This window comes from Humulus lupulus, chromosome 3 (assembly GCF_963169125.1).
Source record: "Humulus lupulus chromosome 3, drHumLupu1.1, whole genome shotgun sequence".
Lineage (NCBI taxonomy): Eukaryota > Viridiplantae > Streptophyta > Magnoliopsida > Rosales > Cannabaceae > Humulus > Humulus lupulus.
The window spans coordinates 282,427,871-282,499,959 of NC_084795.1; the positions used below are offsets into that span (position 1 = coordinate 282,427,871).

At 33.8% G+C, this 72,089-nt stretch overlaps 4 protein-coding genes across 4 annotated transcripts; all 4 read left to right on the forward strand.

Annotated features, from left to right (window-relative positions):
• Positions 1-4,157: 4,157 nt before the first annotated feature.
• LOC133825821 (uncharacterized) lies at positions 4,158-7,842 on the forward strand. The gene is made up of 5 exons (XM_062258715.1): positions 4,158-4,885; positions 5,045-6,520; positions 6,603-6,908; positions 6,992-7,091; positions 7,174-7,842. The coding sequence occupies exons 1-5, from the start codon at positions 4,158-4,160 to the stop codon at positions 7,840-7,842; spliced, it is 3,279 nt and encodes a 1,092-aa protein (XP_062114699.1).
• Positions 7,843-23,619: 15,777 nt separating this feature from the next.
• Positions 23,620-25,620, forward strand: LOC133824743 (peroxidase 57-like). Its single transcript, XM_062257719.1, has 2 exons — positions 23,620-23,897; positions 24,660-25,620. The coding sequence occupies exons 1-2, from the start codon at positions 23,664-23,666 to the stop codon at positions 25,464-25,466; spliced, it is 1,041 nt and encodes a 346-aa protein (XP_062113703.1). The 5' UTR covers positions 23,620-23,663; the 3' UTR covers positions 25,467-25,620.
• Positions 25,621-34,062: 8,442 nt separating this feature from the next.
• On the forward strand, positions 34,063-35,792 carry LOC133824744 (peroxidase 57-like). Its single transcript, XM_062257720.1, has 2 exons — positions 34,063-34,355; positions 34,807-35,792. Exons 1-2 carry the CDS (start codon positions 34,122-34,124, stop codon positions 35,611-35,613), a joined length of 1,041 nt encoding a protein of 346 aa, XP_062113704.1. The 5' UTR covers positions 34,063-34,121; the 3' UTR covers positions 35,614-35,792.
• Positions 35,793-39,865: 4,073 nt separating this feature from the next.
• On the forward strand, positions 39,866-41,254 carry LOC133824745 (peroxidase 57-like). The gene is made up of 2 exons (XM_062257721.1): positions 39,866-40,165; positions 40,307-41,254. The coding sequence occupies exons 1-2, from the start codon at positions 39,935-39,937 to the stop codon at positions 41,111-41,113; spliced, it is 1,038 nt and encodes a 345-aa protein (XP_062113705.1). The 5' UTR covers positions 39,866-39,934; the 3' UTR covers positions 41,114-41,254.
• The last annotated feature ends 30,835 nt before the right edge of the window (positions 41,255-72,089 follow it).

Here is a 72,089-nt window from a genome sequence, read left to right on the forward strand (position 1 = left end):
GTCAACTATTTTCCACAAGAAACACATATTATAGCAAGAAGAAAATAACACATGCATGACTTTTTAAACCATGAAAAAAGAAAAAGAAACAGTTCTGAAAAAATGAGATACTATAGCTAGGATTATAAAAACCACCCCCACTTTTAAGACTTGTAGGGAAGCTCAAATATTAGATTCTGATTGTTTGGTCGGGAAAATGACTCAAGAACTTGAAACAGTCTTCTTCTATACCTGCTTTTTTTTTTTTTAGTTAATATAGTGTGAGGTATATTAATTAAGGAACAACTGAATTAATATATAATGTATTAGTCTTTTATATATATAGTTGTCTTGTTATGTCAGAGTGGTTGGAGTACTAAAATAGACTTTGTGAAGTGAATGAGAGCATATGCAATAATAAAGCAATGGGTACTTAATACTATATATGTATATAATGTCGAGCACAATATATATAGGTGAAAATAGATAAATGAATAGGTATCACGTATAGCTTTAGTATTAATAAATGCACCGTCATGATTGGTTTGCTGGATTTGGTTACCATTTTTGAATTTTGTTATGAAACATATGTGGATTTTATGTTGTCGATGGAAAAAACAAAAAATATGATCAATTTCTAGGACTTACTGGTTAGAAAAGAAGCAATAATACAAACTTAATAGAATATCTAATTTTCACAAATCTGAATGCTTTTATGTTTAAATATTTGTGTCGGATTCATTAATTTTGAGGAATTTCAAACATATAATGCAAGGAAGAAAAAGAAGAATGACCTGAAATATTAAAATCGTTTTAGAATATTTGAATTGTCATCAATTGTGTTTGTTCTTCCATTAAGATCTTTGCCATCTGAGCTTCTATATCTATAGTTTTCAAAATTCAATAACAAACAAAATATGAAAATAAATAGGTTAAAAATTATATTCATAGAGAAATTAAGACTAGAAAGTGTGTAGTTTTACCTCCTTTTTTGTAGTCTTTTTCTCCTTGGTAAGCTTAGTTTAGCCTTCTCCAGATTTGAGATGAGTGTTGTATGCATATTTGAGATGAGTGAGGAAAGACTATCTTTTAGGGGTAAAACAATCGTGATATATAGAATAACCGCCATAATTTTTAATACGTGCTCTTTTTAATATGTATTTTTGTTTTATAAAAGATTTAATCAAATTTTTTTTATTTATCTAATTTGACAAAAAAAAAAAAACAAATCAGTTTACTTTCACATAATATATATATTTATTATATAAAAACGTTATTTTTTCTTTTAATATAAACTTATTATATAATAAGTTAATACTATTATTTATTATATATATAGTTTATTATAAATAATAAAATCGTTTATTATATATATAGTTTATTTCAAAATAAAAAACTGTCAAAATAAGTTTTATTTGAAATGTAGTTTTGATGGTTAATAAGTTTATTATATATATATTTATATAGTTTGAAAAACTGTAAGATATATAAAATCGTTTTATATATATATATTATTTATATACTGCTATAAAATTAAAAAAAAAATGATGTTACGTCTATTCACTTTTAAAATATCATATATATATATATATATTACTCATTTTTGCACAAGAACAGGTGATATGTATCTATTCAAATTTAAAAAATTTAAATAAAAACTATTCAAAACTAACTTCCAAATTTTTAGAACTAATTTTGATAAATAATTAATTTTGAATAATTTTAGTTAATAATATAGCAAAAATAGAATTAATCACTAAGATTACTTTATATATATACATAAATATGCTTTCCTGAATCTGTCAAAAAAAAAAAAAAAACAAAAATATCATATTCCATAAAAACAAAAAAGCGTAGGATAGTTATGATATTAGATTTTGTATATTCATAATAAATATATGTATACATAAACATATTTTTTCTAAACAAACTCATATATTTTTTCCTATAATAGATATATATATATATATATACACATCATATATTATCAATTTTAAACAAAAAAAGTAAGATAGTTATTATATTAGTTTTTGTATATTCATAATAAATATATGTATACATAAAGATATTTTTTCTAAACAAACTCATATATTTTTTCCTATAATAGATATATATATATATACATCATATATTATCAATTTTAAACAAAAAAAATATAGGTGATGCAGTATCTAATTCAAATTTTAAATAAAAAATATTTAAACCAACTTCCATATTTTAAACTTAATTTTACATTTACAAATAAATATCATGGCTAAGAATAACTATATATATGCATGCATATAAAAAGATATATTATAAAATACTTGTTTTGCATCTCTACATCTTACTCTCTCTTTATTGGTCTCCTTACAAAACTTCATAATACTTGTTTCTCAAACTAAAAGCAACAAAAGTATTAATTTTTTTTTGAGGTAACTCTTATTCTTATGTTTTTCACCTTGTTATTTTTCTTGTAGAATATAATCAAATCTAAAATTAATTGGATTTATATGTGTATTTATTATTTTGATAAACAATAGTGTGTATTCAAATCTAATAAAGCACTATTTATGATTATTTTTTTCAAAAAAATAAATCAAAAGTTTTATTTCATAAGCACCAATATTTTTTAATTATAATATATAGTTTTACCATCTTTTTTGTAGTCTTTTTCTCCTTGGTAAGTTTAGTTTAGCTTTCTCCAGATTTGAGATGAGTGTTGTATGCATATTTGAGATGAATGAGGAAATAAGATAATCAAAACTATTTTTTAGCGGTAAAACAATTGTGACATATAGAATAACTGCCATAATTTTTAATACGTGCTCTTTTTAATATATATTTTTGTTTTACAAAAGATTTAATCAATTTTTTTTTATTTATCTAATTTGACAAAAAAAAAACAAATCAGTTTACTTTCACATAATATATATATTATTATATAAAAACGTTATTTTTCTTTTAATATAAACTTATTATATAATAAGTTAATACTATTATTTATTATATATATAGTTTATTATAAATAATAAAATCGTTTATTATATATATATATATAATTTATTTCAAAATAAAAAACTGTCAAAATAAGTTTTATTTGAAAAGCTTATTATGGTTGTAGTTTTGATGGTTAATAAGTTTATTATATATATATATATAGTTTGAAAAATTGGAAGATATATAAAATCGTTATATATATATTATTTATATACTGTTGTAAAATTAAAAAAAATGATGTTATGTCTATTCATTTTTAAAATATCATATATATATATATATATTACTTATTTTTGCACAAGAATAGGGGATATATATCTATTCAAATTTAAATAATTTAAATGAAAACTATTCAAAACTAACTTCCAAATTTTTAGAACTAATTTTGATAAATAATTAATTTTGAATAATTTTAGTTAATACTATAGCAAAAATAGAATTAATCACTAAGATTACTTTATATGTATACATAAATATGCTTTTCATAATTTGTCAAAAAAAAAAAAAATCATATTCCATGAAAACAAAAAACGTAAGATAGTTATTATATTAGTTTTTGTATATTCATAATAAATATATGTATACATAAAGATATTTTTTCTAAACAAACTCATATATTTTTTCCTATATAGATATATAGATATATACATCATATATTATCAATTTTAAACAAAAAAAAATACAGGTGATGTAGTATTTAATTCAAATTTTAAATAAAAAATATTTAAACCAACTTCCATTTTTTAAACTTAATTTTAAATTATAATTACTTTGAAATTTTTAATTTACAAATAAATATTATCGCTAAGAATAACTATATATATATGCATGCATATAAAAAGATATATTATAAAATACTTGTTTTGCATCTCTACATCTTACTCTCTCTTTATTGGTCTCCTTGCAAAACACTTCATAATACTTGTTTCTCAAACTAAAAACAACAAAAGTATTAATTTTTTTTTGAGGTAATTCTATTCTTATGTTTTTCATCTTGTAGAATATAATCAAATCTAAAATTAATTGGATTTATATGTGTATTTATTATTTTGATAAACAATAGTGTGCATTCAAATCTAATAAAGCACTATTTATGATTTTTTTTTTCAAAAAAATAAATCAAAAGTTTTATTTCATAAGCACCAATATTTTTTTATTATAATATAAATTAATTTGATTTTTTTTCATTCGCAGTATCAATGGATAAGAGTTGGATGCACCATTCTAGATTAAGTGATTCATACCAAGAAGGTGTTAATTTTTTTCTTGATTTTGCCTTTAAAAATGCAAGTCATGAAGAAAAAATTGTATGTCCTTGTGTAAAGTGCGGTCTTATCACACCTGTCATCCGTACAATTGCATTTGAACATTTGATATGCAACGGATTTGTAGATGGTTACACTAAATGGGTATTGCACGGAGAAACTTCTTCGCATGCTACGCAAAATGTTGACACTCCTAATGATACTCATGAGTCAAATTATACCATTGATATGCAAGGAGTTATATACGATGCAATTGGACATAGTATTGGAGACGACGAACGTGAAGTTGAAAATGATAATCTTCAAGGTGAAGGCGATGAACCAAATGCGAAAGCAAAAGAATTTTACAATTTGATAAAAGATGCAGAGAAAGAACTTTACCCAGGTTGTACGAGTTTTACAAAGCTCTCGTTTTTAATTCAATTATTTCATATTAAATGCATTTGTGGATGGAGTGACAAATCGTTTGGCAAGGTACTTGACTTATTCAAAAAAGCATTGCCAAAAGGTGAAACATTACCCAATTCTTTTTATGAGGCCAAAAAATTAATCAACGCTCTAGGACTTGATTATGAAAAAATTGATGCATGTCCAAAAGATTGCATGTTGTATAGAAAAGAACATGCAAATGACACAGAATGTGAAGTATGCTCTACACCAAGGTACGTTACATATAACAATTTTTTTCTTTTATCTGTCTTATACTTTCTCTAGATTAGAGTAACTTGACATTGTAAGAATCAAAATAAGAAACTTTTTTTCTTTTACCTGATTTATACTTTATAGATTATAATAACTTGATATTTTAATTATCAAAATAGGAGTGAAGCTAAAGTCTTGCGCCATTTTCCATTGATACCAAGATTACAAAGATTATTTATGTCATCAAAAACATCTGATTTTATGACTTGGCATTATAAACAAGATCGTACAAGTGATGGTTGTATGAGACACCCAAGTGATTCTCCAGCATGGATGACTTTTGATCACAACCATAAGGATTTCGCTGCAGATCCTCGAAATGTCAGACTTGGGCTAGCTTCTGATGGAATGAATCCTTTCAAAACATTAAGTGTAAACCATAGTACATGGCCAGTTATTTTGATACCATATAATCTTCCTCCATGGATGTGTATGAAGCAACCTAATTTCATTATGTCTTTGCTCATACCTGGTCCAGACGCACCTGGAAATAATATTGATGTATATCTAAAGCCATTGATTGAAGAGTTAAAGGAGTTATGGGAAGTTGGAGTTGAAACTTTTGATGCATCTACCAAAAAAAACTTTAATATGCGGGCATCACTATTATGGACTATCAGTGACTTTCCAGCATATGCAAACTTATCAGGATGGAGCACAAAAGGAAAATATGCGTGCCCATCTTGTCATCAAGACACTTATTCTTTATGGTTGAAGTATAGCAAAAAACATTGTTATATGGGACATCGACGCTGGTTAGAAAACAACGACCCATTTAGAAATGATGAAAAGTCTTTTGATGGCACAAAAGAGAAAAGAATGGCTCCAACACCATTAAGTGGTTCTATAATACTAGATACGTTAGCAGGCTACCAACTTAAATTTGGGAAGACAGCTGTTAATCCTTCATTGCCATACAATTGGAAGAAAAAGAGTATATTTTTTGATTTGCCATATTGGAAGGATAATTTATTACGACACAATCTTGATGTGATGCATATTGAAAAGAATGTATGTGAAAGTTTGATTGGGACATTATTGAGTTTAGATGCAAAAAATAAAGACAATCTGAATGCACGTCTTGATTTAAAATATATGGGTATTAGATCTGAACTTCATCCAAAGGAGAGCGAGTCAAAGAAAACTGTCATTCCGCCTGCATGTTTTACATTAAGCAAAAAAGAAAAAATTGTCTTCTGTCGATTTCTAAAGACAATTAAGGTTCCAGATGGATATGCTGCCAACATTTCTAGATGTGTTGATGTAAGCAAAAGAAAAATTTATGGGCTCAAAAGTCATGATTTTCATATCATTATGACTCAATTACTACCACTAGCACTAAGGGGAATATCGAGTGCACATGTTCGTCTACATCTAACTCCTTTAAGCAACTATTTTCGCATGATGTATTCAAAAGTTGCTCTACCACAAGATTTTATGCAACTTGAACAACAAATACCTATCATTCTTTGTAATCTTGAAAAATTATTCCCCCCTGCATTTTTTGATATAATGGTTCATTTGGTGATACACTTAGCATATGAGGCAAGAATTGCTGGACCATCAGTTTACCGTTGCATGTACCCTATTGAAAGGTAAAAATATTAATTAATTTTCATTTTATTTAACTGTAAGAAGTTTCAATATTTTTTCTAATGCTTATATGAATAAATATAGGTACTTGTCTAAGTTAAAGTCATATGTTCGAAACAAAAGCAAACCGGAAGGTTGTATTGCTGAAGGATATTTAGCTGATGAATGTTTAACATTTTGCTCAAGATATATGGAAGGTGTGGAGACAAAATTTAATTGCAAGCCTAGAAATTACAGTAATGTGGAACTAAATGGAGAAACATTGCCTATTTTCCAAATGACAGGTCGACATTTGGGCAAAATAGATACTAAGAATTTAGATGAGGATACTAAAGTTAAGGCACATCGATATGTGCTATTTAATTGCAATATCGTAGAATCATTTATTGAGTAAGTGTTATTTATTATATCTCCAATAATAATAAAAATGTGAAACATCATATAAATATGACTAGAGCTAACTTATTTTGTAGGGAACATCGAAATATGATTGCACAACAAAACTCTCGTCAAACAACCATGACCGTAGATCGGATTCATAGCGAATCATTTCCTTCATGGTTTGCAAAAAAGGTAAGGTTTTTTAATAATTTTTTCATCAACTTAATGAGCCAAACTCATATTGAGTGTACTTATTACATTTTTTTCAAATCAGGTAGAAGAATTATATGATAATGGGGATGATCGAGTTTCTGAAGATTTACGTTGTTTGGCAAAAGGTCCAAACAATATTTTCATTCGATTTAAAAGATATCTAATAAACGGTTTCAGGTTTCACACAAAAAAAATCGAAAAGAACTTAAGAACTCAAAATAGTGGAGTTATTATGACTGCCAAGACTCAAAGTTTCGCAAGTAGTAGGGACCCAAATCCTGTTTTCGGAGAGGTTACTTTTTATGGAATATTAACTGATATTATAGAACTAGATTATTCTTTGGGAAATCGTGTTGTGTTATTTAAGTGTGATTGGATTTCAAGAAGTGGCATTAAAAAAGAGAAGGATTGCACAAGAGTCAACTTTTCAAAATTGATGCGTGAAGATGAGCCATTTATACTAGCTTCTCAAGCAGAACAGGTAATGTATGTGGAAGACCTCAAACATAATGGATGGCATGTTGCTTTAAAAATCAATCCTAGAGATTATTATAATATGAGTGTGCAATCACACGACGAGAATGTGGAGTCTTATTTGCAAACTGAAGTTTGTAGCGCAACTATTGATGTTGGGGATGGAGAGAGTAGTTTGGTCAGGGAAGATATGCAAGACATAACCATTGATACATCAATGTCGTTTGATACAAATGAGATGGATGAAGAAACTTAGGGATTGTAATTTTTTTTTCTTATTCATATTTTGCATAAATTCTAGAATTTTATTTGTCTTAATAATTTTTATGGAGTTCAATTGCATGTATTCAAAAAAGTTTATTATAATCATGTGCTAATATTTATAGTTATTTTTCATTTATGAAATTAATTAGGCCTCAAAGAATAAATTACATTTAAACTCTTAATCTAAATTTGTAAAATAAAAAAAATTAACAAATTAAAAGAAAATAATTATTAAATTAAAAATGGCAACATTTCACTAGTAACACTTTTGAAATGTCACTAAAAATATTTATTAAAGTAACATTTTAAAATGTCACTAAATCTAATATTTTGTGACATTTTTGCAATGTCTCTATTAATATATTCTAGTGACATTTTTTGAATGCTACTAAAACTATATATTCACAAATTAGTAACATTTTTGATCAAATGTCACTAAATCATATAAATAGTGCCACTAATTAAAATGTCATGTATTCTTAATAAAGTAACATTTTTGCCAAATGTCACTAAAATATTATTATTGTGACATTTTTTGACAAATGTCACTAATTAAAATGTTACTAATTGCAATTTTTGGTGTATGCAGACTTGTGATATTAGATGGAGTATTTTTCAAGAATAGTATCTTGATTTATATATATATATACCTTGGAATACATATGCATATATATATAAACACAAACAATGCGGTTGCAGAGTGTTGGAAACAAGAGAATAGAGAGAAATGTGATGTTTATTAATGAATGAAGTTTGTAGTTGCAAATGCAAACAAGGCTGATATTTACACTAGTCAAGACTGAAATAACTGCCTAACTACATTGTTCACTAATTAATGTGTTTTTATATGAAATAATTATGTACAGTACAAGTGTTCTCTGTTCTTCTTGATCATTAATAACCACAAAACTAACTCAGCAACAACAAAATCAACACAACAAAAAAACCAACCAATTAATAGATAAAACAAAACATAAACAACACAATTAATTGTGCATGGTTCATCCAAAACTAGATCACTGGCAGTCTTTTCACTATAATCATCAAGTTTACAGGATATATATATATATCAAGTTAACCTGCTTACACTCAAACACCACAATGGTGAAGTGAAGTGAAGTAAAATGTTTCTCTGTTTCTTTTCCATGTCTCACACTCTATTTGTGTAACTATAGTTTCTTCATCTCACACCCCTATGCTCTGTTTTTTGTTATTTTGCTTTTGTTTGATATCTATTTTTGGCTTCCTTATCCTCAAATTTTCTTATCAGATAACCTACATTGCCTCATTTCCCTCTATTTCATCCACTCACCACTGCAACTAGCAGTAACTTTCACTCATCAATGAGGCCAAAAGATTATTAAAACTATACTTATGACAAAACAAAACAATTATGACAAAACCAAATCTGAGACAAGTTATATAACAAAACAAAATTAATTAAACAATTATGAGATTTTAAGGGCAGGCAAAGAAAAAAAAAGTAGTAATAACAAACACAGCTATACCCTGCTTCTACTAATCCACTAATACAACCCAAACTAGAAGACAAGATATATATATATATAGAGAGAGAGAGAGAGAGTGAGAGAGAGACCGTGGGGTGTGGCTGGTTTCTGGCTGCACAGACGGAACCTTTCGGCTGGTAGGTGAGAGCCAGTGAGGCGGTGCCGGCGGGTGAGAGGTTGGTTCGGCGTCGACGACGTCGTGGTGGGCTGGTTGGTGGAGGGACCTTTCGGCTGGAAGAAAGAAAGAAGAAGAGGGAGGTTATTTGGGGGGGAAAATTTTACCAGCTAATTTTTTTTAATGGGCAATGCCGACACCTATAAGCTGTCATTATTGCTTCCAATAGCGACAGCTTATAGGTGTCGGCATTGCCCCTTATAAAAATTATATTTCCCAACAATGACACATTTTAACTATCGCCATTGCTCCAATACGTTTTAATAAAAAAACTATTTAAACATATATAAATATTAATGAAAAAATCATAACTAATAAATTTATATATTAAATTTTTTTACAATATTTTTCCAATTAATAAAACAACTCTTTTTTAACTAATACAAATTTTATAAATGTGTTAAAGAATAATATAATTAATTTAATTTCTAAATATGTTAAAGAATAATAAATTTAAATTTTGATATAAAAATTATTACATAAATACAAAAAATAATAATATGAAAAATTTATAAACAAAAAATCTAGTTTTAAAAGTTTTTAATAATTTTTATAAATATATATTTACATAATTTAGTTTATTTTTAAAATTATACTATTCATTAAATTTTTTACAATATTTTTCCAATTAATAAAAAACAACTTTTTTTTAACTAATACAAATTTTATAAATGTGTTAAAGAATAATATAGTTAATAATATAATTAATTTTATAAATATGTTAAAGAATAATAAATTTAAATTTTGATATAAAAATTATTACATAAATACAAAAAATAATAATATGAAAAATTTATAAACAAAAAAATCTAGTTTTAAAAAATTTTAATAATTTTTATAAATAATTTAGTTTATTTTTAAAATTATACCTTTCATTAAATTTTTTATAATATTTTTCCAATTAATAAAAAACAACTCTTTTTTAACTAATACAAATTTTATAAATGTGTTAAAGAATAATATAATTAATTTTATAAATATGTTAAAGAATAATAAATTTAAATTTTGATATAAAAATTATTATATAAATACCAAAAAATAATAATATGAAAAATTTTGAAACAAAAAAATCTAGTTTTAAAAGTTTTTAATAATTTTTATAAATATATATATATACATAATTTAGTTATATTTTTAAAATTATACTTTTCATTAAATTGTTTACAATATTTTTCCGATTAATAAAAAACAACTCTTTTTTAACTAATACAAATTTTATAAATGTGTTAAAGAATAATATAATTAATTTTATAAATATGTTAAAGAATAATAAATTTAAATTTTGATATAAAAATTATTATATAAATACAAAAAATAATAATATGAAAATTTTATAAACAAAAAAATCTAGTTTTAAAAGCTTTTAGTAATTTTTATAAATATATATTTACATAATTTAGTTATATTTTTAAAATTATACTTTTCATTAATTATAATTTTTTATTTGAATTTTGGCGACATTTTATGACTGTCGGCATTGGAATTTTATTAACTGTCGGCGTTGGGGTCAATAGCGACACCTATTAACTGTTGGCGTTGACCTCAATAGTGACACCTTTTAACTGTTGGCATTGGTCTAGAATTAACTATCGGTGTTGGGGTCAATAGCGACACATTTTAATTGTCGACATTGGTTTCGAATTAACTGTCGGCGTTGGGGTCAATAGCGACAGTCAAAAGCAACGGTGACAGTTATTAGTTGTCGGCGTTGGTCTCTATGCCTACAGTTTTTAACTGTCGGTGTAGAGTTCCACTAAACAACTACGACAGTCAACAGAGTTGACTGTCGTGGTTGGGTGTCGGGAAAGCCCAATTTTGTAGTAGTGTATACCCTTCGAGAGTTTCTACCCAGATTTCAAAAATTCAACAAACACATTCAAGCTCATTCACAAACCGAAAGAAAAAACTAAAGAAATATATAGAGAGTAAGGAGAGGAAGATGCAAACAAGGATTTAGCAAGGGTCACCACCAAAATTTGGGGCTACGTCCTCATGAGCTCGCCTCAGAGTTATGAGGGGCTCGATCTACACTATCAATGGTAAAGTCTTACAGTAAACATCAAGAATCCAACTGCAATCTCAGCAAGTAATCTTCTTCCTTTACTTTCTCTCTTTCTATGTTTTCCCTAAAACCAGAAAACTCAATCTCTCTTCTTACAAGTTTTCTTTCTTTTCTCTCAGATACAACAACAAGAAATCTCTCGCATACAGAGTTGGCTTTTTCTACAAAATGATGATAAGTCTCTAATCTTTTCACTTTAATACTTATATTTATAAATGAGTAGATTAGCTTTGGGTTGTAACAAATTTATTAGGAATTCAGTTGTAATTTGCTGAGCCATAATAATGAGCTAACTGATTGTAATCTGTTTTTACTAAGAGTATTCTTGATTCTATATGGAACTTGTTATTCAACAAACTACCAATAATAATAAAATTGTTCAACCACTAAATGATCTAATATTAATAAATTTAAATGAGCTGCTAACATATGTAAACTTATAATGTATTAACTACTCAAGTTACTAATTTCTAAAAATACTACGTACATGGGCAATTTGATCGAAGAACTACTCCTTCATTCTTAGGAGCCTTAACCCCTCGTGTTTGCACCTGCTTGTCTGAGCTTGTTCGGACATTTATCTATACTAGTGTCATTGTGGAATCGACCGAAACATTATCGTTTCTCATAGATGGTGGTCATCGGTACATGAGTTGAGTCTCACTCACCATGAAAATATTATCTCTGGACTCGATCAGGCTTGTGTAGTTCAAGAAGAGAGGAATGTACTTTGCTTGGCTTGCTTATGGCCACCTTTATTCTGGTCATTAGCATCACTGTTCTTGTTAGCACTATTAATATGTTGAATTTGATAATTGGACTCTACCTAATCTCTTTTCGTCTATGGCTTACTTGGTCCCAGCTCTTCCTTAATTAGCTTCCTCGATCTTAATATACTTTTCTAATCGCTTTAGAAATTCACTCATGTTGTGTAGAAAGTTCTTCCTTGGAAACTCTCCATGAATTTAAATTTTAATTGCAATCCTGCCTGTATTGCCATCGATCATCTTAATTAACACTATCATATCTACTCTCTCATATTTTGACAATAGGTTAAATTTAGTATACTCGAATGATATTTGATCAAATATCAGGTAAAAGTACTTGGCTGATTTTAAGGTAAATAAAAAATATTATAACATATAGATATGCATGAGAATGATAAAGGATGATCGATAATCATCATGTTTTAACCATTAGTTTCTTAACTAGATTAATTATAATTGATAATACAAATTAGCTATATATATATATATACACATGGCTAATTGCTTGATTATTTATTTACTACATTTGCAAAGAGAACGAAGTGTATTAACATATGGGTTTTTTTTGTGCCTCGACAATTTGTTTGTTACATAACATATATGAGCAAAAATTATGATTTGTATTTTAAAAAAAATATTCAACTAATGATATTTAGAAAAATCTAATATTTGTATTTAAAATTTTATTCAATTAATGTTATAGCACACTACAAAAAGTTATCTTTCAATGGAAAAATTCTAGTTGCAATATCATGCTTGTGTCTAAAGAGTAATATTAAATGTCACTAATGTAGTTTTAGTCGATCACAACTTATTATATATAATGATAAAATATATTGTGATATTAAAAACACATTAATTAGTCTCAATAATTATGATTTCGCTACCATTATTCTTGGTAAACCCAGCTTCTGGGCGAACCAATTTCTTATTTCATGTGTTTCAATTATCTCTTTGTTTATGTGCAATAAGTGTGGAGCTACTGGAAAGATAGGCTGGTAAAGATGTTGATTGGTTGGTCAAAAAACATGTTATCTCTCTCTCTCTCTGTATATATATATATATACATATATATATTGATTAGATTTAATAGGTTAGTGGATATCTCTCTTAAATTCATGATTAATTTGATCATATGTTTGTTCCTTTCTATATTCTCTTAGGTACATTAACATTCAAAGGAACGAGTCAGTTGCAGTTTTCATAGACTATTCTGAAAAGGAGTTAGGTAGCTTGGCATGAGAAACAATACTCCTAATCATCATTTCTTCCATGTTCTATTCTTTTTTTTTTTTGGTAGTTGTAATGATGGATAGTTTTAGGAACTGTTTCTTAAGCCTAATTCTATGGAATTTGTAATATTTTTGAAATGGACCCTTTACTCAGTACCATTACGCGAACATTGAAATTTGTGTTAGAAGGTCAATATCATGTTAAGAATACTAATTTTACTATCAAAACTAGCCAATTAAAAACTTTGCTACAACATCACTTTTGGCAAGCAGAAAGTGCCATGACTGCGTATGTCCCAGTAACAAATGCTATCACCATTAATCCCATGGCTGCCATTGTTAAAGCAATCCATATTGCATAATAATGTCCTAATTTTCGATGATGATCGACAATAGATACTTTAGTCAGAATGAGGTTGATAATGACAGCTATAGTAGAAAAAGCACCATGGCTATTGTGTCTGTAATCATGAATGCTTGAAATGATGTTGATTCTCTCAGAATAACAGTTTGTTGCCGTTGCAATCAATGTAGCCGAAACTAGAGTAGAGTCTCTAAATTTTTTTAATTCAGACTAGAACTTGTCCTCTGCATCATCATAGTTCTCATCTATTCGAATTAGGCTATGGTGATAACCCCTTATATTATTATGCATTCATCACTCCACTCTGTATATCAGCATTCAACACCATTAGAGTTTTGTACGTACATTGCTCTGGATAATAATCTACTAAAAGCTATAGGTTTCATCTTAAAACAAAATGGTGATGAGTGGAGTAATTCATGTTCTAAGTATTTTTTCATTAAAAAAAATAGATCAATATTTCTTGACATATAGTGCAAAAATACTGGAAATCCTAATAGTGAGCTAATCGAGTCATTGTGAACCAACAGCTCAAGACTGTCACATAATATTCAATATGGCTCACACTACTACTGCTCTTTGTCACATCTAACCTCCTTCTTAGGCCTTGTCTTTACCTTTGTTATTTGTATATGTGAAACAACTATAAGTGAATGCTTAGTAAGACATTCCTAGTCTCACTATAACCATATCATATAACACTAAAGTACAAATGCAAATATCATATACAGTGTATCCAGTACAATTATTATCTTTTCTATATGGGCCTTGAGCAATGTACCGGTGCGTGCAATCAAGGCAAGACTTATGGGAGCGACCCATTAAGCTTACACATGACATCAATAACCTTTTACCAATATAGTCAATAGTGGCCAACAATATGGCATCCGAAGATACCCAATAATAATAGTACATGCTCTGTAGTTACATTTTATGTTTGACGTATTATGGCAATAACTATATACTATGAATTTTAACCAATAACAAGTATCCATGATGGCTTATCGAATGATAACACCTATTCAGAAACAATATAACAAATAATACCATTAGACTCATAGTATTCCAAGTTATACTCATACAACATACATATCATTCAAATATCATATTCTCCATAAGAACTTATGTCATATCACAATATACACATATCAGATAACACAATCAACCATACAATTTCAACTTTTGAATTAACATGTACAGGTGAGACAGTGTACTTTCCTCCATTGAAGCTCTTACTAACATGTGATGGTGACTTGACGTTATGAAAATACCAGTATGCTTACTTTTCATTATTGGCCATGTGTGACAATTAAGAATCAACCAGTCAAATAATATTCAAAATTATACAAATACAGAAATCTGTCCAACAAAAACAGATTTGACATGTTATCGTAGAAAATTCATAACAATTCCAAGAAAAATTAGAAAATATGAAACTTGTTCCATTTGAAACTAGACTCAATTACCTTTCTTTTAAGCTATTATAAGACTTAATTTAAAATATATTTTTGTACCAAAGAAATCCTGTAATCCAGTTGAATAACAATTCTCGTTACTAACTGACAGGTTCGTTTACTGAAATTGTAAAAATCATATAAAATTGAAAACTTAACTTCCTGATTCAAAAATATATAAAACCCTTAAGATGTCTAGTTTATGCATAAAAAATATCAAGATCTCATTCAAGCTAAACAATTCCATACGTGATAAATAGTACAGATAATGCAACAAAACAATTTCAACCAATTTGAAAAGATTAAGTTTTTCATATAAAATCATAAACTTTATAGATCTTGGCAACTAATGTCTTTTTAGAAAGATACAAGAATTTATTTTAAAATATACCATAGCCCAAAAGTATCAATTGTAATATAAATTCATATACTGCCATATAATATTCAATTATAAAACCCTATAGATTTCTCTAATAAAATAACAACAACATATAGGTATAGATTTTAGAAAACAATTACCTTGATCTCGGAAAGAAAAAAATTAAGTAAATCAAATTTGAACTTCTAAACATGCACTTCTTTGACTCCTAGAAATTATCAAATGATAGAAGAAGAATAATAATGGATGTATCTCAAAATCTAAAAGAATGAGACTTTAAGTTCAGTAAATATGTTCAAATAGATTAAATTAGGGCTAAATAAAAATTAGGATTAGAAATAAGAGAAGTTTACATAAATATAGGAAAAAGTAGATGAGTTTTTATATTTATGGGCAAAAATGAAATGCTACAAAATATGGTGAATTTTTCAAAAAATAAAAAGTTTAAAACATAGGAATCCCATAAAATATAAAAAATAAATTACCATATTTTTTATACAAAAACTCTCTCACACTTTCTCATCCTCTCATTTCTCTCTCTTCAATTTCTCCTTTCTCAATCTCTCATTCCCCACTTGGTTCTTTCTTCTCAGCCCTCACCCGGAGACACTACCTCCGCCCTCTGCCGGAGACGCAGCCCCCCACCCCTCGACGATGATGCAGCTCCACCGCCCAAAGTCTTCTTCTTTTGTTGCTGCTAGCGGTTTTAATGTTATTCTTTTGGTTGTTCTTGTTGTTCTTTTTCTTTTTCACATTTGAATTTTCATTTTAAATATGATTTTGCACTTTAGATATGAATTTTTTCTTCCAACTCTATAACCGGTTACCATCACGAGTTGTTTAGATTTTTTTGTTCAAATTTGTTTTTTTTTTCAAACCTGTATAAGTAACCAGGTATACTATGGTGACTAATTCTTTTTATTCATATTTGATTTTTTTTCAGACTTAGCTATAACTAGTTACAATAAGATCAATTTATATATATTTTTTTGTTTAGATCTGATTTTCTTTCCAGATCTAGATAAGTAACTAGTTACCATCATAACTGTTTTTTTTTTCAGATCTGATTTTTTTTTTCAAACCTAGCTGTAACCAGTTACGATTATGATCATTTTAGATTTTTTGTTTGTATCCTATTTGTTTTCAGGTTTGGCTAGGTAAACGGTTACCATCGCAACTAGTTTTTTTTCATACATTTTTTTAAACCTAATTGTAACCAGTTACCTTTACGATCAATTTAGTTTATTTTTTTCATATCAATTTATTTTTCTCCAAATCTTACTAAGTAACCAGTTATAATTCAGCTAGTATATTTTGATAATAGTACATTATTAAAAAATCAAAATTATTTTTATATTTGTAACCACTACAACACTACTTAAAAAATAAAACTAATTTTTATAGATAAAACTAGTTACCACACATTACTAAAAAAATTGACAGTGGCAAATGATCACTACCACAAAAAAAAATCAAAATTGTTCTGATAGTGGTAACCAGTTACAACGGAAAAAAATTATTGATTGAAGATAAAAATAGAAGAAAACAAAACGTTTTTCAATATCTTGAAAAAAAATATAAAATAATACCTACAATTACTGAAATATCATAACAAAAATTAAGAATTAGCCAAAATATGGTAAAACTGATAAATTATTACACAAATATGGGAACAAAAATCCCATAAAAAATTAAGAAAACATAAAATACCATATAAAATGCACACACACAAAAAATGCCATATTATTTATCAAAGTTTAGAAAATTTTCCCATATTTCATATAAATTCCTCTAGAAATAAATGCTCAAGATTACGCCTTTAAATTCAGTATTGAGGCTTAATTATTCAAATTAAGTATTGGGCTTAAGACCTAATTCCCGTAATAACTTGTTTAAGAGGCCCAATAGCAACAAACTTTAGTAAAATTAACATAATTTTTTACTCACAACTTGGAATTGAGTAGTTTTTAATGCGTTAGAAAGCTAACAAAATTATCTACAATAATAGGAGAAATAATTCTTCAAATACTAAAGTTATCATACCCAAATTTAAAATTCAAAATAATATTGTGTACAACTTACATAGATTGTGACATGCCTAAGAAATACTATACTTTAAAATTTATAAACAACTGTAGGTTTTCAAGTAACATAATACTATCATATCACCACTCAATTAAAATATCAATTCATCAATACAACAGTTACATCCATACTTAACCTTTAGGCCAATAAAACAGTACTAGTACCTCCGTCATAGTCACCACAAATAACTTCAAATAATATGTTGTTAATAAGACATAATTAATCATGTATAACATGCAAAACTTAGAAAGGCGGAGCGTTACGTAATTATATTTGATGAAAGAGAGAGCATATAAAAAAATCTAAAAGATTTCCAACTAATTTCTATATTAATTATGTTGATCTAATTTCTACCTAATATAGTAGATAATTATCTTTAAAATTGTACTAATTTTAAATGCCAATAAGACAAAAAGACCCTATCTATTTCTTTTTCTTTTTCTTTTTTCTTTTTATTCAAGACACTGTTTTTTTCTAAATAAGAGAAATTGAAGAAAAAACAACATATCAAGAATATAAATTAAGAAATAATAATGTTTTAGAGTTAAATAAAAAACTTACAAATTATTTAAAAAAATTACTGTCGAAATAAGTAGAACTCACTAAAAGGTTTGAAGTTTTCGGCACCCAGTAATTTGAAATTGTCATGCTATTGTTAGAGGAAAATTATTTTTGAATTAGAAAGAATATATCTATATATATAGACAATAATAAAAAGACTATATCTATTTAGAATATCCTGTAAATTTTTAAGAAATTCTGAATAGTTTACGAAGCCGAAAACAAAGTTCAAACTATCAAATTTTACACGAGTACACAAAAAAACAGGCAAGCGTGCAACATACATTTTAGACTCTGTTTCGGTACCATAATTTATTCAGAATTTTTTGAAAATTTGTAGGATGTTCTAGATAGCTATAATGTACACCATCATATAAAAATATTTGAGATTATAACTATTCAGTTACCAAAATAGAAAAATGATACACCAATATTGCAAAAAATGGGATACATTGTAGTCGCTCCTTATATTTATTTGTTATTACATAAAATAAAATAAGTGTCTATATATGTCCCGTACTATAAGGGGGTTTTGTTTTATAATAATAATAATAATAATAATAAATATATAGTATTTTACGTTAGAAAATAAATTTTATGTACGTATACAGTAAATATCTAGTATAGTATAGTATATGTGTGGTGTTACATCTATATAGCGAACATATTCAAGTAAGGATGTTGAATGAATTGTCAGTTACATGTGATGATATACAATGTGATTGATAATACAAACAAAATATAGATACTTTATTGAAATTTACATTAAATCAAAATTATTGAAAAAAAAATACTACAATTATACCATAAATTCTATTTAAATAAAATATTCAATAATTACGGAAAAAACTTTATTTTAAAATTTGTTTATATTTTTTTTGGATTATGTATTTTATCTCATTATTTATTTGGACCATGTGTTTTGTAAAATAGTTCAAATAAACTCTTAATCTCAATTATGATGAGAAAAAAAATTTAATATAAAAACACAATTATTAGGTATAATTGTTATATTTTTGTTCTAAGTTGTTAGTTTGGTTAATTATTTATGTTTTTAGTTCATAAAACTTTGATCAAAATTAGATTTATGAATTTATTTAAACTATTTTATAAAATATGAAGTCCATAAAATAATTTATCAAAACACACAGGATGATTTAAATAAATAATAAAAAGAAATATATAGTGCCAAAAACATATAAATCCTTTTAAAATATTAATAGGTACAAACATGAGTAGTTCAAGGTAGACCGAAAAAAAAAAAATTAAGTGTGTCTAGTACAATGGTGTGAAAAATTATGTCTTCCCATCCTATTTGGGAATCCCTCATATTTGCCTACGCATATGTAATCATCAATAAAAACAATTTAAATAAAAAAATATATTAAAATTATAGATAAGAAGCCAAGTTTGAAATATGGTATAGAAAATTACTATATTCTTGAAAGTTTAATATTGAAACAAATTTCAATAGTAATAATTTATTATTATTGATTGTTTATAATTCACGCTATCAGATTGTTGAAAATGACCTTACCTATTGATAGGGTCATATACTCAAATTCAAAGTATTTAAAACACATGTAACGCACATTATATTTGAATAAAGAATGAAATTGATGATTAAAATCCAATAAACATGCCAATTATTGAATGAGAATTGTTTCCAACACTACAAAGAAGTGTTATATTGTTATTGGTGTAATTCAATATTAGATCTTACATATTTAAATTTAATAAATATTATATGAAATATCATTAACTAATTATAGAGTATCACTTTATGTAATATGAAAACTTTAAGATACCCAATAGAAATACTCTTATTGATTAGATAGTTGTGCCTTGGAAAGGTATCAAAATGAGTTAATTGGGTCAAAGGGGTTGGTACGTATCACGTGCACGTGTAGTGGATATAACATGAAATTACACATAGTTACTAACTCTATCTTGTGCTAATAGCACTCCAAAAATAAGTTATGTATAATGGCTAATTATGTCAAATATAGTTTAAAATTCATAAAATGGCACTTCTAGTAGATGATGTATAATAACTAAGCTATAATAACATAAATCATTCTTTATATTTAGCTATATACTATTCATTTTATAAACTTATTAAATTGATTTTTTTTACTATTCACTCATTCTTTTTCTATAAATTTTTATTTAATAAATAAATAATATCTAAAAAATATAATATTTAAATGTTGTAAAGAAAAATTATAAAGAAACCGATATATGGTGTAATGTAAAAATTTGAGATAAAATAATAAGAAAAAAAGATTTTAGTGAGTTATTTTGAAAAATAAAGTAGAAAATATATTAAGAGTGTGTGCTCAACACGAGTTGATTTGTCTGTAAAAAAAAATTGACCACAGGTTATAATCTTTCAATACTACAATAAATAGGGGTTTTAACCGAAATAATTGTCATCGAGAATGGGATAATTAAAAATCATCACTGTTCATATTAACGAAGAATTTGTTCTTGGCCACACTATATAAAAGTTTGTCGCTAATAAACAAATTTCGTCACTTACAATTTATTAAGAAAATTGTTAAACATGTTTTAGAACAATTGTTCTGGCGTGCAATTTTTCCATTGAATATAATTGTCTCATAGAAATTAAGGTCTTTAATTGTATTTTCATTATAGCTGGAGGACAAAAAGAAGAGAATCGTATATAATGGGAACACAACCACTAATATTTATATATATATATAACTTTTATATTATTTATTTGACCAATCATAAAATTAGAAATTTGAATCTGGAGAATAATCTATATCAAGTTAGGTAAACTACATTAAAGTATAGATTTTTCAGGGTGTATAATATTAAGATTACTTTTTTCATTATGAAAAAGGGTGATTAATATTTTTTTTGTCTGTAATTATTAATGGAAATTATTGCCGCAAAATGTGCATTTATTAAATTAATCTGGGATTATTTATACATATATATAAATAAAGATTGAGATTTTAATTTTTAATATGTTAGCTGAATACGAGCTTCTTGTTTAATATAGAATAATATCTAGCTTGTTGAGCTTTTTTGTTGATTAATAATGTTGTTTAATTTCTTTCGTATGAAATACAAGTGGGAATCTCATTTATATTTCTTTAGATTAATGATAACACATATTTCTATAGAGAAATGTTAAGGGAGAATATTGGTGCTCAACCGCACAAGGATATGTCATATCACTATTGATGAAATTCAATATCGGATCTCACACATTTTAATATTATAATTATTATCGAGTATCGTTAACCAATTATAGTGCCACTTTTTGTGGTGTTTAACACCTTAATGTGCCAAATAACAACACTTTATCTCTATAACATGGAATGCATATTTGGAGCATCTCCAATAAAGTGCCAAATTAGTGATGCAATACTAAAATATAACTCAATCTATAAAAAAAAAAATTACTCTGTTGGTGTGTCAAAAGTTGGGCCAAATTTAGCATAAAATATAGCATGATGCATATTTTGCATTGCCATAAATGCTACACTTTTTTATTTACTTTTATGTCATTTTTATTATTTTAGTATTATTTTTATCCACAATTATTAAATGCTACTTTATTATTTTATTATTATATTTAACTTTGGCAATAAAATATAAATGAAAATTATTATTTTTTGTATATTTTCAATTAAATATCAAATTGATTATTTTACATCAAATTTTACAATTGTGCATTGAAGGATAGTGCTAAAAGTTGTATCAAATGTATCACATATTATTTTTTTTGTATTTTACATCACCTATTGAAGATGGTGTTATTGCTAATACACGTTAGTTATTAATTAGTATAAAATAAAAACACAATATTTTGGGCAATTTTGGAGGCAACAGATATTATTAAACTTATTAAGAAGAAATAATAAACAAAATACATTGGTACAGACACAACTTTCCTCACTAATTGATAAAAATCTCTCTAAAATACTCACAGAAAATTCTCTATTCTTTCAATAGATGTTGCTCCCTCTGATCTGGTCTGATACATTTCTCTTGCAAATTAAACAAACTCTATATTATTTATAGAAAGAGAGTTTACTTTAGTAGCATAATGAACCTTCACCTATTAACACTAGACAAAACATTAATTAGGTTCATTTAATTTTTAGACTTTGTCATTTCCTACTTTTGACAAATGAACACCATTTTGTCACTTGCTTTTCATAAAGCATATATCCAAGATATACCTTTCACTATAATCAAATACATATAATATGAGTCCAACAATATATAATATTTGTATTGACTTATTGCAAATAATAATATCAACAAAGACTAATGCAATGTGGGAAGCTAATCAACTTGTTAAAATTATATAAGTTATATATATATATATATCTCCTGTATACACAGCTTTAGAAATGAGATGAACTGTTTTTCAAAATTAATCAAAAAGATTCATTTTCTTTTCACCAATTACTTGACTGCATCCACATCCACATACACATGATGTATATTAATTACTTTATAATTGTGGAAATAAAGTAAAATATTAAAGAAGAAATTAACTAGGAAGCTTTCGGAAGGCATAATAATATACGCCAAATTATTAGGATCAAGATTATCTTACATATCATCACAATTTCAAATTATGTTTTTCTCTTATTTTTTTTCGTTGACTCGTCTAATATTCAAAAAATAATATTGAAAATATTTGTGAAAGCTAAATAAAATATATGTGATGCTTCTAGTACTCAAAAATAATTAAATGCATTCCACGCCATTTAAATTTGGTAATTAATTACTATATTAAAACTAATAATAATTTCCCAATTGTATAATTTTTATTTGAAAAAATTATTTTACTAATTATAAATAAATTTAAAATAACGTGACATATATTTGTTGGTTAGGCATAAATTGGAACACAATCGAAAAATTAGACATCTTCCTAATTCCTGGATATTGTTACGATCGGATAAGTATTGTATTATATAATAAATAAGTATAAATATATATATATATCCTAGTCATACTTCATATATTCACATATCCATGACTAGTATTTTTCTTTATTTCTGAACAGTACATGCTTGTGGTTGAGTAGGATAATATTCTTTATAATAGGTATAGCTAGCCATCATTGTTGACTTTTTATTTGACTTTTCACTATATATATTGATAACTTTCATTGCCAAATAATTAAACCTAACAACAGACATTACTATCTCTTCCCCTTAGTCGTTCGAAATCATGACGAAGATGATGAACAATAATAAAAGCACTACACATTCTTCTCTACTCATCGTTTTCAGCTTTCTTCTTCTTAGCCCTTGTGTTTTTGCTCAACTAACTCCTAATTTCTACAAAGTGAGCTGCCCTAATGCTGAGCAGATTGTAAAACAAGTTGTTATAGAACAATTCGCGAAAGACCCTACCATTACTGCTGGCTTACTTCGTATGCACTTCCACGATTGCTTTGTCAGAGTAAGATCATGATTCTCTCCCTCTATCTATCTATATATACATATATATATAATCCGAGAAATCGGTAAAAATAGTTTTTTTTTTTTTTTATTAGTAGTTTTCTATTCTGATTTATTTTTGATAATTTTTTTTTGCAAAACGACATTTTTCTAAAATTTAACCAGCTGTTTAAAATTTTCAACCTATTGTTTAAATTTTTTGACTATCTTTCTAAATTTTCGACTAATTGTCTAAATTATGAAATCTTATTTTACAAAAAATTATTAAAACTAAAGTGGAAAATCACTTTAAAAAATTAGTCATTTTGCCAATAGCCCATATAATATTTTGATCTATAGCTCTAGCTATATCTCACCTTCACAACACTTAAGCTTGTCTACTCTTTATTTACGTGATCCTATCCTATTATACAACGCTGAGAGATAGTCTTTATTTTCATCAGTACATTAATTAAACCATCAAAGAGTTTAACGGCCTTAATTTTGACATTGTTATGTTAAAATAATGCTCAATATAAGCGTGATTTGAAAAAGGAAAAAAAAAAAAAAAAGACTAATATCCCCATTAAAATATCGATGCATGGTTTTATTAGTATTAAGTTAAATAAGGCAAAACTTGCATTATTTCTACCGTGCACAACCAAATATTCCCTAGTTTCTGTCAAGAAAAAGAAAATTATAATCATAAATAAAATAAAGAGAGCAAAAGTCTTATATAGATAATGATTAAGTAATAGTTGTATTATTTTATCGCTATCAACAGGGTTGTGATGCATCCATACTAATCAACTCAACATCAAGCAAGTCCTCTGAGAAAACAGCCGGACCAAATCTGACCGTACGAGGGTTCGAGCTCATCGACGAGGCCAAGAGAAGACTCGAAGCTGCATGCCCTTCAAAAGTCTCATGTGCAGACATCATAACCCTAGCCACTCGGGACTCGGTCGTCCTGGCCGGCGGACCAAACTACGCCGTTCCGACTGGCAGAAGGGACGGACTTGTTTCGAATCCTAACGATGTCGACTTGCCCGGTCCAACCCAATCCGTCACTTCTGCCTTTCAAACTTTCAAAAACAAAGGGATGACTCTAGACGAAATGGTGCTTCTTCTCGGCGCACACACAGTTGGGTTCGCTCACTGCAGCTTCTTCTCTGACCGGCTTTCGAATTTTCAAGGCACAGGCAAACCTGATCCCACAATGGATCCTGCGTTGGTTACCAAGTTGAAAGGTTTATGCGCAATTGGGAGTGATCCAAAGGTGTTTTTGGATCAAAACACTAGTAATGTTTTCGATAATGAATTCTATCGTCAGATACGTAAGAACAGAGGGGTTCTGAAAATTGATCAGGAGCTTGCTTCAGATCCTTCTTCCTCAAGTTTAGTTTCCACCTTGGCTTCGAATCCGGCCCAGTTCTTTAAGAGTTTCGGAGACGCCATGACTAAGATGGGAAAAATCGATGTTCTTGTGGGAACAGCTGGGGAGATTAGGAAGAATTGTGCAGCTTTTAACCCTCGTCCCAAGACTTTTATCGATAGTGTTTTAGACATTGTCGAGAAAATTATAGAGTAATAGTGTTTTATCTATATATGTCTACTCCAAACGAGAATCTCTCCAGTAAGCTCCCGAGAGAGAGATTCGTCTAAAATCTTACCGACTGGTTTAATAGTTTGTTTATTATATATTTTATGAAGTAATAAAAGTGACTTTGGAGCTGAATTCATAATTTTTGTTGTCTAATATATTATTATATAAAATGAATTGAAAACTATGCACATGCGATTGTTTTTCAATATAAATTTATATCATTTTAGTTATCTAGCTCTACATTTCACTGAAATACGTACCATTTTCAACAAGATATTCTGAAAATGTTGAAAAGTCTTTGAATTTGTAAATGAGTTAATTAAAAAATTGTATATTTAACATAATTTTGGTAAAATATATTTTAAATGAAAGATTTATAATTATTCAAGATTAATAATGAAGAATGTGAGGCATAACTCGAAAAAATATTTCAGTGTCTGTCTACAAACAATGGTGTGAAAAATGATATGTGAATCCCTCATATTTGCCTACGCATATGTAATTAATAAAAACAAACTAAATAAAAAAAATATATTAAAATAAGTTTGAAATAAGGTATAGAAAATAATTATATTCTTAGAAAATTAAATATTGAAACAAATTTTAATATTAAAAATTTATTATTATTTTTTAAATAGATAATTTATTATTATTGATTAATTGTTTATAATTCACTCTATCTGATGGTTGAAAATGACATTATTTATTGATAGGGTAAAAGACCAAACCCCTATTGGTATGCACACATCACGTGCATGTATACTGGAATAACACGACTGTATCTCGTGGCTAACACAAGTTGATTTCTATATATAATATATATATATATATATATATATATACTATATAAAAATAAGGTGCAAATTATTGTTAGGTGTAAAGTTATAAATATATTTATTCAAATATTGATTTATTTTTATTATTTTTTTAATTTTTATATAAATTTTAAATGAAGAAATAATATCATAAAGATGAATAAAAAAAATTAATATAATGTATGACATAAATATATTAAAAAATTAAGAGAAAATATTATTTATAATTTTAGCACTATAGTTTTGGCGTGTAATTTTTGTCCTTTGTACTATTTTACTTTGTTGTAGTGCGATACAACCGGAATATGATTCTCTTGTAGAAATTAAGTTCTTTAATGGTATTCTCATTATGGCTGGAGGACAAAAGGAAAAGAACCCTTAATTATTATTATTATATATTCACTTAAAATTACAGTTAGCATAACTTTTATATTCTTCATTAGATCCATCATAAAATTTGATAATAATCCATATCAAGTTAGGTACATACTACATTATTAAATTATAGATTTTTCAAGGTGTATAATATTAAGTATACTTTTTTGTTTGTATGTACAGTAATGGAAGTTATTGCCGCAAAATGTGCATTTATTAAATTAATGTGGAATTATTATTTATATAAATATATATTTATACAAGATTACGATTTTAATTTTAAATCTGGTCGAACCTTCTTGTTTATTATAAAATAATAGCTAGCTTGTGGATATTTTTCGTTAAATGATAATGTTGTTTAATGATAAGGAAAATGCATATTTATTGCTACACATTAATTATAACAAGTATATACTTTGTTGTGCAAACGCATATGCTTAAATATACCAGTTTAGTAATATCAAATCAATAAAATAAAAATCAGATAATATTAAAATTAATAAGAAGAAATAAACATAATACACACTAATACAGATGCAAATTTCCTCACTAATAATATCTCTCTCAAAGTGTTTCTCTTGCAAATTAAACAAACTCTATATTTATGGAAAGAGAGTTTACTTTTAGTAGCCATAATGAATCTTCACCATATTATTAACACTTCAAAAACTAGACAAATCATTAAGTTCATTTTTCAGACTTTGTCATTTCCTACTTTGACAAATTAACACCACTCTGTCTCTTTTCATAAAGCATATCCAATATATCTTTCACTATAATCCAATATATAATATGAGTCCAACAATATATAATATTTGTATTGACTTATTATTGCAAATATAATAAGCAAAGACTAATGTAATGAGGGAAGCCAATCAACTTGTTAAAATTATAATTTATCCTGTATTTATATAGGGAAATTTTATAATAAGAGCGTCACTTTTGTCTCTATCGGTAGGGGCGACTCTGTTTTTTTCACGTGGAGAAATTATAATTCAATTTTTTTTATGTAATGATGTACTCTGTAGTTATAGTAGACATCCTATTAATTTTCAAGAAATTTCAAATAATTTATAGTGCCAAGAAATAGAGTTCAAAATAGTAAGTTGCACATGGATAAAAAAAAACAGACACGCGTACTGACGATTTGAACTATGTTTTTGTCATTATAAATTATTTAGAATTTCTCGAAAACTGAGGGATGTCTGCTATAACTACAATGCACATCATTATATAAAAAAATTGGGTTATAATCCTCTACATGTTGAAAATAGAGATGCCCCTACCGGTAGGGGCAAAAGTAGTTCTCTTACTATAGAATTCTCATATATATATATATATGAATTTTCTTAGTTATGAGCATCACTTTTGCCCCTATCGTAGGAGTATTTTCTATTTTTGACACTTTGAGAAATTGTAACCCATTTTTTTTAATGGTAGTGTACATTATAGTTATAACATACATCTCGCCAACTTTCGCCAAAAATTAGTCACGCGTACAACAATCTATTTTGAACTTAGTTTTCAGCACTGTAAATTATTTGTAATTTTCTGAAAATTTGCAGGATGCTCTAAAAAACTACAAAATATATGGAAAAAAATAATCATCCTGAAAACTGTTCACATGTTGGGAATACACAAGAGCCCCACCGGTGGAGCTCTTTTTGAAGCCCCTATAATTAATAGAATCTCCCTATATATTTATATCTCTTGTATATAAAATGTGTGTAGATAACGAAAATTCTTTGTTTTGACGGTTTGTTTTGATAACTTTAATGGAATATTCTAAATATTTAATAGAAATATACCTTTAAGACTAATTAAAAAATAGATATTTATTAATTGTATTAATATAAATTCAAATATTATAAAATATTACTATTATAATATTTAATATAAGGCTACATATTTAATAATTATATTAATATGAATTGAAATTTGAATACAAATATTATAAAATAGGACAATTTTTCTATAGAGGCTTAACTTTAAGCCCAACTGGTAGGACTCTCAGTGATTCTCGACCCGTGAACAATTTTTGGTACGATTTTTTTTTATGACCGTGTATATCGTATCTATTTAGAGCATCCTGCAAATTTTCAGAAAATTCTGAATAGTTAACAGAATCGAAAACTAGGTTCAAACATGTTGTTTTCCACTCGTATAAAAAAAATAGTCACGTGTGCAACAAATTGTTTTTAAACTAGTTTTCGGCATTATAAATTATTCGGATTTTTCTGAAAATTTACAGGATACTCTAAATAACTACAATATACACAGTCATAAAAAAAATCACGCCAAAAATTATTTACGGATTGAGAACACAAAAGAACCCAACCGATAAAGTTTTTTTGAAATTCCTACCATATAAATTTCCAATAATAATAATAATAATATCTTCTTATCTTCTTATTACAATTATGACAACTTTTGGAATATCACTGAATGCTTTGTCTATCCCAATTAATTTAGAATTTTTTTTCCAGTTGGGTTAATTTATTGCTCTCCATTAACGTTTTTTTTTTTTTTTGCACATGTAAAAGTCTTTGATCACTAATAACAAATGGTAGTGTGCAGGTACAGATTTTGAGATTCAGCACACTTGCATAAATATGTAATATGTAAAAATATACGAGTTTTTTCTTTTCTTTTCTCAATTATAAAAATTGTACTCGATATTACAGAATAATATGTAATTAATGTGATCCTATAAAAAAATATTATAGTAGCTAAAAGTAAATATATATGATCATGTATAATATTTGGTAATTATGACATTGATGTGAGTTAAAAAATTTGAAACTATAATCATAATATATAATATCATAAACTGATTTTTTATTTAAAAGTTTTAGGTATATATATTTATTGGTTGGACTTGAATTAAAATACCAAAATTAGAATTCTTTTTTATTCTCGTATAGAGTAAATGACGGTTAAAATAATTAATATTTTTAAAATATTATAATTTTATACTTAATTTTTTTTTGCGATAAATATACTTAATATTTTTAAAATATTGTATTTTTATACTCAAAATTTTTTTCGACAGTAAATATACTCAATGTCTGTAAAATATTACACTTTTACCAAAAAAAAATTATGTATAAATATATAACATTTTGAAGAAAGAAATTATATTTGCAAAAAAAAAAATTAGATATAAAAGTATAACATTCAAAAAAACATGTGGAACTTTATTCTAGTCATACTTCTCATTCACATATCCATGACTAATTTTATTCTTTTATTATGGACACCGACAAATGAATAAGGATGATCACTTGCGTGTGCTTGAGTAGGATATTCTTTATAATAGCTAGCCATTATTGTTTGACTATTTATATGACTTTTCACGTGCGTGATCCCACGGATGTTCTTTTGTCCTAAAACTTTCACTTTATATTCACATCATTTTATAACTATTTTGTTTTTATTATTTTGAGAAATAATAGATTAGTGAAAGAAAAATATAAGGTTTTAATTATATTTTAAATTAAAAATTATTTTCTATTCCTTATTTAAGTTTTAATGAATAAAAAATTATTTAAGATTTTAAAATGAATCAAAATAATTAAAATTTATATTTTTTTCACTTTTTAAAAAAAAAAACATATATTTTAAATTGATGAAAAAATATGTTTTTATTAAATTTAATAAAATATTTATTAATTTTTAATTTAAAATAATTATTTTGAGGAATAATAAGAAAGAAAAAATAATTTAAAATTTCAAAAATAATTAAAAACCAATATTTTTCCAAAACATTCTTATTATTACTCAAAATAATAAAAAAAATATGTAGTATAGTGCAATATTTTAAAAATATTGAGTATATTTACCGCAAAAAAATTGTTATAAAAGTGCAACATTTTGAAGACATTGAATATATTTACCGTTAAAATAAAAATTAGGTAACTAAAAAAAAGATTAGGTGATATTTTTTTTAAAAGAGTCATTCATAATACTTTAATATAAAAATTTAAAATATGTGATGAGAAATTATTATGTCTTGTTTTTTACTTGTTATTTTTAAAAATTTATTTATCTTATTTAAATGACTTTAATACTTTTATTTATTTGTTAAGTTATTTTTACTTTATTCAGATAACTTTAAAATTAATGTTGTTATAAAATAATAAAAAAAATTAAATATAACAGAAAAACAATAATTTCTGTTAAGCTCGTATTTATAATATATAAAAATATAAATCAAGATTGTGATTTTAATATTTAATCTATTAGCTGAATACGAGCTTCTTGTTAATTTAATATAAATAATAGTTTTTGTCGAGCACTTGGTTGATTAATAATGCTGTTTAATTTCTTTCATATGAAGTACAACTGGGAATCTCATTTATATCTTTAGATTAATGATAACACAGACCCGTAAAATATGGAAATTGCATATATACTTATTGCTACACATTATATATATACCTTTCACTATAATCCAATATATAATATATACGTTCACCAAAATATATAATATTTTTATTGACATATATATATTTATATATATAAACAAAGACTAGTCCACGTTGTTGTAATGTGGGGAGCCTATCAAGTTGTTAAAATTATAATTTATCCTGTATTAATTTCTTTATATAAATTTTTTTTTTTTTTTGTGAATAAGAATCATTATATTGCTAAAAAATAAGTCATGTACAATATAAATCTTCCCTACTTCTATAGTACTTACAATCCACAACTAACTTTACAAATTTTGGTACCATTCCTTATCTCTATTTGGTTTCTCTTTATACATTACAGAAAATCTCAGCTTTAATTCTCTCCTAATAACTTCCATTGTATGATTAACATGCCACAACTTTGAGGACCATAGAACCTGATTCCTGACTCTCCAAATATGATACACTAAAGCTGATACAGCAGCTATATAGCAACCTCTCCTAAATTTGGTGATGTGTTTGGCTTTGGATATCCAACTCAGTAATGCAATATAATCCCCTGTTTGAGCTCTGCAACCGATCCATTCTTTTAGTTTCACTAGACAGATTTTGTTGTAATCACATTGGAAAAATAAATGTGAGATCTCTTCATTATGCATTCCACACAGTACGCATAGTTTATCCACTACCTGACCATGACTACTAAGAAAAGTTCTGGTTTTCAACTTCTGATGTATCGTCAACCATAGGATGAACCTGTATTTTGGTATATTGCATCTCTCCCAAACAAATTTACTCCATTGAACCTTAGCTTGTTGATCATACAGCAATGTATGCCCCAAGTGTATTCCATACTTCACTGTTCTGAACACTGCTTCAGCCATTCTTGCTTGAAAAAGTTTATATATATAAATTTTGTCCTTTTCTAAATAAATAAAAAAACTGATTTATGTACATTAACATAAATAAATATCTTTTCTACATAATAAATGTGTGAATAATGAAAATTTTTAGTTTTAACCATTTTTTTTTTAATTTTAACAAAATATTATTATATTTAACAGTAAATTATGAACATGATTTAAACTTAAATTAAATTAAATAAATAAATAATTAATTAAATAAATTAAAATATGATATTTTTGAAATATTTTACAATATTAATTATTTAAAAATAATAAAACCATATGTTTTGTAAATTAAATAAAATTTAATTAAACTTCATATATTAGAATAATATCATATTAAACATATAACATAATATAATTTACTATCAACCAAAAATAAACTTAAAAAAAACTAGCAGCAAACTTAAATTTAAAATTCAACTATAATATTAGTATTATATTAAAACATTTATAATATTTGTATTGTACTGTGGGGAGCCTATCAACTTGTTAAAATTATAATTTATCCTGTATTAATTTCTTTATATATATTTTGTCCTTTTCTAAATAAATAAAAAGCTGCCTTTTATATATCTATAAATATATATATATATTTATATATATATTTATACACGCTTTTGGGAGAATGAACTTTTTTTTTCTTTCTCAAAATCAATCAAAAAGAATTATTTTCTTTCCGGCCACCAATTACTTCACATCCACATGATGTAAATTACTTAATAATTGTCGACATAAAGTAAAGGAGAAGTGAATTGCCTTTTAAAAGTTGGTAGCCAATATACGCAGTATTAGGATCAATATTATCTTACATATCATCATCCAATTTTCAAATTCAAATTATGTCCTTATTATAACACATTTTCTTTTAAAAAAACAAAATGTCATTATTATAATTTTGACATTTGGTGTGTTCGGTAACATTCAGGGCAAAAAGTTACCAAACTCAGCTATAATATGCACACATAATTAATTATTTCGACCATGTGATTTGAAAAAATATATATGTTGTAAAATAATTTAAATAGATATTTAAATTTAATTTTGATTAAAAAGAAATTAAATATGACATTATATTTGTTAGGAAAAATAATTGTGTTTTTGTTTTGAATTGTTAGTTTGGTAAATTATTTGTAATTTTAGTTAAAAATTTGACCAAAATCAAATTTAGGGGTTTATTTTGAATTATTTTACAAAATACAAAATTCAAAAATTAATTTGTCAAAACATAAAGTCCAAATATGTAACAGGACAAAACTAAGAGTACAAACAAATGATATGCCAAAACAAACTTGGTCAAAAATATTAATAGGCAAAACTAAATGCATGTGTAAAAAACATTGTATATAATATTACGTACTTTTTTTTTCAATAATAAGACTTAATTACGTTGAGAGTTTATGATATTATAATTATATTACGTATATGCTCATTTTCTTTTTTACTTACAAATTACCAAATATATAAGGTAATTAAAAGTAATAATTTCTTGAATTGGTAGGCGTTAAATTAAGTTGATTGAATTCTATTTTTTGGGACCCATTTCATGTCTAACCGATTTCACTTGAATTTGACCATTATCTTAATTTCATAATTATCAAATTAAATGATGTGTCATGTATTTATTAGTTAAACATTAATTAATCTAAAGCAAAACTTAAATTGAGAATCTTGATTCCTTACTATCTGGATGTTGTTATCTGATAAGACGCATATGATCAATGTAATATACAAATAACTATCCTAGTCACACTTCACATATCCATGATTAATTTTTTTAATTATATGTGAACACCAACTAATTAATTAATAAGTAGGATCACATGCTTGAGTAGCATAATATTCTCATATATATCCATTGTTAATTGTTTCTTCGACTTTTTCACGTGACCCCACTGTTTTCTGTCCTAAAATTCATAGATCCACATATCGATCCATGACTAAATTTTCTCTTCATTTCTGAACACATGCTTGTGGTCGAGTAGGATAATATTCTTTATAATAGCTATAGCTAGCCATCATTGTTGACTTTTTATTTGACTTTTCACTATATATATTCATAACATTCATTGCCAAAAATAATAAAACCCAACAAGAGACATTATTATCTCTTCCCCTTAGTTGTTCGAAATCATGACGAAGATGATGAACAATAATAAAAGCACTACACATTCTTCTCTACTCATCCTTTTCAGCTTTCTTCTTCTTAGCCCTTGTGTTTTTGCTCAACTAACTCCTAATTTCTACAAAGTGAGCTGCCCTAATGCTGAGAAGATTGTAAAACAAGTTGTCAAAGAAGAATTCGCAAAAGACCCTACAATTACTGCTGGCTTACTTCGTATGCACTTCCACGACTGCTTTGTCAGAGTAAGATCACTCTCTCTCTTACACACACACACAATGTGTATATATATATTCTATAACAATAGCTTTCTTATGGTTAAATGTTCAATTTAAGCTGTTATATTTATTGTCATCAAAGGGTAACTTTAGACATTGTTATGGTTAAATGTTTCAGTCCATTATAATATCGATGCATGGTAATTCTATTACTATTAAATTATAAGGCGCACAGTGTGCATTATTTCTACTGTACAATCAAATATATTTATGGTTTCTGTCTGGAAAGAGAAAATTATAATCATATATAAATAAAAAAGAGAGAAAAGAAAGTGAGTCTTTCGATTTGAATTAGTAACACTCTTTGTCTGTGTTACAGTTATTATTATTGTATATGTTTTCTTACTGATCAGATCGTACAATTAGTAATAATATTTTATACATTTCTCATATTTTTTTTTCTTATCATTATCAACAGGGCTGTGATGCATCCATCTTAATCAACTCAACATCGAACAAGCCCTCAGAAAAAACAGCAGGGCCAAATCTGACCGTACGAGGGTACGAGCTCATCGACGAGGCCAAGAGAAGGCTCGAAGCAGCATGCCCTTCAAAAGTCTCATGTGCAGACATCATAACCCTAGCCACTCGGGACTCAGTCATCCTCGCCGGCGGACCAAACTACGCCGTTCCGACTGGCAGAAGGGACGGACTTGTCTCGAACCCTGACGAAGTCGACTTGCCCGGTCCAAGCCAATCTGTCACCTCCGCCTCTGAAACTTTTATAGCCAAAGGGATGACCCTCAACGAAATGGTGGTTCTTCTGGGCGCACACACAGTTGGATTTGCTCATTGCAACTTCTTCTCCAACCGGCTTTCGAATTTTCAAGGCACAGGTCAACCCGATCCCGCCATGGATCCTGTGTTGGTTACCAAGCTGAAAACATTATGCGCAGCTGGGAGTAATCCAAAGGTGTTTCTGGATCAAAACACTAGTAATGTTTTCGATAATGAGTTCTACCGTCAGATTCGTTTGAAGAGAGGGGTTCTGAAAATTGATCAGGAGCTTGCTTCGGATGCTGCCTCCTCACGTTTAGTTTCCACTTTGGCTTCGAATCCAGTCCAATTCTCTCGGAGTTTCGGAAATGCTATGACCAAGATGGGAAGAATCGGAGCTCTTGTGGGAAAAGCTGGTGAGATTAGGAAGAATTGTGCAGCTTTTAACCCTCGTCCCAAGATTTATATCAGTAGTATTTTAGGCGATGTCGAGAAAATTACAGAGTAAGTTTTGAAGAAATATTACTACTACGTTGATCTGTGTCTTCTCGAAGATATATTTAGTAAGAGAATCTCCTCCAGTAAGCTCCCAAAGGCGTGATTCCTCTAAGAACTTAAGATTGGTTTAGTAGTTTGTTTACTATATATTTTATGCATAATAAAGTGTGATTGGAGCTAAATTCTTAATTTTTGTTGTCTAATATAAAATGACTTACTTAACACTAACAACGAAAGGTAGAGAATTGAATAATATGATGAATTAATTACATTGCATATAAAAGTATACATTATATGCAACTGTTTTTCAACATAAATAAACTAGAGATACATCATTTTAGTTATCGCTCGATATCGATTTCACTCATTAAATACATCTATTTATCTACATTTTGCAAAGTCTCTGAATTTTGCAAATAAGTTAAAAATTGTATCTTTAACATAATCTTGGTCAAAATTTTTTTACTACATGAGAGTCTACATTCTCTAACGAATCTTACTGAGACTACTATGATTTCTAATCTATTAAATTATTAAGTTAATAAGATTACATTACATTTTAAAAATGTAATTAAATGAAAAAAATATACTCGATAACATCTAGATAATATTATTATTGACAATATATAACACCAAAACAATAACATTATAATAGTCTATTCAATAAAATATAAAAAATATAATCAAATGGCGAGACTTTTAATAACAGGCCGACTTAACACTTGCTAAAGTGTTATAAACTGCATTTGATTACACTTTTTGAGAGTTATCGTAAATATTTTTTCTTGTCCACAGTGAGTATTCTTTTTTCTCTATTCTGCCTCCTATTACACTTCTCAGATTTTGATTACATTACTCAAATGAGATACACTGCTATATATAGTTGTTGACGCTATTTTTCGTCAACTTAGAACAGAAGAACACTAAACACAAAATTAAAAAAATTAATAAAAAACACACGATATATTACGAGGTTCACCAGTTAAAATCTGCCTAGTCCACGAGTCAATATTATTGAATTGTGGAATCCTCTCAAAGCTTTTAGAAAGCAATTTTAGCAGAGTATTCCCAGTACCAAATTCAGCATATCTACAAATAAATTTATCCAATCTATTTATAGACTGGTTTACAAAATATCTTCCCTCTTATTTCAGGAAGTTATAATTCAAATTTCAAATAAATACTAATAAATGCTTTAATTACATAATATCCCATGATAATTACCAGATTACAACGAATCCCCAAGAAATAGAGATTTTCAAACAGTAACCGTATTTAAACTAGATTATCAACCTTGCGATTACCAATCTCGAACATATAACTTACACACTTTCGAGGTCGACAAACACCACGAGCTCACCATTTTGATTAGCCTCGTCCTTAGCAAGTAACTTTACCGAGATCATCTCTTTCGAGCTCACAATGCTTAGGCTCGAACCTTCCCGACTGATACTCATTCACCAATAAGAACAAATCATGAATTTATACAAGTGTTGAACCCTTGTAGTTGTAGATTCAAGCTTGATTTGTAACCTGAAAACATCTTCGAGACCACACGTAGTTTCGAGCTTATCAATTCCATCGTTGTCGTCTTAATACCGAGCGAGACTATCAAACCCAATCCACATAAACGCCGATGACGTGGCACACTTGCTTATTTCGAGCTTACATTTTACGAGCCTATCTTTCGAGATTATAATTTCTATTCTCGAAATTTGGGTGTAATAACAATAGGCAACTAACAAAGCTAGGAGTACAAAAGTAACTAACTAAACTGATTTAAACTAACTTGAAAGCTAGAACAAAATAGCTGTTAAAATAAGGTGTTTTCTATAGATTCACACCACAAATAACTTAGTAATAATTAAAAACGGAATTTCATTATTCAATTATTTTATATTTTAAAATATTATAAATCATTAGTGGAGTAAAGATGTTATTCATTAATTTGCGAGTGTGTAAAAATAAGTGAAATGTAGAGTGTGTATAAATTTTTCTCGAAGATTATTATGTGGCATCATATGATGTCCAATACTATAAAATGTGGCAAACTATAATTAGTTTAAAATTTAAATATGTAGGGTCAAAAATTACTTAAATCATATTTTATTGCGTTATGTACTATTAGATACCTTAATGCACCAAATAAAAAACAATTTTAATTATTAGTATATACGCTATTGTGCACAAAAGCTTAAAAAGAAATATTAAAGATAATGCAGAGATACAACTTTCCTCACTAATAATAATATCTCTCTCAAAGTGTTTCTCAAACAGTCACAAAAAACTCTCTCTATTCTTTCAACAGATCATGTTGCTCACTCTGTTCTGGTCAAATATATTTCTCGTGCAAACAAAATATCCATTATCTTCGGTTGAACCTTCACCTATTAACACCTCTCCAAGAACTAGACAAAACATTAGATTCATTTTTCAAACTTTGTCATCTTCTAATTTTGACAAAGTAACACCACTAATGGTTGTGTCTTGCTTTTCATAAAGCAAAACCATTAATTGAACAAACATTATCCAACATATCTTTCACTAGTAAAATAGTAATATATAATAAAAAAAAGAGTAATATTCCACAATGTAAACATGAGGGAAGCCTGTCAACTTGTTAAAATTATAATTTATTCTTCATTTATTTCTAATATATATTTTGTCGTTAAAAAATATTATATAATATAATTATATACTTCTGTTTTCCACACGCCTTTGGGAGAATGGGCTATTTTTCAAAATTATTCAAAAGAATCACTTTCTTTTCACCGATTATTTCACATGCACATATATGTATTGTGTATTACTTTAATGATAGTGGACATAAAATGAAATAATAAAGAAGAAATTAACTAGCTTTATGTCCTTATCATAACTTCTTTTCTTTTAAAAAATAAAATAAATCTATGTCCTTGTTGTAATTATGAAAACACTTTTTTGGTCTATCACTGAATGTACCAATGAACTTTAAATTACTTTTTCTTTTCCAATCGGGTTAATATTATTATTAGGCACTTTAAAATATCTTAACACTATGAGATAATGTCTTATAAGTATTTAGTACTTTCGTGTATTATTTATTAAATCAAAATATATGAAAACTAATATTAAATTACACTAATAACAATATAATATTATTATGTAATATTGGACTCCAATATCCTTTAACAATTCTCATAAATTAAAGTCAATTTTGCACATGTAAAAGTCTTTGATCGATAAATAAAAGCAGTGTCCTGAATAGAACATTAATATGCAATATTTTAGTATTAATACGCACAAAAATTACACATAATATTTATACATAATATTAATAATATTAATGTATAATTAATCTCAACTACAAAGACCACTAAAAATATTAATGGCTAATAATACACTTTATTATGTGTAAATATATTATATATGTATATATAACACTACTTTTTTTCCTTCCTTTTTTCTTATTTAAAAAGATTCAGATTAATTAAGAGTTTATGATATTAAAATTATATTACTGTATATGTAAAAGTATAAATAGGTAAACTCACATCAATGTCAGAAAAACTTTCTACAAATGACCAAATATAAAGTTGATTTATTACATATTAATTTCTTGAATCGGATAAGTATGAATTATATAAGATTAATGATATATGCATCTAAAATATGCACCTAAATATTACACACAGGTGTTACTATTTTTTAAAACAGTGGATCCTAGTTTTAATAAATGTGATTGGCTAGACCAAACTGTCATATCACTGTATATAATATTTGAGTGTATATTTTAAGTACACATATTATTACTCATTATATAAATAATTATGGTTGCTTCTATCTATTATTTTTTCTCATTATGCTCCCTTTTGCTTACATGCTTATAAATTTTAAGAAATTCTTTCAACATCCATTGAAAAAAAAAGTTAATATAAAGTTGTCCATTAGTAAATAATTTATTTATTTTTACCTTTAAAATATATATTTTTAAAATTAAAATATCTTTTACTCTAAATTAAAAAAATAATAATATTTAAAAAAAAAAACTTATAATTTTTATTTTTTTTAACTCAAAATAAGAACACATTATAAACATAAAAATTATATCATTAGAAATTAATTAAAATCAAATTTTCAATTTTCATTATATCAATTTTTTAAATAAATAAATTAAAATATAGATAAGTGATATATTAAATATTTTTATTTTGGCAGCAAGTGACACCCTACTGCTGTTTGTGCTAAAATCTTTCACTATAAAACTATAAATATATATTTATGAGCTCACAACATTGATAGCCAAACAAAAAAATCTAACATTTGCCTCTTCCCCTTAATTCTTCAAAACCATGAGGAAGACGATGAAAAATAATAAGAGCACACATTCTTCTCTTGTGATCCTTTTGAGTTTTCTTCTTCTGAGTCCTTGTGTTTTTGGTCAACTAACTCCTAATTTCTACAAAGTGAGCTGCCCGAATGCTGAGAAGATTATAAAACAAGTTGTCAAAGAAGAATTCGCAAAAGACCCGACCATTACTGCTGGCTTACTTCGTATGCACTTCCACGATTGCTTTGTTAGAGTAAGAACATGATGATTCTTTCTCTCTAAATTTAAGAAGATAAGAAAGCAATTCTTCTGATTCAAACATTTACTTTACATAAGTGTTATGCTTAATTAGTAATATATTTTTCATATTCTTTTTGTCATTATATATCAACAGGGTTGTGATGCATCCATACTAATCAACTCCACCTCGAACAATCCCTCAGAAAAAACAGCAGGACCAAATCTGACCGTACGAGGGTACGAGCTCATCGACGAGGCCAAGAGAAGGCTCGAAGCAGCATGCCCTTCAAAAGTCTCATGTGCAGACATCATAACCCTAGCCACTCGGGACTCAGTCATCCTCGCCGGCGGACCAAACTACGCCGTTCCGACTGGCAGAAGGGACGGACTTGTCTCGAACCCTGACGAAGTCAACTTGCCCGGTCCAAGCCAATCCGTCACCTCCGCCTCTGAAGCTTTTATAGCCAAAGGGATGACCCTCAACGAAATGGTGGTTCTTCTGGGCGCACACACAGTTGGATTTGCTCATTGCAACTTCTTCTCCAACCGGCTTTCGAATTTTCAAGGCACAGGTCAACCCGATCCCACTATGGATCCTGCTTTGGTTACCAAGCTGAAAACATTATGCGCAGTTGGAAGTAATCCAAAGGTGTTTTTGGATCAAAACACTAGTAATGTTTTCGATAATGAGTTCTATCGTCAGATACGTCTAAAGAGAGGGGTTCTGAAGATTGATCAAGAGCTTGCTCTGGATGCTGCCTCCTCTGGTTTGGTTTCCACTTTGGCTTCGAATCCGGTCCAATTCTCTCGGAGTTTCGGAAACGCTATGACCAAGATGGGAAGAATAGAAGTTCTTGTGGGAAAAGCTGGTGAGATCAGGAAGAATTGTGCAGCATTTAACCCTCGTCCCAAGATTTATATCAGTAGTTTTTCAGACAATGATGAAAAAATTATAAAGTAGTTTTCAACAAATAGTACTAGGTTGGTCTATGTCTACTCCAAGATCAATTTAGCAAGAGAATCTCCTCCATCAGCTCCCTAAAGAGAGATTCCTTTATAAACTTATGATGACTGGTTTAATAAAAGTGTTATTGGAGATGAATTCTCAATTTTTGTTATATAAATTATTCTATAGTTATTACTATTGATAATATTAGCATAATATTATAGTTGAGTTTGCTATTTATTATCACAATATATATATATGATTATGTTTAATTATCATTTTTAATAAACAATATAACATGCGTATTTTCTAATAAGTGATCATACCAGAATATATACTCAATATCGAACTCATATATATATATATTTATATCTTCTCTATTAAAGACATTATTGATGAATTCTTCAAAATCTTATTGTCTAGAGATACAAGACGAAGGTAATTACTACTCTCAAGTCATTAGAGAAAAAATATTTATAACATTCCTCCAATATTCTAACATTCTCTCCTAAACCAATCCTAAAAGTAATGATATCCTTTCAAAATATCATGGCATCCCAATTGAATATTCCATCGCCAACCAAAAGATGGTGAGGACCACAATCTAAAGCATCAAGAATTAATATCGACAAACTTTATTTAAGTTCTCCTGGGTGCGCACCAGAAGGGAGAAAGTGACATAAATGTTGGTAAAGTAAACGAATAATGCAGATATAGTATAATTAGATTATTATGTTTCAATTATTAACTTCGTGAAAGTTTCCCTTTCAAAAAAAAAAAAAAATAGTTCGTAAAAGATAGCTTGTAGTTGGCGGAATTTTTAGAATGATAAAGTAATATAACTTATCAGTATTGATATGAACATAAATATATATTTATGTCTCGATTCGTGGTTAGTAGAGTTATACATCTTCTTATTGATAGTACTATATTCCAATAATTCATATATATATATATTAAGATTGAAGCATATTGACTTCTATTTTGCAATCTAAATCATTGGTGGCTCAACACGACTAAGAACACTCTTAATGGAGAAAGTAAAATGACTTATTCTTTATAATATAGAGAAAAATGATTAAATAATTTTCTAATGAGTGAAGTCAATATATATTTTTTTTACGTAAATGAATAGTATTTCTCTATATGTAGTGAAATACTATTCATCAAGCTATAAATATTTTATTATTTTTTTATAAACTTTTGTATACATATGAGTAGTGTGATACTATTATATTTAATAATTTTATTTCTTAAAATGAATAAAATATTTTTAAAAAATATAATATTTAAATGATGAAGATAATAAATAGAGAAATTGATGTATGGTATAATGTAAAAATTTGAAGTAAATTATAAAAAAATATATTTTTGTGATATATATTAGAACACCCATTGTACTGTCCTAATCGGTTTTTATTGTTTATCTTTTCGAAGTTATCATGAGCAAAAAGAAAGCAAAGAGCAAATAAAAGTGGATTATTAAGGTGTGTGGGACGAAAATTCTAAGTGCCTCCCACGAATATGGTAATTACTTACTTCTTGCTTTTCTAGTTTGTGGAAGACTAAGCACATAATCACCATGATACGCGTGATTGCTTTTGGCCGACGTGTTCGATCTGGCAACTCTTAAAGTTGCAATATTCTTTATCAAATGTTAAATTAAGATTAAGCTTCTAAATTCTTGTATAAACATGAAATAATCAAGTTGGTTTAAATAAGTTTAAACTTGTATATAATATATTAAAAAATCACTAATGTCAAGAACATCTAGAATAAGTATTATTTATTAATTTAGAATGTCGAAATCAGAATTTAAATAGTTTGTCGCATGCGGATATAAATAACAAAACAAGCACGCGCACAATAAGTTGTTTAAATCCTGATGTCAACATCCTAAATTATTTGGAATTTAAAATTTGTGGGAGTTCTCCTATAACTAAATTTTATACCAACATGTAAAAAAATGGCAATTGCAACTTATTAATGTACCAAAAAAACTAAAATTACTTATAGATAGTGGTTGAAAACAATCACCACCCAACAATTTTTCTTTACATATTGTCAACTGCCTTTTTTGCTATCAACCTTACACGAGAGATTAAAGAAATAAAAAACAGGAACACGATAGTTTTTACGTGCTTCAGATTATAAAAGAGCCTACTAGTCCACGAGTGTCTTACGTAGTATCCCGACAGTTGTTCAGGAACTGCCAATGGGGAGCGTCAAGGTTGCTGAAGCTTTGGCCCACCCAAGATAGAACATCTGAGCCAAGGGTGGCTCCATGTGCTACTACATCATTGTCAATAATGTACTCACTAGAGTGAGTCGAAATCGACAGCAGACGCTCACGAGTTGGAACTGGCTTCTTTGGAGCCGGTGCAGTTTTCTAGGAGGCTTGAATAATAGGAGCCAGGGGGAGAGCGACCTCAGTAGGAACCCCTACCTCGGGGTCTGCAGCAGCAGCCTGGCTCAGGCCCTTGGAGTCCGGAGGAGGAGGGATCGTCTTAGTCCTTTTAGGGACCTTAGAGGGTCGTCCCGCCCTCTATGATGCCCTTGGGCGTTGGCTTTGTTTGGCTCCTGAGCAGCGATTGAGCACGTTGTCGAGGTCAGAGTCCATGTCGCCTGTACATGCACAAGTTAAACATTAGTTAACAAATTTGAACTACTAAAAAGAAACAAAGATTCAAGTGACAAGAAACCTAACTGGAACTCTCCCCCGAGCTTGTGCTCGGTGACCATGTAATCCCCCTGCCTTCAGAGGAGGCTGGGGGAGTCCCTTCCCTATATGTGGAAGTTAGCCTCAAAAGGTCTTTATAGTCATTTGTCTCGTACTGAACGACTACCCCATCCCAAACTTCATTTAAACTATACATAGTTTGGAATCTCCCTAACTAACTATCAAACCTATGGACTCTCTCGTGTACCCAAGACCATACATGGAAATTATCCCTGGAATCTGGGAATAGGATGATCAGGGTGTCGGGTTTATGTTTTAGTAGGGAAGGAGACCACAAAGCCGAGCTGAGGATGACTTTACCTTCGTCACCCAAACTTGAAGCCTCGTTATTTGCTTCATTACCCGAGCACGGGCGTTTGCGACGATGAGCTACTGGGGAGCCGGCCCTCGAGCTTGTTGACCTCTGTCTCGGAGGAAGCTTCTCGGTAGGAAGGGGTACGTGCTCCCACATAGTATATTTGCGGTAGGCGATGTTGTCCGTCGACTGATCCTGCTCCAAGAGGCCACAAGCTCGAAGCTTATCTTCATGAAGAAGATAAGAGAGAGAACGCCTGCCATATGGCAGCTGGAGCAAAGCTTTCTTGTGCTTCCTCATTGAGCCTGTGGGAGTGGAGCGGTGATAGTTGGCTGAAGAAATGGATACATGTGTCATTAGTTCGAGCCTAAACATTAATCGAGCAAGAGAAAGAAAGGAGGATATGTTCTTACGAATTCGTTGGAACGAATAGAATATTGAAGGAGCTAGGTCGTTTGTCCAGAAGAAGGCCAGTTTGAAGTTGGGGGAATGGTTGGGCATGTCTTCAAAGATTTTCTTCTCTTTGGGATAGCTCGACAGGTAATAGAAGCCATCTCCTCCCCGAGCTCGGGAAAGGTTGATTTTCAGGAAAAAAAGATACAGGATCTCTCTTGGCAAAGGTCCTTCCAACTTTAATTTGTGGTATAGCGACCTCAGGGCTGACAAGACCCTGTATGAATTGGTCTAGAGTTTGAAGGGCGCGAGCCCAACAAAATCCATAAAATCCTTAAAAAAGGATTTCAAGGGCAGTAGAGCCCCTGCCTTCATATGCTCGCGACTCCAGGCCGCGAGCTTAAGTTTATTGTCGGGCCGACCATCACCCGGGGCGTAGCAGCTTCGTTCATTTGGAGTAGCAGCTCGGCATCTTAGCGCGCCAGATTGTCCTAAGCCATGGCAAGCGAGGATGTCAGAAATTTGTCCCATTGAACTCACCGAGCTCCAGTAGTGCTTGGCTTCGAAGAATTCCTCCCTGGAGGTCGGAATGCTAGCCGCATGTGAGGTGGAAGAGCAGTTCGATGAGTCTTCCATCAGCAAGAAAGTAAGGTCACCAGGCTTGTAAGCGACGGTAACTTTGAGTGTAGAATCAAGAGGGATAGGTCTGAGCTCGGGGTCTAGATAAATTGCGACCCAAAGTTTCTTCATTTTTCTTTCTTCGACCTCATCGATCTGACGCTGGAAGTGGGCTCAAATATCTTCTTGCTCGCACCTTACTTTGTACTCGCGAATTAGCCGCTGGTTTCGAGTGAAGGGTGATTCTGAACTTGGAGTTGTTGGAGAGTAAGGAATTGCGAGCACTGACCCCCACCGTTTCTCAGAATTCTGCGACATCTAGCAAGAAAGGAAAGGGTGAGGGCCATGCATACAAGAAATCAGAGTAAGATTTTAAGTGATTCTAGCTCGAAGGCCCGAGATCACGGAGTAAGCTCGATCGAGATCGAAGTCTCGAGAGAACGGGTCAAATTCGAGGAAGAAACCCGAACTATTGAAAGGTTCGGATTTCAAGCGTGTATTTGACGCGAGGGGAGGAAAGTGTGGGTTCACTTTAAGAATCCCAGATTTTCAGGGGAAAAGTTGACAGTTACTCAAAAAGTGATAATTTTGGGAATCGTGCATTTTAAAACCCTAGTTCAGTACCCCATTTCTTAGTCTACATGGTATATTATTCGTAGTCTAAAAACAAAAAGAAAACAAGGGTTTTAAACCCACTATTTCAAAGATTTTTAGGTTTAGAGTTTATACAATATCGTCTGAACTACATTGCTAAGGCAGTAAATTATTGAATACATTCACATAGCAGAAAAATACGTAAAAAATGCATAAACAAAGTAAGATGAAGAATGGAAACTTACACACAGAAGCTGCTGGTGGGTATAATTTGATCGACGACTAAAGGAGCAGTATCAGGGAAGCTCTCACAGAATCAAAGATGCCAGGAATGTTTTGCCTCCCTAGTTTGGAAAACATGCAAGAACAGAACAAACTTTGGGTTATTGTTTTCTCTTCTCTTTTCTCTGAACGTTCAAAATGCAAAATATAGGGGAAGAAGATGATAGGGGCATATTTATAGGCCCCAAAGAATGTCAAACATCGAACCGATTGGACCGTTGGCCGAATTCGGTATCTAATTGAACGAACGAGTATAGACGTGGTGATGGCGGCATAAAGGTGGCAGACGAATAGACGTGGGCATGGTGCAAAAGTACTTGAGTACTCTGATTAAGCAACCCGTGATTGACGCGTGTCCACACTCGAGTATATTAAGTGACTCAGTTTTCGAGAGAGGCAGTTCAAAAATTTCCTTCTCGTGGGATTCGAACTGATACTTTTTAGGGGGCAAAATGTTACACCCAGATTTTGAGAATGGGAATCTTGATCTCAAAATCCAGGCTCGTAAGGCATAAGCTCGAAATAAGCACAGCCATCATGTGATCCACCAGTCAGAGACAGTTTCGCTGTAAATGGCGAACAGTATGTAGCCTCGAAGGTGCTCCGAGCTTATAAGTTAGGCTCGCAACTCAAGATAGCAAGGGTTCGAAACTTGTATAAACTTCTTGATGCATCTCTTGCCCTCAGACAAGATGGTTCGAGCTCGAGAGCTGTAAGCTCGAAGGTGACGACTTTGTCAATGGTTACTTGGTGGGAGCATAGATGAAGTGAGATGACAAGCTTGTAATAGGCAAATGGTCTCGAAGGCGCATGGACCAAGTGCTCGTCGATTGTGTGTGAACATATTTATTGCTGTAAATTCCCTATGTTTAAGGAATCTGATGTAATTTGTTACTCAATCCCACATTTTATGGGATGTTACCGCGTACGTAGTAACTAATGCATTTATTGTCATTATATTATTTGATTTACCGAATATCTTCTTGAAATATGTGGGAAGCAATTATAAAAATCTATCTATAAATAGAGAGGGATAATTCATTTGTAAATGATTGAAATATTGAGATTTGGAGAGAAAACTCTGGGCAATTGCTTCCTGAAAGTTTCCAGAAAACTCCAAAGAACTAATAACATAGACTCGTGGACTAGGCAGATTTTAACTGCTGAACCAAGTAAAAGATCTTGTCTACCTTCTTTTTATTTATTTCCTCTGGTATATTTTTGTTTAATTGCTCTTATTTCTTAACTTGACGAAAAACGGCGTCAACAACAATCAGCGATGAGTTTCGATATTATAGGGGCAACATCCGTCGCCCCTAAAGCCCCTATTTATTGTAGTGGATGTAAACAGAAAAAAATGAACTTATTTCATACAAAATTAGTGTTGACGCCATTTTTCGTCAACAGTGAAAGAAGAACACGTAAACAATAAATAGTAATGGCAAAAAAAAATACGATAATACAAAACACGATTTTTGCGTGGTTCAGCAGTTAAATCTGCCTAGTCCACGAGTCTTTGTTATTTAAATTCAAGATGATCTCTGAAAATTCTTCAAAGATGAATTCTTCAGAGATTTCTCTCAAGATCACCAAGATTCTGTCCTTTACAATGGTGCATGACCTCTCTATTTATAGAGAAGATTTCTGAATACTATCCCACATATTTTGGGTAGTTACTCTTTTTATGCAATAAATTAAATGGCCTTAAACGCCTGTAATCCGATATAAAAGGAAACGTCCCCTGAAGACCAGGGGGCATGTAACTGATCAAATAATATCCCATGATTGTAGGGGATTTACAGTAATAAATGTAGACCGCGCCTCTTATAGATGACTCATTAGGATATTCAAGGTTATTATCCTATATCACCAAGGCCCTATTCTCCCAGGTCTCTTATCGACTTTCAAGCTAATAACATCTCCCGAGGCCACATGACTTCGAGATCGTAGGCGCGTCAGGCTCGGAGCCCATGATCAGAGGTCATCCCTGAGAACAGATGCACCTCGGGGCCTACCTTCGAGTTCGTGGGGATTTCGAGGCCACCATCTTCGAAGTCATCTCAGCTTTGCAGGCTCAATGTCTAGATTTGGAACATATTCCAGACTTTACGAGTTCATTCATTATGCATCCAGCTTTCGAGGTTACACTTCTCATGGCTCGAAATCTGGGTATAACATTTTGCCCCCTCAAAAGTATTTGTTCGAATCCTAAGAGAAGGAAACTTTTGAACTACTTTCTTCGGGAACCGTACTGTCACATACTTAAGAATGGACACGCGTCAATTGGGCATTGCTTATTCATGGTACTCGAGTACCTTGGAAATCTGCCCATGATCATTCGTCTGCCACCTTTTCAGTACTATCATGTCATCGATCCCTGACCGTTGGATCTTGCAAGGATTTTATTCAACGCCCCAGATTAATCCCCTTTTTCCATCTATATATAAGACCCCTCTCATCATCTTCTTTTTTATTTTTGTTCATCAGAAGCAAGAAAAAAGCAAAACTAGAGACTATCCCTGAGAATTTGTTCTTGTGCATGTTTTCTCAACCGAAGAAACAGAGGACCGCCAGTTTGTTCGAGACCGTGAGCTCATATCTGCAGCCTCTCCTTCAGTCAACGATTTCTCTGCAATCGCCATTATTGTGTAAGTGTCCAATCTTTATTTTTCCCATATGCCAGTTTCTGTTCATATTGTTCTTGTTGTTTCTGTGAATGTACTAGTTTATTTTCTTAGTACGATACGTTAGGGAATTTTTGGCCGATAGGCTTTCACGTTTACGTCTCCATACTGGGTTTACATCACTGGTTCCATACCCAGTTTTGGTGTTTGAGCAAGATCTCCTTTTTTCTGGGTTTTAAAATTTTAAAAGACATTTCTTGTACACCAAGATATCGGGTATAAAAACTTGGCCTTGAAGAATGCACGATACCCAAGATTACCTTTTCTGGTTATTCGCCACTCTTTTTCTCCTGATTTTTGGGATTTTAAAAAAAATTGTCCACTCTCCTCCTTTTCTCGTGGAATACACGTTTTTACTCTTTAATAAGGGTCTTAGTATCGAGCTCGTTTTGTTCCTAAACTTCGAGCTTGTCCTGTCAAGCTCGTAATTCTTGCATGCATGGCCCTCACCATTTTTTCTTTCTCGCTAGATGTCACAGAATCTGGAAAGACGGTGGGGGTCTTTGCTGGCAATCCCTTACTCGCCCAAAACCCCGAGCTCGGAATCGTTGTTTGCCCGGAATCAACGTCGAATTTGCGAGTACGATCTCGCACGCGAACAGGAGGATATTCGAGCTCATTACCACCGCCAAATTGACGAGGTCATAGAGAAGAAAAGGAGGACCCTTCGAGAGGCTATTTACCCAGAATCCAATTCAGGGCCCAGGCCAATCCCACTCGACCCTAAATTGACAGTGACTGTTGCGTACAGCCCGGGAGAGCTCCAATTTTCACTTATGGGGGAGCCTTCTACCTCACAACCGACGAGAGAAATCTTCGAGGCCGAGCACTATTGGAGCTCGTTTACCTCGACAAGTCAGATAACTGATATTCTGGCCCTCCATGACCTCAGGTTGTCAAGTTCCTTGAGGTGTCGAGCTCCGGCCGCTCACGAACGAAGCTGCTACGCCCCTGGGAACCTGGACAACAAGCTGAGGTAAGCGGCATGGAGTCAGGAACACATGAAGGCAGGGGCGCTATTGCCTTTGAAGTATTTTTTCAAGGACTTCACAGATTTTATTGGGTTGGCTCCGTTCCAGCTCAACACCAATTCTTACAGGGTTCTGTTTGCCCTGAGGTCGCTATACCACGAGCTAAAGTGGAAGGGGCCTTCGCTGTAGGAGATTTATATCTCTTTTGTCTGAAAAGAAATCCCTCCTGAGCTCGGGGAGGAGATGGCTTTTACTACCTTTCGAGCCATCCCAAGGAATAAAAGGTGTTTGAGGATCTCCCTAATCATCCACCTGATTTTAAGAAAGCCTTCTTCTGGACAGATGGCTTGTCTCCGTCTCGATGCTACTCATTCAGGCGGATTCGTAAGTATTCCAACCTTCTTTATCTCTGTGCTCGGGATTTTAACTGTAAGATTCGTACTTAGTTGAAATTTGTCTTGCTTTCCAGCCAATTTTCAGCGTCCTACTCCCGACGAGGCAATGAAGGAGCATAGAGAGACCCTGCTCCAACTCCCTCATGGCAGGAAGTCTCTCTTGTACCTTTTGCATGAGGATAAGCTCCGAGATTGCGGGCTTTTGGGAGAGGGCCAGTCTACCTTTGACTAGTCCAATAAAAATTATGAACATTGGGAGCAGGTGCCTTTGCCCACAGGCATCCTCCCTCCGAGGAGAGAGGTGAGGCCCCCACCTCCAGTTCGCAGAAGGAGTCCGCCATCGGGGAATGAGGCTAATGATGAAGCCTCGAGCTCAGACTCGGATGAAGAAGGTAAAGTCATCCTTAGCTCAAGAATGTGGTCCCTGTAACGCCCTGGCTACCCCAGAACAGTTACGGTGAACGGTGGACCGGAAATTTGACTCGTTACCCGAGTCCTTTGGTCAAAAATGTGCTCTAAGTGTAATTAACAGGTTAAGGTGTAAAACCAATAAAAAGGAAATGGAGATTAGTTTTACAAACTGCTCTGCAGAGCTAAACAAAACATTCACAAGTGATTCTCAGTACAAAATGGTCATTACAGTTTCAAATTTACAATCCCGCCGACCTAAGCGGCAAAAATAGGGTAAACCCCTTAGTTCCTCTGAGAACACCATGACCGTGGCAGTCAAGCGGCCGCATATGTATACACCACCACATCAGCTCTCCACTCAAGGCTAGGTAAGCTTTTCTTTCCCTTTACCTGCACCACATAGCACCCATGAGCCAAGGCCCAGCAAGAAAACATAACATTATCAAATGATTATCATTATAATCATACTGAACATAAATCTTTCAACAAGCAAATGAACATCACATGATTTTAGCGGGAGAGTGGCTGTTAAGTAAGCCACTAGCCTCCAAGCTCTCTTTTATAGCGGGAGAGTGGCTGTTAGGTAAGCCACTAGCCTCCAAGCTCTGTTTGTTCATCGACCCTCAGGGTCGGTCAGGCATTAATGCTCCTTGAGTCATTCAATGCTAATAATCGATTAGATCTAATCTCTATTGGCTTGCGTGAACCACGCCAAGTCCATCCTTGACTAATAAGTCAGCGCTAAGTGACCAGTGCCCAGTATCACCGCCGAACCTGACTAATAAGTCACAGCTTCACAGCTGACACTAACACCTTTGCCAATTCTGACTGACAAGTCAGTGCAACGTGACCAGTGCTCAGTACCACTGCCGAACCTGACTAATCAGTCACAGCTTCACAGTTGATACTAGCACCTTTGCCAAACCTGACTAATTAGTCAGTGCTATGCACAAGCGAGCAACATACGCTAAGCATACATATTCAATCCGTGTCCATATTACACAATCAACATGCCTTACAAATATCCATGCATGTCACACTTGGGGTGCAGTTTTCTTACCTCCGGTTCGAGCAAGAACAAATAAAAGAGTGACCCTGAGAACGATCGACTTTTTGGTCCTTTAGCGGTTACCTGGTCATAACCAAAATATGGGATTCCATCAATAAAATGAATAATAAAAGGCTCCCAAACCAAAACCTAACCTCCGTGACCTCAAACACTACTCAACCGGGTAGTAGGTTCAATCCCGAGGCCTTAGACTTGAATCCCCATGCTTAAAAGCTCATTTTCCCCAAAAATACCTTAAGGGCCGCGACCCTCCTTGGCCATGCCGCGGCCCGCCCCTCAGACAGAGGCGCCTAAACCCAGCAGCCACCAAGGGGCGCGGCTCACCCCTGCCATGCCGCGGCGCAACACCCAGTTCAGCCAAAAACCCTGTTTTTCTTCCTCTACGATTTCTCTTGGAACCAACCCTTCAAACCCAACTTAAACACCACCCAATCCTCTTTCAAACACCCATTTAAACCCCTAAACAACACTCAAAACTCTCCCTCATCATAACCCAAGACAACCCCCTAAAACCTCCATCAATTCCAACAATCCTCCATAAAAACTCAAGCTGAAACTTATCATTAAAACAGGGCAAAACCAGAAAAACAATTGATAAAACTCACCTCAAACCTGGAATTGAACCCTCTCCAATGGCTGAACCAAGTCTATAGCTTAAGCCCCTTGATTTCCTAGCTTAATTCCACCCCTTGAGCTCAAAATCTCCAAAGGAGAAGCAAAGAAAATGAAGAGAAGGGAAGGTACGGGAAAGATGAAGCAAACTCTGTTTTGGGTTCTGTTTTACAGCCTTCCATACATCATATATATCCATATACCAAAAGACCATTATAACCCTAAGCATACTAAAGCTTCTAAAACCACTCAAGGGCAATTTTGACATTTTCCACCTACACCGTCAATCATAATTAACGCTTCCCAATTCCCGCTAATCTCAATATCCTCAAACACCAATATTTCACATCCCGTTACCCTTTAATACCCGGTAACACTCTAAACATTAAAAGCACCCCGAGACTCACCCCGAGCCCCGAGCTTAAGCCCGTTATGACCAAACCGATATTTAACATTCCTTGATCGTCTCATGCCAAATAGCTCGAACAAACCCACATTATAATGTGGTCTCAAATTATATCACCAACATGTGAATAAATAAACAATTTACCCTCAACGGGTCAAATTACCATCACACCCATGTATAAAGAAATATGGACACATATGCATGCATTTCACATCATATCATAATATAATCAACATATACATGCATTTAATCAACTAATAGCATAATTGAACAAGTATGGCCCTCTGGGCCTACTGTTCACGCCGTTAAATACATCGGAGAATTCGGGGCATTACAACTATCCCCTCCTTACTGAAATTTCGTCCTCGAAATTTACCTGAACAGCTCGGGATACTGACTCTGCATATCTGACTCCAGCTCCCAGGTCGCCTCCTCGACCTTGCTGTTCCTCCACAATACCTTAACCAAAGGTATTGTCTTATTCCTGAGGACCTTGTCCTTTCTATCAAGTATCTGAACTGGCTGTTCCTCAAAGGAGAGATCTGGCTCAAGCTCCAGATCTTCATAACTCAGAATATGGCCCACATCAGATACATATCTCCAAAGAGCTGATACATGAAACACATTATGCACGGCAGACAACGCCGGAGGCAAAGCCAATTTGTAAGCCACCTGACCAATCCTCTCCAGGATCTCAAATGGACCTACAAATCTAGGACTCAGTTTGCCTTTCTTCCCAAACCTTCTCACCCCTTTCCATGGTGAGACTCTGAGGAAAACATAGTCTCCTACCTGGAACTCTACGTTCCTGCGCTTGGGATCAGCATAGCTCTTCTGTCTACTCTGAGAAGCAAGCATTCTAGCTCTAATCTTCTCTATAGGCTCACTGGTCCTCTGAACTGCATCAGGACCTAAGTACCTCCTTTCTCCTGTCTCATCCCAATGGATGGGAGATCTGCACTTCCTACCATATAGCATCTCATAAGGTGCTACTCCAATGGTAGACTGGTAACTGTTGTTGTAGGAGAATTCTATCAAAGGCAGATACTTACTCCAAGAACCACCGAAATCCAGTACGCATGCTCTCAGCATGTCCTCCAAAATCTGAATCGTCCTCTCAGATTGCCCATCTGTCTGAGGATGATAAGCTGTACTGAACTTCAACTGTGTCCCCATGGCTGTCTGTAAACTCTTCCAAAAATTGGAAGTAAAAGTGGGGTCCCGATCTGACACGATCGATCTAGGTGCACCATGGAGCCGCACGATCTCTTTCACATAGAGATCTGCATACTGATCAACTGTATAAGTAGTCCTCACTGGCAAGAAGTGAGCTGACTTAGTATAGCGATCCACTATCACCCAAACAGAATCATGCTGACCAGTAGTCCTGGGCAAGCCCACCACAAAATCCATCGTGATGTCTTCCCACTTCCACTCAGGAATATCCAGAGGCTGCAGTGACCCTGCCGGCCTCTGATGCTCAGCCTTGACTTGCTGACATGTCAAGCACTTAGCCACATACTCTACTACATCTCTCTTCATCCCCGGCCACCAATATAACGATCTCACATCCTGGTACATCTTCGTGGTGCCTGGATGTAAAGAGTAAGGTGTAGTATGAGATTCATCCAGAATCTCTCGCCTCATTGCAGTGTCTAACGGAACGCATATCCGCCCTTTGTATCTCAACAAGCCCACCTCAGACACTGTATAGTCCCTGGATGCTCCAGCCAGAACATCCTCTCTAATCCTGATAAGATGTGGATCACTCAGCTGACCCTCTTTGATCCTCTCTAACAGTGTAGAATGTAGCGTAATGTTAGCCAACTGGCCCACCAGCAACTCTATACCAGCTCTGGTCATATCATCTGCTAACTCTCTGGCTATCAGCCTCATACCATGAATCTGCCCCGGACCCTTCCGGCTCAAAGCATCAGCTACCACGTTGGCTTTTCCTGGATGATACAAAATCTCACAATCATAGTCCTTCACTAACTCCAGCCAACGCCTTTGCCTCATATTCAAGTCTTTCTGGGTGAAGAAATATTTCAGGCTCTTGTGGTCTGTAAAGATCTCACATTTCTCTCCATAGAGATAATGCCTCCATATCTTTAAAGCAAAAACCACCGCTGCCAACTCCAGATCATGAGTAGGATACCTCTTTTCATACTCCTTCAGCTGACGAGAAGCATAGGCAATAACCCTCTCTGATTGCATCAAAACACAACCCAAACCCTGATGAGAAGCGTCACAGTAAATCACAAACTTCTCCTGGTCTGTAGGAAGACTCAGAATCGGAGCTGTAATCAACCTCTGCTTCAGTTCCTGGAAGCTATTCTCACACTTATCTGACCACACAAACTTCTGGCTCTTGCGTGTCAGCTCAGTCAAAGCACTAGCAATCTTTGAGAACCCTTCCACGAGCCGTCTGTAATAACCTGCCAATCCAAGGAAACTTCTAACCTTAGAAGCATTCTTTGGCCTTGGCCAATCTCTGACCGCTTCGATCTTTGCTGGATCCACCTTAATCCCCTCCTTACTGACAATGTGTCCAAGAAAGGATACTTGAGACAACCAGAACTCACACTTCTTGAATTTAGCAAACAATCTATGTTCTCTTAGTCTCTGCAGAACCAACCTCAAATGCTGCTCATGTTCCAACTCAGTTTGAGAATACACCTGAATATCATCGATGAAGACGATCACAAACTGGTCTAAGTAATCCTTGAACACTCTGTTCATCATATCCATAAAAGCAGCAGGGGCATTAGTCAACCCAAATGACATAACCAGAAACTCATAATGCCCATACCTGGTACGAAAAGCAGTCTTCGGTATATCCCCCTCCTTGACCCTCAACTGATGATAACCAGAACGAAGGTCAATCTTTGAGAATACCTTCATACCTTGCAACTGATCGAACAGGTCGTCTATCCTTGGCAAAGGATATTGATTCTTAATTGTCAACTTATTCAGTTCCCTGTAATCTATACACATTCTCAGAGAACCATCTTTCTTCTTTACAAACAGAACTGGCGCACCCCAGGGTGAGAAACTAGGTCTGATGAAACCCATATCCAGCAGCTCTTGCAACTGCACTTTCAATTCTTTCAACTCAGCTGGGGCCATTCTGTATGGTGCTCTAGACACTGGCTCCGCCCCTGGTGCCAGTTCTATAACGAACTCAATCTCTCTGTGTGGTGGCAACCCTGGCAAATCCTCTGGAAACACATCCAGAAACTCACATACAAGTCTAGTATCCTCTGGTCCCACTGGCATGACCTGGGTGGTATCAACCACACTGGCTAAGAATCCAATGCAGCCTCTCTGCAGTAGATCCCTGGCCCTCAACACAGAAATCATAGGAACACGAGGTCCATGCACAGTACCAACAAACACAAAAGGATCCTCACCTTCAGGCTCAAAGGTGACCATCTTCCTTCTGCAGTCAATAGTTGCCCCATACTTGGCCAACCAATCCATACCCAGTATCATATCAAAGTCAGTCATAACTAACTCTATCAAATCCACTGACAACTCTCTGCCCTCTACTGTCACTGGCAAAGATCTGACCCATCTCCTGGATACCACTATCTCCCCAGTGGGTAACAAAGTACCAAACCCCACAGCATAGAAATCACAAGGTCTACACAACCTATCAATAATGCTACTAGCAACAAAGGAATGTGTAGCACCAGAATCAATTAACACATGATAAGGGGTTCCTGCACTAAGAAGCTGACCTGTAACAACTGAGGGGGAAGCCTCAGCTTCTGCTTGAGTCAATGTGAACACTCGAGCTGGGGCCGAGCTGTCCACCTTTCTGGGTTCCTCTTTCCCTAACTGAGGGCAATCTTTCTTAAGGTGACCCACTACTCCACACAGAAAGCAGGCCTTTGCCCTACACTCTCCCAAATGGCGCCTCTTGCACCTAGGGCATTCAGGACGAGTCTTCCAGGCTTCATTGCTCCCATGACGACCTATTGTAACACCACGAGGTCTCCTGTCAGGACCTGGAACTGGGAAGGTATCAGGAACCTTCCTCTTCTGATCACTGGGGCCAACACCCCTACCAGAACCAATAAATGGAGGACCTGGCCTCCTGAAATCCCTTCTGGCTGCATTGTCACGCCAGATCTTAATCTCTGCACTCTCAGCTGTGAGTGCCTTCTCCACCACCTGTGCATAAGTAGTGACTCCTGCCACAGTGGTGATGCGAACGTCACGAGCTAACCTGGGCTGTAGCCCCTGGAGGAATCTCTCTCTCTCCTGGTCCCATCAGTGGGCACCAGCTCTTTGGCAAACTTTGCCAAACGGTCAAACCTTAAGGCATACTCAGTAACTGATAAGCTTCCCTGAAGTAGCCTCATAAATTCATCGGCCTTCGCCGCTCTTATAGCATCATTATAGTACTTCTCATTAAATAAGGTCTGAAACTCCTCCCAGCTCAGAAGATTAACATCTTTGGTCTGACCAACCACTTCCCACCATATCCGGGCATCTTCCCGAAACATATAGGCAGCACAGGCCACCCTCTCACTACCCACTGCCTTCATAAAGTCAAGGATAGTGTTAAGCATGCTCATCCATTGTTCAGCTTTAATAGGATCAGCGCTGCCTTCAAAAACAAGAGGTTGCTGTTTCCTGAACCGCTCATAAAGAGGTTCCAATCTGTTTTCAACCCCGGGCTGCTGCCCGATAACTGGCACTGACACAGAAGGTGCCTCTGGTACATTAACCACTGCAGGCACTTGTTGCTGCCTCAGGAGACGAAGCTCCTCCCCTTGTTTTAACACTATAGCCAGCAAATCACTAAACAACTGTTGCCAGTTTGCAGGTGCTGGCTGTGGAATCTGAGAATGGTCATTCTCTTGACCCTGGCTGTTGTCATTATTCTGACCCTGACCACTCTGGCCAGCTGTAGTGTCTGTCTGTTCTAGGTTCATTCTGTCACTGATACCTTACTGAAACAATAATAACCAATACGGCCAGTCAGGTAATAATAACTAAACCTCTTGCCGCCTCACGGTCCAAGAACAAGCAGACAATTATCATATTCCACAGTCATTCAATATGCACAAACAGATACGTGTTTATGGCACTCAGCACTCAGCATGTATCATATAACAGTTCATGATATCTCACACATACAGGTAAAGCATTTGCACCACATTTAGGCAGTTATGCACATAACTACATAAAGAGTTACCAAACCAAGAGTCGAGCTTGACTTCAGTGATGTGTGTACATGCCCAGCCAGTCTACAGGAACCTTAACCTTGGCATTGCTCTGATACCAAGTTGTAACGCCCTGGCTACCCCAGAACAGTTACGGTGAACGGTGGACCGGAAATTTGACTCGTTACCCGAGTCCTTTGGTCAAAAATGTGCTCTAAGTGTAATTAACAGGTTAAGGTGTAAAACTAATAAAAAGGAAATGGAGATTAGTTTTACAAACTGCTCTGCAGAGCTAAACAAAACATTCACAAGTGATTCTCAGTACAAAATGGTCATTATAGTTTCAAATTTACAATCCCGCCGACCTAAGCGGCAAAAATAAGGTAAACCCCCTAGTTCCTCTGAGAACACCATGACCGTGGCGGTCAAGCGGCCGCATATGTACACACCACCACATCAGCTCTCCACTCAAGGCTAGGTGAGCTTTTCTTTCCCTTTACCTGCACCACATAGCACCCATGAGCCAAGGCCCAGCAAGAAAACATAACATTTTTCAATAACATTATCAAATGATTATCATTATAATCATACTGAACATAAATCTTTCAACAAGCAAATGAACATCACATGATTTTAGCGGGAGAGTGGCTGTTAAGTAAGCCACTAGCCTCCAAGCTCTCTTTTCTAGCGGGAGAGTGGCTGTTAGGTAAGCCACTAGCCTCCAAGCTCTGTTTGTTCATCGACCCTCAGGGTCGGTCAGGCATTAATGCTCCTTGAGTCATTCAATGCTAATAATCAATTAGATCTAATCTCTATTGGCTTACGTGAACCACGCCAAGTCCATCCTTGACTAATAAGTCAGCGCTAAGTGACCAGTGCCCAGTATCACCGCCGAACCTGACTAATAAGTCACAGCTTCACAGCTGACACTAACACCTTTGCCAATTCTGACTGACAAGTCAGTGCAACGTGACCAGTGCTCAGTACCACTGCCGAACCTGACTAATCAGTCACAGCTTCACAGTTGATACTAGCACCTTTCCAAACCTGACTAATTAGTCAGTGCTATGCACAAGCGAACAACATACGCTAAGCATACATATTCAATCCGTGTCCATATTACACAATCAACATGCCTTACAAATATCCATGCATGTCACACTTGGGGTGCAGTTTTCTTACCTCCGGTTCGAGCAAGAACAAATAAAAGAGTGACCCTGAGAACGATCGACTTTTTGGTCCTTTAGCGGTTACCTGGTCATAACCAAAATATGGGATTCCATCAATAAAATGAATAATAAAAGGTTCCCAAACCAAAACCTAACCTCCGGGACCTCAAACACTACTCAACCGGGTAGTAGGTTCAATCCCGAGGCCTTAGACTTGAATCCCCATGCTTAAAAGCTCATTTTCCCCAAAAATACCTTAAGGGCCGCGACCCTCCTTGGCCATGCCGCGGCCCGCCCCTCAAACAGAGGCGCCTAAACCCAGCAGCCACCAAGGGCCGCGGCTCACCCCTGCCATGCCGCGGCGCAACACCCAGTTCAGCCAAAAACCCTGTTTTTCTTCCTCTACGATTTCTCTTGGAACCAACCCTTCATACCCAACTTAAACACCACCCAATCCTCTTTCAAACACCCATTTAAACCCCTAAACAACACTCAAAACTCTCCCTCATCATAACCCAAGACAACCCCCTAAAACCTCCATCAATTCCAACAATCCTCCATAAAAACTAAAGCTGAAACTTATCATTAAAACAGGGCAAAACCAGAAAAACAATTGATAAAACTCACCTCAAACCTGGAATTGAACCCTCTCCAATGGCTGAACCAAGTCTATAGCTTAAGCCCCTTGATTTCCTAGCTTAATTCCACCCCTTGAGCTCAAAATCTCCCAAGGAGAAGCAAAGAAAATGAAGAGAAGGGAAGGTACGGGAAGGATGAAGCAAACTCTGTTTTGGGTTCTGTTTTACAGCCTTCCATACATCATATATATCCATATACCAAAAGACCATTATACCCCTAAGCATACTAAAGCTTCTAAAACCACTCAAGGGCAATTTTGACATTTTCCACCTACACCGTCAATCATAATTAACGCTTCCCAATTCCCGCTAATCTCAATATCCTCAAACACCAATATTTCACATCCCGTTACCCTTTAATACCCGGTAACACTCTAAACATTAAAAGCACCCCGAGACTCACCCCGAGCCCTGAGCTTAAGCCCGTTATGACCAAACCGATATTTAACATTCCTTGATCGTCTCATGCCAAATAGCTCGAACAAACCCACATTATAATGTGGTCTCAAATTATATCACCAACATGTGAATAAATAATCAATTTACCCTCAACGGGTCAAATTACCATCACACCCCTGTATAAAGAAATATGGACACATATGCATGCATTTCACATCATATCATAATATAATCAACATATACATGCATTTAATCAACTAATAGCATAATTAAACAAGTATGGCCCTCTGGGCCTACTGTTCACGCCGTTAAATACATCGGAGAATTCAGGGCATTACAGTCCCCCACCTTATTAAAATACAAACCCGATAGGCTAGTCTTGTGCCCAGATGATAGGGACCACTTCTATATTTGGACTTGGGTAGATGACCGAGTTCATAGGTTTGATAGTTGGCTCGGGAAATATGACTCCATGTATAGTCTGAATGAAGTGTGGGACGGGATAGCCGTCCAATATGGGACAAACGACTATAGGGACCTTTCGAGGTTGACGTCCACCTATAGGGAAGGTACTCCCCCCGCCTCTTTTGAAGATGGGAGAATTTCATGGTCCCCAAGCTCTAGTTCGGGGGAGAGTTCCAGTTAGGTCTTTCTTTACTTGGTTTTTTTTCTCTCTCTTTTTTTTTTTTTATTCTAGTCTATTAGCATGATGTCTAACTTCGATTGGAACTGTGCAGGTGCCATGGACTCCGACCTCGACAACATCATCGAGAGTGGTGGCACCAAAAGGAGCAAGCGTCCCAGGGCGGGGTCGCGAAAGGTGGACCGGCCTGCCAAAGTCCCCAAGAGGACGGAGAAGACACCTCCTCCCCCAGCTCCGCCTGTTACCAGTTCCATCACGGCGCCGTCTTTGCAGGTCGGTGCCTCAACCGTGGCACAGACTTCGCAGGTCGATGCCTCTATCATAACCGGACCCCAACTTCCTGTAGTGGTTCGGCCGACACTCGGTCCACTTCCTAGAAAGCCTTCTGCTTCTCGAGCTCAGAAGCTGTCAGTTTCTACCCACATGGAGGAGTATGTAATTGACAATGCAGCTGGGTCCCATGGGTCTACGATGGGCTCGGATGTTATGTCCCGAATCGGCCAGAGCTTTAGCAGTCTCGAAGCTCCTCAGTGGCAATACTTGAACAATGCCCAAGACTGCACTGCCCTCTATGAGAAGAGTATCGAGCTCGCTGCCGCGGTAAGTTTTCTTCTACTTCTTAGTTATAATCACACCGACTTGGCGCTAATGACGATTTCTTCTTTTGTCAGTCTCTTGCCTTTACTGCCCAGCTCAACTATAAGTTGAACAATGAGATCCATTTGAGCAAGTCTTATGCTCAGGAGGCGAAGGATCTCCACCTCAAAGCAAGTGATGACTTGAAGGCAACAAATGCAAAGCTTGAGGCAAGAGCTAAGGAGCTGGAGGCCAAGGCATCCGAGCTTGGGAAGCTGAAAGCTAGGCTCGAGGAGCTTGAGAAGGAGAATTCCAAGCTCGCAGAACTTGAGAAGGAGAACGCTCGGCTCCAGGAGGCCAACAAAAAGCTCGAAGAAGATAAGGCCGCAACCTTTGATATTATTGAGGGTGAAAAGGCTCGTCTCCTTGCTGAGTATAAAGAGAAGAAGGACCAGGCGGTCGATTCGGTCATGTACAAAATGTGGGCCAACAACGAAGACCTGGGTAACAGCTTCTTAGGCCCTCTCGAGGCGAAGCTTCTTGATAAGTGGAATGCTCGGCTTGAGGCGGAAGAGGCTGCTCGGGAGGCTGCCTCCGAGGGAGCTCGGAAGGATAGTCATGCTATTCGTCCTGAGGGGTCCGGTGCTGCTGATGCTGAGAAGGCCAAGGAGACTCCTCCTTCTTGAATCTGATCTCGGGGAAATCTTATCTTGGGGCTGCGTCCCCCTATGTTTGTAATTACTTTAATTTATGCCCACAAGTCTGATACAATTTCTTTTTATTTTGACTTATATATGCTTTACACTTTTTGGCTCGAAATATTTTGCATATTTTATATGAATGAGTTTTTTATGTTTATTTCTTCATACAAACATGGTTGGGATTTAGGCTCGAAACTCGATGCATCCACGCATTGTTTGTTCGAATTATCCGCTTCCGATCTCGTTATTCATCAAGGTCGGATATTACTTTAACCATGAACTCAAAAGTACTTGTATGGTATGTAATGTGAATGGTTTAGTTATATCTTATTGCTTAGTTACTTTTCCTCATCCTCGGTTATCTCCCTGAGGTTATGAGTTCGAAACTATTTTTCTTTAAGATATTCCAGCCTCGATCTCGACTTATTTCGAAGTAGGTTTAAATTCCAACTCGTCGATTAGTTTTAGCTGGTTTGTTCCAAACCTATTAAGTTTGCACATCTGGTTAAATCCAAACGTTATTATCTTTTGATAATTTGGTTGTCCAAACTATCTAAGCTCGCGTATCTGGTTACATCCAAATACTTATAAGTTTTTGATAATTCGGTTATGTCCAAACTATCTAAGCTCGCGTATCTGGTTATATCCAAATACTTTAATGTTTTTGATAATTCGGTTATGTCCAAACTATCTAAGCTCGCATATCTGGTTATATCCAAATACTTTTATGTTTTTGATAATTCAGTTATGTCCAAACTATCTAAGCTCGCGTATCTGGTTATATCCAAATACTTTTATGTTTTTCGTGTATGTTATTTTATTTTTTAAGCTGATGGTATATATACCAATGATGCCCCCTTAATATCCTATGAGTGTGACCATAGGTTATTAAATTAAGAGAGATTGCAAAAATAAAAAGAGATAACATATTGAACGAAATAGATCTTTATTTGATGGAATTCAAAAGCAGACAAGCTAATACAGATAGAAAATCATGGTTACAGGCAACACTTTTCCTACACTATTGATAGTAAGGTCTAAGGTGTTCGCCATTCCATGCTCGCGGTACCAGGCTCCCGTCCAATCTCGCAAGTTTGTACACACTGGGCCGGATGACTGACTCTATCTGGTACGGTCCTTCCCAATTCGGCCCGAGCACTCAAGCTGCCGGATCTCGTGTTGCCAAAAATATGCGTCTCTACACCAGATCTCCCATTCCGAACTTTCGATCTCGAACCCTCTTGTTGAAATACCTGGTAGTTCGTTTCTGGTAGGCAGCGTTTCTCAGCTGAGCCTCTTCTCTCTTTTCTTTAATTAAGTCTAAGGTTTCCTTGAGCCGAGTGTGGTTTGAATTTTGATCGTAAATCTGAGTTCGGATCGTTGGGATTTTGACCTCGATGGGCAACATTGCCTCACAGCCGTATGCTAGAGAGAACGGGGTATGCCCTGTTGATGTTCGAGCTGTGGTCCTGTATCCCCATAGGACTTGGGGCAATTCTTCGGGCCATCATCCCTTCGCTTCCTCCAACTTTTTCTTCAGAGAACTCTTGAGAGTTTTGTTCACAGCCTCCACCTGGCCATTCGCTTGAGGATGAGCTACTGATGAAAAACTCTTTATTATGCCGTTCTTTTCACAAAAGTTGGTGAACAAGTCGCAATCGAACTGGGTTCCGTTGTCGGATACAATCTTCCTCGGCACCCCATATCGGCACACGATGTTTTTTACCACGAAATCAAGGATCTGTTTTGAAGTTATTGTTGCCAATGGTTCAGCCTCCGTCCACTTCGTGAAGTAATCCACGACGACTACAGCATATTTTACTCCGCCTTTTCCAGTCGGGAGAGAGCCTATGAGGTCGATGCCCCATACCGCGAAAGGCCATGGGGAAGTCAACATGGTCAGCTCAGATGGTGGAGCTCGGGGAATCGTGGCGAATCTTTGGCATTTGTCGCATTTCTTCACGTACTCGAAAGAATCCGTTTTAATAGTTGGCCAGAAATATCCTTGGCGTATGATCTTCTTGGATAGGCTATGCCCCCCGGTGTGATCTCCGCAGAACCCTTCATGAATTTCTTCAATGATCTTCTTAGCTTCGGGTGGGGTTACGCACCGAAGTAACGGCATGGAATATCCCCTTCTGTATAGCTTTCCGTCCAAAATGGTGTAACGGGGAAGTTGATACATCAACTTTCGAGCCTGGTTCCGATCTCTTGGAAGGACTCTGCTCTCGAGATATAAAACTATTGGGGTCATCCAGGTAGGTTCTGTGTTGATCATACACACATCTTCCTCCTCTGGCTCATTAATGCTAGGTGTCGATAGGTGTTCTATGGGCACAACGTTCAGTTCTTCATTTTCAGCGGATGTGGCGAGCCGAGCTAAGGCATCTGCATTTGAGTTCCGCTCGCAGGGAACCTGTTCGATTGTATAAAATTCGAAACACTCCAATGCAGATTTTGCCTTCTCCAAATAAGCTGCCATTCTCGTGCCGCGAGCCTGGTATTCTCCCAAGATTTGATTAACCACGAGCTGGGAGTCACTGTAGCAATGTATAACTCTAGCTTTGAGCTCTTTTTCTATACGAAGTCCCGCGAGTAAAGCCTCGTATTCGGCCTCATTATTCGACGCATTGAAGCCAAATCTTAAGGCATAATGAAATCTGCTCCCTGCGGGGGTAACCAAAATGACCCCTGCCCCCGCTCCATTTTCATTTGATGAGCCGTCGACGTAAAGTTTCCACAGCTCGTGGGCCGGGGTTATCACCTCGTCGTTGGCTATGCCAGTACATTCTACTATAAAGCCCGCCAACGCCTGTGCCCTAATGGTTGTCCTCGGGTGGTAGGTGATCTCGAACTGTCCGAGCTCAACTGCCCATTTAAGAAGTCGACCTGAAGCCTCTGGTTTAGACAAGACTTGCCTAAGTGGTTGATCAGTCAGCACATGGATGGGATGCGCCTGAAAGTAGGGGTGGAGCTTACGGGACAAATAAATTAGACAAAGCGACAGCTTCTCCATCAAGGGATATCTTGACTCTGCCTCCAGTAATCTTTTACTGATGTAGTAAACGGGTCTTTGCACCTTCTCTTCTTCTCGAACGAGTACTGCGCTTATTGCATGTTTGGTGGTTGAAAGGTATAGGTACAATATTTCTCCTGTTTCAGGTTTTGACAGGATGGGTGGTTCCGCAAGGGGCCTTTTGAGCTCCTGAAAGGCCAGCTCGCACTCCTCCGTCCATTCAAATTTCTTACCTCCTCTCAATAGGTTGAAAAATGGAAGACCACGATCCGTAGATTTCAAGATGAATCTGCTTAGGGCTGCCATCCTACCAGTCAAACCTTGGACATCTTTGTGCCTTCGAGGTGAGGGCATGTCAATCAGGGCCTTGATCTTGTCGGGGTTGGCCTTGATTCCACGAGAGTTCACGATAAAGCCCAGAAATTTTCCTGAAGATACCCCAAAAGTGCACTTCTAAGGGTTTTGCTTCATGTTATACTTTCGGAGCACGCCGAAGCACTCTTCAAGGTCATCAACATGGTTCTTGTTGAGTTGAGACTTGACAAGCATGTCATCAACATAAACTTCCATGTTGTTCCCTATCTGTTCTGAAAACATCATGTTCACGAGCCGCTGGTATGTGGCCCCAGCATTCTTGAGCCCGAATGGCATGACATTATAGTAGTATAGCCCCTTATCCGTTATGAAGCTCGTATGTTCTTGGTCGGGGGCATGCATGGGAATCTGGTTATATCCAGAATAGGCATCCATGAAGGACATCAGGCCATGCCCCGCCGTGGCATCCACGAGCTGGTCAATCATTGGTAACGGAAAACAGTATTTCGGGCAAGCTTTGTTGAGATCTGAGTAGTCAATACAGGTTCGCCACGTCCCATTGGGTTTTGGGACCAACACTGGATTGGCTACCCAGACAGGGAAAAAGACGTCCCTAATGAATCGGTTTGCCTTTAACCTGTCAACCTCCTCCTTTAGTGCCTTCTTTCTGTCTTCATCCAGCTGTCTTCGCTTTTGTTGCTTCGGAGGGAAGCTTTTATCTATATTCAGTGCGTGGCTTGCTATATTTGGACTTATTCCCACCATGTCCGAGTGCGACCATGCAAAGACATCCTAGTTTTTCTTCAAAAAGCAAATTAATTGCTATTTTGTCTCATCTTGGAGGTGTTTTCCAACCTTCACCTTTTTCGAGGGATCGGCTTCCTCGAGCTGAATTTCCTTGAGCTCCTCTAAGGGTTCGAGGTCAACTTTCTCCTCAATCCTTGGATCGATCTCTTCGTCAATCTCAAAGACTGTTCCGTCTTTGTTTTGAATGATGGCGAGTGCTTGTGTGCTCGTCTGTTTCTTTCCTCTCAAGGAGATGTTGTAGCATTCCCTCCCTGCTAATTGATCTCACTTTAACGTTCTGACTCCGCTAGGGGTCGGGAACATAAGGGCCAGATGCCTTACTGATGAGACTGCCCCCAGCCCGACTAGGGCGGGTTTCCTGAGCAGCACATTGTAGGCTAATGGTAGGTCTACTACCACGAACTCCATCATCTTGGTTGCCGAGACTGGGTAGTCTTCCAAGGTCACGGGGATCTCGATGGATCCCATGCAGGCGGTCCCTTTTCCTGAAAAGCCGTATAAAGTAGTTGCACATGCTTTCAGGTTGCGAAGGGAGAGTCCCATCTTCTCGAGGGTTGCTTTATAGAGAATGTTGACTGAGCTCCCATTGTCTACGAGGACTCGGTGGACCCTTTTATTGGCCAGCTGGAGAGTGATGACCAGTGGATCATGGTGAGGAAACTGGACATGGGACGCGTCTTCCTCAGTGAAGGTTATTGGTTGTGTTTCAATCCTCTGGCTTTTTGGAGCCCTAGGTTCGGGTTCATAAGGAGACCCATCCCCAGTCTTCAGCTCGTTAACGTATCTCTTTTGGGCATTCCTGCCCACTCATGCGGGATGAGGCCCTCCCGAGATGGTTATTACATCCTCTCCATCTATCGGCAGGGGCCTATCTTCTTCCCGAGCTCGAGAATTATTGTTTTGTGCGGTCAAAGGAACGACTACTCTCTGGCTCACGGCCGCCTGACTAGTACTCTGATTTTTGACATATTGCCTGAATTAACCTCTCGAGGTCAATCCTTCGATCTCGTCCTTCATTTGTCGACATTCATCGGTTGTATGCCCGGTGTCTCTGTGAAATCAGCAATATTTACTGGAGTCCCTCTTGGACTTTTGATTTCTCATCGGGTCCGGGCACCTAAAGGGGACCTGGTTTTCATTAGCCAGGTATATGTTCTCCCGAGACTCGTTGAGCTCGGTGTATACTCTATACACGGAGAAATATCTTTCCCCTTTCTTTTTCTTTCCTCCCTCGGCCTCGGGGTTACTCCCTTCGTTCTTTTTCCTCTTGGAGGGGTTTTCCGCAACAGGTTTTGCAGCTGCTGGGTACGCCGAGGTTGAGGCAGAGTTGATGTTTATCGTTGTAGTTTCGGGCTGGGAAGTCACATTAAGTGTCGACCTCGCTTCCTCTACATTGACAAACCTCTGCGCTCGTCTGTTATACTCGGTTATGGACCTTACTGGTTTTCTTTGCATGTCGTCCCAGAGGTCACTCCCTGGCATTACGCCAGCTTGGACAGCCATTAGGTGTCCACTGTCATCTACGTTCCGAGCTCGGGCGACTTCCAGATTAAACCTTGTTAGGTAACTTTTTAACGTTTTGCCCGGTTGTTGTCGAACGTTAGTTAGGGTTGATGCCTCTGGTCTAACCCCCATCATGGCTCTGAACTGCTTCTTAAAGTCTTTAGACAGCTGCTCCCAAGAAGTTATCGAGTGTCTCTTATATTTTTCGAACCAGCTTTTGGCTGGTCCCGTCAATGATGTCGAAAACAACATGCATCTGAACTCGTAACCCATGTTACTGGCTCTCATTATGGTGTTGAACGTGCTCAGATGACTATACGGGTCGGTCTTTCCTTTGAATGTTGGGACGTGAGGGATCCGAAACCCTTGAGGAAATGGAGTGTTGGAAATATGGGGAGCAAACGGCTCGAGCTCCTCGTCAGAGTCTTCATATCGATCATTCTCTTGCTCATTTTTCAAAAGCCTAAAAGCCTTTTCAAGCTGATCGATTCTTTCTTGGACTGGGTCCGCAAGAGGAACTGTCTGGAATCGATTTTTATCGATCATAATTCCAGGCTCGCGCCTCCGCAAGGGATCTCTACGCCTATTCAAGCGATCTCTTAGGTCCGGATTTATCGGGTCGACATTACCCCGACTTTGATTCAGGTGTTCTCGCAGGTCGGGGCGATCTCTGTGGCTTCCAGTTTTCTTACGACCTCGGTCATGCTTGCTGACCGACCTAGTATCTCCATAGTCGTCACTGGTAAAACTTGTCGCATAGTTATTTCGAGATGGATTCTTTCCATGCCGCCTCGTCTCCGCCGTGCGAGACCGAGATGTTTGACTTTTTTTAGATGGGGCGCCTCTCCGCTCCTAGACAGCTTCCCCCTTTCCTTGTTTCCCCCCGTACGCCTTTCGCCCTGATCTCGAACTGGTTGAGCATTCTTGTGAGGGGGCGAAGGATATCTTATAGGTGATTGAGGGAACCGTATGGGCGACGGCGGCTGCCATCCATTTCGTGGCCTAGACGGTCCGGAGTTTGCCCGAGATGGGTTGGTCGCATTTGGTACGCTCCCAGGGATTTGAGTCTGAGCCTCTGCAGGGGTTTGGTTGTTCTCAGTTCCCGCAGGTACTTCCACAGGTGGATTAACCGGGGCCCTAGCCCGAGTACTTCTCTGAGGCCTAGGGGGAGCGGATGGCTCTGCTGGTGCCGGAGGTTGAGCTGGTCTTCTTGTGGCAGCATCCTTTCGTGGGCGCCCACGGGGTCTACGGGGAGGAACGTGTACGTCCCTTGGAGGAGGGGCTTGGTTTTCACGCGGAGGTGGGGGCTGAGCCACTCGCGCCTCTGCGGCTGTCCTTGCCAACTCCTCATTCCGTTTGTTGGCCTCTGCCAACTGCTGTTTCAGTTGCCGGTTCTCAAGTTCCACAATGGGAACATACCGCTCAGGATTGTAATACATATCCTCATCCCTTGGTGGAGCAGGTGGTCCCCGGGAATCGGAAGATCCACTTCTTTCTTCGATATCTGGGTTTTCCATTGGTTGTTTCCCAGGACGCCTTGGGTAATTATCTTCAGGTGTATTCTGATTATTAGTGGCCATGACTTATTCAGGAATGAATGCTTAAGGCTCTCAATGAAAAGCACCAAACTGTTGACGCCGTTTTTCGTCAATAGTGAAAGAAGAGCACGTAAACAATAAACATTAATGACCAATAAAAATACGATAATACAAAACATGATTTTTACGTGGTTCAGCAGTTAAATCTGCCTAGTCCACGAGTCTTTGTTATTTAAATTCAAGATGATCTCTGAAAATTCTTCAAAGATGAATTCTTCAGAGATTTCTCTCAAGATCACCAAAATTCCGTCCTTTACAATGGTGCATGACCTCTCTATTTATAGAGAAGATTTCTGAATACTATCCCACATATTTTGGGTAGTTCCTCTTTTTATGAAAATAAATTAAATGGCCTTAAACGCCTGTAATCCGATATAAAAGGAAACGTCCCCTGAAGACCAGGGGGCGTGTAACTGATCAAATAATATCCCATGATTGTAGGGGATTTACAGTAATAAATGTAGACCGCGTCTCTTATAGACGACTCATTAAGATATTCAAGGTTATTATCCTATATCACCAAGGCCCTATTCTCCCAGGTCTCCTATCGACTTTCGAGCTAATAACATCTCCCGAGGCCACATGACTTCGAGATCGTAGGCGCGTCAGGCTCGGAGCCCATGATCCGAGGTCATCTCTGAGAACAAATGCACCTCGGGGCCTACCTTCGAGTTCGTGGGGATTTCGAGGCCACCATCTTCGAAGTCATCTCAGCTTTGTAGGCTCGATGTCTAGATTTGGAACATATTCCAGACTTTTTCGAGTTCATTCATTATGCATCCAGCTTTCGAGGTTACACTTCTCATGGCTCGAAATCTGGGTATAACAATTAGTGATGACATAAATATGATAATTTTTTTTATCATAAATTTTGTTGTTACTAAAAGTAAAATTATTTTTAGTGTAATTAATTAAATCTAAAAAAAATGGTATGTTTGTGTAGCAAACATACATGCATATAAGGGTCAAAAGTATATAAATTAATTATACGCAATAACGAATCTAAGAATGAGATATTTCAAAAAATTAAAGAAAAAAAATAAACATGAAATATAGAACAATAATAACAAAGGCCACTTCCACATTATTATTAGAGCAAAGTTATTAAGTTGTGGCCACAAACATTTGGCCAAGCACACATAACACAAACATATAGTATCGTAACATATATAGTATTGTAAAATATAGAAAATATCGAATACATTAAGCAACTAAACCACGCCCAAAGTAGTAGCTGGGCTCCCATTATTGTGGTGGACGAGTCTGAAATAAATAGAATAAAATATATATTTAAAACGTTATGATCAAAGTAAAATAGTTGATTACAACATAATATGTACAAGAAAAAAGTCGAGTGATTGAAAATCAACTAAAATTATTTGTCAAAAAAAAAAAAAAAAAAACTCACCTAATTAGGGAACATTATTTGTATTTTAGTTCTTGGTCTATTTCCCATAAGTGGTATCACATAGATCGATCGATAATTGTATTTTCTCTATTTTAACTAGCTAGGTCACACATATAATATATCGATCGACCTCACAAAAACCTAATTGATAAGTTGACTATATAACTTCGAAATATATACTAAAATATATTTGATCGAGGCGAAACCTTTTGTGAACCGCCGAGAAAATAAAAAGGCAGATAAATTAGAAGTATACAATGATGATAGAAGAAAACAATAGCTACGAAAACTAATTCTCAGCCAAGGTGTACACACAATTACTTTATCAAAATTTCAGCAAATAGCTTGTATTATATATATGTGGCATAAAACATTATTATTTAATTATTGTATCAACATTTAGTTAATCTTATTGTCAAGAATATTAATTAATTGATGGATTATATATATACACCACTTTACTATTTGCTTGGATCAATACAAATTCTTACACCCTCTTGTTTAATAAATACTGAAATATACTATCATGTATTTGGTAAATCAAACTAAAAAAAATACTCTTGAATATAATTTTAATTAATTTTATTTTCAATATCACTGAAGATCTTGTTTATTTTATTTACAGAAAATATTTAATATATTAAAGAAAACAAATATTAATACTATTTTTCTAAACTGTAAAATGCTGATTAATTTAATAATAAATAACATTTATTTTAAAATAAAAATATAAAATGATTATTTCATTAATTGAGAACTTAAGAAAATAAAATAAAATAAAATGATTAATTAAAATTTTAAAATTTAAAATTTTTTATTAATTAAAATTATTAAATATATTTATATTTTTAAATTATTGTATTTTAATTTTTTGAAATTATTATTAATTTTAATCTTTTTGACATATTAGATATTTAGTATAATTATTAAAATAGTAAATTTTGGTAAAATTGAAAATAAATTTGATTAAAATTATATTCAATGATATATTTTTATACTAATTTGCCCAATATAAGATAATATTTCGATATTTATCAAACAAAAATGGTAGAAACTAAAGTGGTGTAACACTTATTAATCATTCATTAATTTATATTGAATAAAACATAGTTAATAAGGGTATTGTCGAGTTAAAACACGCATTTTCTAATTTAATAATTTCAAGTGTAGTGTAAATCAATAAATTTTAATAATAAATATTTTCAAACACATAATTGAAAGTCCATCATTATGTATATTTCTATCTTATTAGTCTTCTATAAATATATATGTATATATATATATATATTTCAGAATTGTAGGAACAAATATTCTGACAAATATGTTTGGTGATTTTATTTGGACAAATATGATTGGCGTTGGGTATTTATATTATGATCTTATATTAATCTCCGATTAGTGTCGAATAAATGAGACTAATTAAACCCAAAGAAATCTATAGTAAATGTTCTGACATTACCTTGTAGTAGTACTGTGCATTCTTAATCAGGGGTTGTTTTAGAATTCCTTCATTGTCCATTGGAACAGAAAGCTGAGAGGTTATCCACAAAACTCCATTACCACCATATCGA

What these genes read in the sequence shown, in the direction of transcription:
- LOC133824743 (XM_062257719.1), top strand. Translation starts at nt 23,664, where the DNA reads ATGACGAAGATGATGAACAATAATAAAAGCACTACACATTCTTCTCTA. An exon ending in TCCACGATTGCTTTGTCAGA is followed by an intron (nt 23,898 to 24,659) that starts GTAAGATCATGA and finishes CGCTATCAACAG; the next exon opens with GGTTGTGATGCATCCATACT.
- LOC133824745 (XM_062257721.1), top strand. Translation starts at nt 39,935, where the DNA reads ATGAGGAAGACGATGAAAAATAATAAGAGCACACATTCTTCTCTTGTG. An exon ending in TCCACGATTGCTTTGTTAGA is followed by an intron (nt 40,166 to 40,306) that starts GTAAGAACATGA and finishes ATATATCAACAG; the next exon opens with GGTTGTGATGCATCCATACT.
- LOC133824744 (XM_062257720.1), top strand. Translation starts at nt 34,122, where the DNA reads ATGACGAAGATGATGAACAATAATAAAAGCACTACACATTCTTCTCTA. An exon ending in TCCACGACTGCTTTGTCAGA is followed by an intron (nt 34,356 to 34,806) that starts GTAAGATCACTC and finishes CATTATCAACAG; the next exon opens with GGCTGTGATGCATCCATCTT.
- LOC133825821 (XM_062258715.1), top strand. Translation starts at nt 4,158, where the DNA reads ATGGATAAGAGTTGGATGCACCATTCTAGATTAAGTGATTCATACCAA. An exon ending in TGCATGTACCCTATTGAAAG is followed by an intron (nt 6,521 to 6,602) that starts GTAAAAATATTA and finishes GAATAAATATAG; the next exon opens with GTACTTGTCTAAGTTAAAGT. An exon ending in CTTCATGGTTTGCAAAAAAG is followed by an intron (nt 7,092 to 7,173) that starts GTAAGGTTTTTT and finishes TTTTCAAATCAG; the next exon opens with GTAGAAGAATTATATGATAA.